Source organism: Sphaeramia orbicularis, chromosome 8 (assembly GCF_902148855.1).
Source record: "Sphaeramia orbicularis chromosome 8, fSphaOr1.1, whole genome shotgun sequence".
Classification (NCBI taxonomy): domain Eukaryota; kingdom Metazoa; phylum Chordata; class Actinopteri; order Kurtiformes; family Apogonidae; genus Sphaeramia; species Sphaeramia orbicularis.
In genome coordinates, this window is record NC_043964.1 from 53,684,877 (window position 1) to 53,743,868 (window position 58,992).

Consider the following 58,992-nt stretch of genomic DNA (forward strand, 5'->3'; position numbering starts at 1 on the left):
ATTCTTATGAACCTATTTTTCATGAAGTTGCAAAAATATCCACTCAGCTGGACACCACAAGTTTAATTTTTGACGCACAGAAACATGTATTTACTGATAAATTGTGTGAAAACTATGGGGAGGGCTTGTGATTCTGGAGGTTTATGCTCAGGAGAGATCTACATAATGTTACCAATTCATGTCAGAAAAGATATGTAGTGTCTTAAAACTTTAATAAAGATATGTGTAAAAAAAAACCCCAACAACAACAAAATCCATGAATATACAAGAGAACAGCTGTAGAATAGCTGTCCACTGGAGTGACCAGTATGCATGAAAGGGTTAATGTTCTGGATAAAGTGTCTAAAAGTGGTTCTGTTTGGACCAGGAGACGACGGTGAACTCTGTGTGGTCCAAACGTAACAGTTGGTCTCATAGTAAAAGCTGGTTTGGGTTTATTAAAGTGCTGGTTCTGCTGGTTCTGCTGGTTCTGCTGGTGGGCTCGCTCCAGGTCTCCACACCGGGCCTGTGCGCATGTGTTTGCATAATGCTGGTTTTGTGAGTCCAGCTTTGTTAAGCACTGTTTTTTGTTGTTGTTGTTGTTGTTTTTAAGGCCAGTGTTTGTGTTTTTAAAGTCTTAAAGTGTTCAGTTTGTGTTCCTTTGTGTAGTTCGACCACAGCTCAGGTGTTTTTGTGCTGATGGAGGCAGAACACGTGGTTGTGTTTATAGATTATTTAAGTTGTGACAGGACTGAGGGCATTTCCCTCTTTCTAATCCAGGGGTGTCAAACATACGGCCCGTGGACCAGAACTGGCCCGTCAAAGGGTCCAATCCGGTCCATGGGATGAATTTATCAAATGGAAAAGTCACACTGAACATATTTCAGGTTATTCACATTTATTTATTTAAGTATAGTTTGTAAATGTACACTTTTTTAATGGAATTGTACTGAGACGCAGACAGATGTGGAGGTGTTCTAACAGTATTTTCCTGTTCTTCATCGGTTGCTGTGACTCAATCCAAACCTTCATTTTCATCCCTCTATCTCAGTCCATCTTTATTCTGCATTTCCTGCACAAACCCACTCCAACCTCATCCACCAACATAATGAACTGACTGTGTGTGTGTGTGTGTGTGTGTGTGCTTTATAACTGATAAACTGGACAGATCTAGTCTTTATAACTGATGGGGGGGGGGGGGGGGGGGGGGGGGGGGGCTGGATCCGGATCAACAGAAACACTGGAGCACGACAGGAGAACCAGGTCTGGCTGTCATCACACTAACAAGGTTGGTCTGGTTCTTACTCTAGCCCGGTTCCACTCTGCTGTTAAAAGCCCTCTCTGCTTCAAATGTAAATTGCGCAATAGGAAACAGGTAACGGAAACAAAACCGTTTCTTCCGCTCTCATGGGGTGTTTTTTTTTAGATGATTCGAGATAGAAGTGTCGCACAAAAGTGTCATAGAAACACATTTAGTGCATTTTCACACATCTGTTCCAACACCGTGGAGGTTTGGCATGAAACTCAGTGCCTCCATCTTCCTTAAACCAGTGTCTTGCTAGAACTAGACAGTATTTTAGGAGAATTACAACATGTTTTGGGATGGGACTGGACTAGAACCACGCATCAGAAGCCAAACACTCTTCAATAGAAACACCTACAAGTAGCGCTTTGTTGAAATTGTACAAATATTGCTTTTAATTTGTGGAAAATTGTAATGAAAACCAAGCTATTAAAAGTAAAGTTAGGAATAAACAAAGTCACTAAACACAAGATAAACCTGAGAAACTTCAGATGGACAGACAGATGATGAAACCTGTTACTGTTGCTATGACAACCCTGTTTCTGACTCCATGAATCCAACAGTAACGTCCAAAAGTCTGACCAATGAGACAGATGTGGAGTTTGACCTTTGACCTGTTCCTGTGGTCTGATGGTCTGGGCTCAGTGTGACCGAGCACTGACACGTTCAACACTGAACACAGTCACTCACAGACGCTGACGCTGACATTTTGGATCCGACACCTGGAAAGTCCCCAGATGTGAATGTGACGTGTGACGGACAGAACAGAAAACAGCGGTTGGACAGACAGTGGAATATTACCGCTCAAATATGTGAAGGCATGTGATGCAGAACACTAACCACAGCAGAGGAGATGAGGAGATAAGAATGAGGAGGGGCTGACTGATGTTCTGAGAAGAGACAGAGACAGTGAAGAAGACTGAGACCAGAGACCAGCACGGGACTGGACATGGACCACAGACTGATGGTCATCTGGATGTCCTTCTGGGTCAGAGGTAAGAGGACGGGTGGACATGGTAACCATGGAGACGCTTCGTCTCCGTGGTTACAGACGGGTCAGGGCTGTGTTTGATATCAGTCACAGCGTGTGCTGATGGTCATGTGTCTGTCATGATGGAAATGAGGCTCAAACTGACTTTAGTTTAGGAGTTGGTTTAGTTGTGTTCTATGAACAAAGTGGTCGTTCAGTGGGTTTCTAATATTTCCCATGTTTTCGTCTTTTTTGTCCATTTTCTAGAAGGTAATCTGGACAGATGTTCTCCCCACTATCCTTTCTAATAACACTAGTTCATAAACTCCACACACCTTTCATTTCTGCTGAGTTTTTTCAACTAAATTCCTACAATAATCTTTCTTTCTTTCTTTCTTTCTTTTTTTTTTTTTTTTTTTTTTACAGTTTCTTATTCTATTAGTGTGAGGTCCAGTGCGTCCCAGATGGACCGCCCACTACTGTTTGATTCCTAACTGTTGAACCAGACCAGTTGAACACAAATATTCCACAGAATTGTAAAGGTCTAAATGCCATCTGAAACAGACTCAAAGGGAAACATTTAGTTTAAAATATTTTTACATGAAAAATATCTAAAACTACTGTGTCACAGATGGACAAAAATGTACGTCTATTTTTTTTTTTCCCCAGAATTCCACAGTTCTCCAGTAAAGTTCCTCTGACATTTTCCTCCTCAAATGTATTCAGTGTAAACCTTAAACCCTCTATTTTACAACCCAGTAAATGGTTATAGAGGAAAAAATATATGATCAAACCTAAATAGAAAGAGTTTAGACAAATGTCAGCGTCACAGATGGACAACAAAAGGAAATATCAAATTAAACATTTTTATTTCAATTATCAATATGATATACATTTATTTACAATATTTACAACATACAAATAATATTAACAATATATTCAAATGCATTTTGCAGAGATATATGTATTTATTAATTTAAACACTGAGTGTTTAGAATATGACATAAATAATATAATAGTCAAATATCAGTGTATTTGAATAAATGTAGTTTATTTATAGTTTATAAAATGAACCCAGAATGACGGCACTAAACTGGGTCACTGTACAAACATTCACACTCACTAAAATACTCACTATTTATTTCTATGTCTTATATTTAGATTCTTTTATCCAATGCTTGTTTGATCTTTTTTGTCTTGTATATTTGTACTATATATATATACATATATATACATATACATATACATATACATATATATATATATATATATATATATATATATATATATATATATATATATATATATATATATATATATATACATCCCTGCCGCCCACATGTGCTGGTGCTTTGTCCCTCCCTCTCTCTCTCTCTCTCTCTCTCTCTCTCTTTGGTCAGGATGTGGCTCTAGGTTGGTGGTGCTGGTGTCTGGGGGCGGAGCCTGCCTCCTGGTGTGGATGGCTCCCTGTAATAGCCCCGCCTCTTTGACTTCCTGCTCCTCCTGTGTTCAGTCTGTGTGTGTGTTTTTTTGTGCATGTGTGTTTATGTGTATGTGTGTACGTGTGTGTGTGCATGTACATGTCTGTGTGTGTGTATGTTTGTGTGTATGTGTATATGTGTGTGTTTGTGTTTACGTGTATATGTGTGTGTTTTTGTGAATGTGTTTACATGTATGTGTGTTTATGTGAATGTGTGTGTGTTTTTGCATGTGTGTCTGTGTGTGTGTTTTGTGCTTGTGTGTTTGCATGTATGTGCGTGCATGTGTGTGTATATGTGTGTGTTTTTGAGTATGTGTGTGTTTTTTTCTTTTGTGTGTGTGTCCTAACATCCTCACACCTCCTCTTTTACTTCCTGTTCTCAGTCAGTCTTTTTCTGTGCTGTTATTTGAACATATCACCACTGGTAATATGGGTGTGTGTGTGTGTGTGTGTGTGTTTGTACTACATCTATACAAATATATAAAACATGTATATACTATGTAAATATCCATATTAATAAACAGATATACTTCATCTATAAAAATATATAAAACATAGATTTACTACATAAATATCCATATGAATGTATTTAGGACTTCTATACAAATACATAAAACATACTGTATGTATGTATGTGTGTGTGTATACATGTATGTATGTATGTTCTCTATGTATGTATATGTGTATGTGTGTATATATGTATGTATGTACTCTATGTACATATGCATGTATATATGTATGTATGTATGTGTGTGTATATATGTATGTGTGTACTCTATGTATATATGTATGTGTGTATGTATGTGTGTGTGTATTTATGCATGTATGTATGTATTTTCTTCTTCCACTGGGGGGGGTGGTGGGGGTGGGGTGTCAGGGGTTTGGGCATGTCTCAGGTCTTTGGGGGGGGCTGGTTGGGTTGTTTCAGTGGGTGGGTGGATGGTCTTTGGTGGGGCCACGGTGGTGATGGAGGCTGTGGTGATTGTGGTGGCAGGGGGCCGTGGTGTGGAGTTCTCCTGTCATCACATCTGTAGTAGACGTGTAGGTGTGTGTGTAGGTGGGTGTGGGGGGCTGTGGGTGGGTGTGGGTACATGTGTGGGTGTGTTTGTACATGTAGGTGTGTGTAGGTGGGTGTATGGCATGGGTGGAGGTGTTTGGGGTGGGTGGTGTGTGTGTCTGGGTGTCAGTGGGTGTGTGTGCATATGCTTGTGTGGGTGTGTGGGGGACTAAAGGGGGTGTGGGGTTTAGGGGTTGGTAGGGGGGGGCGGGGATGCGGGGGTGGGCCTCCGGGCCCTTGGGGCACTTGGCCGTGGCATCGGGGTGTGCACTGGTCCGTGGAGGTGGCTTGCCCCTGGGTGGTCGGCCCCCGGTGGAGGTCTGGCGTCCCTGGCCCCCTGGGGCCGGTGCTCATCTGCAGTGGGCCTGGCTGGGGCCTCCCTTGACCCTCTTTGAGGTGGGTGCACTGTCACCTTTTGGGGGGGTGGGCTGGATCCCCCTCTGTGTTGTCTGCTGGTTGGCTGGTTCTTGGGGCCCTCTTTGTGGGTCCCTGGTCCTTGGAGGGGGTGTGGTTGTGGTTCCATGTGTGTGTTCTTCAGTCTCAGTCTCTTTCCTTGTTACCCTCCGCCAAGGAGGTTATGTTTTTGCCAGGGTTTGTTTGTCTGTTTGTCTGTCCGTTAGTGTGCAACATAACTCAAAAAGTTATGGACAGATTTGGATGAAATTTTCAGGGTTTGTTGGAAATGGGATAAGGAAGAAATGATTAAATTTTGGTGGTGATTGGGGGTGGGGGGGCCCACGGGGGGGGCGCAGACCAGAAAATTTCATCAAAATCTGTCCATAACTTTTTGAGTTATGTTGCACACTAACGGACAGACAAACAGACAGACAGACAAACAAACCCTGGCAAAAACATAACCTCCTTGGCGTGGGGGGGCCCACGGGGCGGGGGGGCACTGATCAGCCTTGGCGGAGGTCTGCGCTCTCCGAGTGCTTCTAGTTCTCTTTCTTTCCTCTGATGCAGTCACTCTGTCACAGCAGATTCATGTGAACAGCTGATGTTGGCTGGATTTGGTTCTGGTGTTATTTGGACAGTTGTTGTTTATCATATTCGGTTCAGGTTTTCTTTTCTGATATTCATCATTTAAAAGGCCTTATTCATTTTATTTTATTGTAGTTTCTTTCTTTCTTTCTTTCTTTCTTTCTGCCCAGTTTTACTCACTTCTGGTTCTACTTATTGTTTCCATTATAATCATCACCATGGTTGATATTGTTGGTATTTTCCTCTGAGGGTCTTCATGTAGTGGTCGGGGTTTTACCGCCACCTTGTAGGGGTTATTTAATTATTTCTATCTGGGGAGAACTGAGTGAGGCGGGATCTGGGTCCCCCTTACCCAATACTTAAAGCCTCAGTGCTCAAGAGTATGAGCAGGTTGTATCCTGTCCAGTAGTCTAGCCTTAGCGCAGCTTAGATTAGATGAGGAGAAGAGGGCTTCAGGATAAATCTAACATCCGGTGGCAGCCTGAAGGGTGTATGGTGTATGAGAGTTGGATGCTGAACTACTTTGACACCACCCCTATTTCCAAGATCTAACTGAACAGGTGAGGCGCCCCTACCCCCAGTTAGACAGAATATCATGAACAAGAAATGGTAACATTTATTACCACAGTAATGAATAAAATAATAGCAGTGTTTTAACCCATAATAACAAGGCTAAAGCAGTTTTTAAAAAAATAATAATAATAACAATAAAAAAATAATATTCTCTTCCACAAATAGCCAAAGAGTTTCAATACACAACCCTACGTTCACTTAGAACAACCTTTGAATCGCTTTTCAAAATAAATTTCACCACGTGAGCTCTCATCTCTCTAAGACAAGTAACATTCAGCTCCATTCACATTCACTTATGTCACCAAACATGTAACAACAAAGATAAAACATATTCTGTTCAAACTCTTTCAAACAGGAAAAAAAATAACATTCTGCTGAGTAATTAACACAATGACAGAGTGGGTTTGTTGTCCAATATGTGTGTGTGTAAATGGAGAATGCACATGAAAGCAGTTCTGGTCCTTTCTCCAAGCACAAATGTAAGTAAGTGTGTGAATGGAAGCAGCTTCAGTTCAGTTCAGTCAAGCGCTGCGTGTGTGAACGTGTGAGTGTATGCGCTAGGTGGCAGTCCAGCGTCTATCCCAGCGCAACAAGGTGTGTATGTAAATGTGTATTTTAGTGCGGCTTCAGTTCAGTTCAGTTCGGACCGCACTAATACACATGGATCAGTCAGTGTGAATGGTGGCGTGTGTGTGTGCGTGTTGATGTTACCCACAAACCGCCGAAGTCACGTCCAGAGTGTTGGGAGGATGGCAGGGTAATCCCCATCAAAGACTTAACCCCGGACTCACAGAACAGATGCCAGCTCCTCCACTGGTCGGAGGGACAACAGGAACTCAGGATAACAACGCCACTTGTAGCAGTCCAAGGGAAAGACGGTATTCCACTATCAGCGCTCCACGGAGTGATTACACACTTGACTAAACGGAATCACGCCGGAGTAAAACTTTTATACTATTTCAAGCGGTCTACGCGACAAACACGTGCACTAAACGCACTTCTTAACACTCTTCCAGATGTCCTCATCGTTGCAGTCCATTAGCGCGCCGCCGTTGTAACTCCACATGGCCGTCGCAGCACATAGCTTAGCCTCTGTTCACTTCAGTGTCCGAACTACCAAAGAAAACGGGGTTTAAACGTAACAGTCTTACTGATCTCTCACTTAGGTATCCACTAAGACGGCTCATTAAACCTTATTTTTTCTCCGGACTTTAGCACAGTGTAGCATTCACATCGCTACCACTCCGTTCGGCGCTCCATCACATCTCTCTCTCTCTCCGTGCACGCCCCACTTCCTCGTTCACGAGGGCTCCCGTTCCTTAAAGGGACAGCGCAAATTTGCACCCGCTACATTCACCACCTTTTTCTTCCTTGTTCTCCCCCCTTCACCCCTCCTCCTTTAACCCATAAAGACCCAAACGTCCACTTTTAACCTAAACCATCTACTGATCTAAACTGTTTAATACCTGTTGATCCACTAATCCTGATGGGGGGGTCGGGGGTCACTGTCCAAATCATCAGGGGGGGTTTGTCTGCTCTCAGCAGTGATACAAAAACCCTGGCTGTGGGTCGTTGCATTGTCTTCCAGTATGACAATGACCCAAAACATACAGAAGGAGCAGAAGAGGGAGTTGGGATTTGTCACTAGACATGTTTGAAACTTGTTGAAAACTACAACAAATGACTACAGGCTGTTGTGCAGCAAAAAGGATACATAACTGGCTATTAGCATCAGGGCAGGAAATAAGTTTGACCTTTTTTTGTGAAATAATTTAACCCATAAAGACCCAAACATCCACCGTCTACCAAAACCATCTACTGATGTAACTGTTTAATTCCTGTTGATCCACTAATCCTATCAATCCATGTCAATAATTGGTGTAAAATACAGTTCTTCATCTTTTCATGGTCATCAGATATGACCATATTTGGACGTTCAGAGGCTCTGTAGTTACCGTGGAAACACTGTCATCTTCTCCAACATTGATTCTCCAGTAAAACCCAATGAGTTGGATCAATGACAGCGGATGGATACACTGGTTTTTTTTTTTTTTTTTTTAAATCAAATATATTAAATAATAAATAAAATGACCCCAAAAAATTTACAAAAATATGAAGTGACATAAAAAATGCAATTTTTTTTGAAATTATGTAAAAAAAATAAATACATAAATAAACAAACAAGAAAACAGATAAAGTGATCAATAAAATGAACAAAATGAATAACAAATGGGCAAAAATAATAAGCAACATGAACAAAATAAGCCTCAAACTGAACGAAACTGAATAAAAAACTAATAAACCCATGCAGTTGGATCAGTACCAGTGGATGGACACACTGGGTTTATGTTCAGTTCAGGACAGACTGGACTGAAAAAGACACTGTTTATTCAGTTTGATCTGTTTTTACAGAAGAACCTTTGAATTTATTCTGAGCTTTAATGAACACAGAGGATCATATTCTAATAAATGCTGGTAAATTACTTCAGAAACACAACAGTATTTGTGTGTAACTGATCCTGCTCAACCTAAATGTGTCAGTTTCATCTTGTCGTCGTTCATCTGCTGCTGTTCAATCTTGTCATATATTTGGATTTGAACCTTCATCTGTGTCTCATGTGCTGCTCTGGTATTTAGACGCCGTTTGTCAAAGTCAAAGCACAAACACAGTTCAGACAGATTTAGATCCAACCTGATCAGCCTCAGTTTCCTGTTTCTTCACTCATGTGGACATGTTTGATTTGTCATCAGAATCTTGTCCTGTTTTCATGGCTGTCCTTTGTGTTTTTCCTGCAGGGCTCCTGTCTGAAAACAACAGCACTGCAACAGGTAAGAAATGCACAAAGGAGGGATGGGAACTGGGCTGAAGCTGAATATCCTGGTTCAGGTGGTTTTCATCTGAACAAACTGGAGCCAATGCAGAGGATTCAGGAAGGATGGGTTTTAGGGCTGCACAATTAATCGTTAAAAGATCGCAATCTCGATTCACACATGTACGCAGTCTCATTTCTAAACACGGACAATTTTTAAGTATTTTATTTTACGGGCTGCATTACAAACAAATACCCACAAACACTGAACTGCTGCTGCCTCTTCCCTCACCCAATGGTAAATGGTCTGCAGTTGAATGAAGAAAGAGTGAATTACAGCGGAGGAACGTCTGCAGTAAAGAAAGTGAAATGGATGAAAACCCCAGTGGTAGTTTTTTTTTTTTTTTTTAAATATCTTTTTATTTCACACAGGAGTAAGTCCCTTTTGGTAATATGCAGAGCATCCTCAAGGTCTGAGATCCTTTGTTCAGCTGCCTCCAAACGCTGGTGTTGTTTATTGAGTCCTTCATTTGTCTTAGACAGTGCGCTCTTCATTGTCGACACTTCTGTGATAACATTTTCCAGACGACTTTTAATATCCTCCAAGAGACTTACTATGTCACGGCGTTGGGTTTTTAATTCAGCCATGATGTCGGCCAGATCATACCCGCCATCCCCGTCCTGGTCATCTTCTTCTTTGTTCTTTGATTTAGTTCTCCTTTGATCTCTTTTACTTTTTCCTTCATCCGGCATGTTCCTTGGGGTTTGAAGTAACTAAGTTGCAAGAATGAACTCTGTTAACTGCTGAGTGAAGGTATAAAACTTAAATTAGGCACTGAGGAAATATGGAGCTCTGAGCTCAAGCAGCCATCTTCCTTCCCTGACCTCTTATCCCGTCCACCATTAGTACTTTTACTTAACAAAGGCTCTGGCTGTGTCCTCCCAGTGGTAGTTTGGAATCACCCACCTGAACTCAGGCCTAATAAAGGTTCACATTCACATGTTAATCTCATCGGTCATTTCTACCGTCCAGATCCAAGTGTGTTTTCATTTTCACTTTTCTGACTTCTGCGCTGTTCTTCTTCTCCTTTTCTTTTCTTTGCTGGTGAGGATAACTTGGACTTTAACCAAGAATCAAAAGTCTCGCCCTCTAGAAAAATGTTTTTTGTTTTTTTTTTCCTAAAGGGAAAAAAAAAAAAAGAAAAATGTTATTTTTAAAACTAGAAATGCACTTGGAGAGTGTGGGCCTCCACCATGGCAGATCAATCCCCCCGTTCCCCCGATCACCATCAAAATTGAATCATTTGTTCCTTGTGCCAGTATCAACATTTCCTGAAATTTTCATCCAAATCCATCCATAACTTTGTGAGTTATCTTGCACACAGACAGACAGACAAATCAATGCCAGCAAAAACATGACCTCGTCGGCGGAGGTAAATATTCCATTGTGCTGCTGGGAAGTTTCTTTGCGCTGCAAACTTTCACAGATCAGCTGACGTCGCTTAGCAACTGAGACCATAAGTGCAGCGTTTCCGCTGGTAAGGTTTATCCATGCTGCCACACCAAACATTTCATACAAAAAAAATTTGTCACTGTCATGTATTATACGTATGTGTAATATACACTCAAGGAAAAAAGAAACGCACCATTTTCATTTTCTTGATTTTTTTCAGAAATATGACAGTTATTGCAAAATTGCAAACTACAATGAGTTCAGTTCTATTCTGAGTCCAAATGAAATGATTATTTTCCTGGTTCCGATTGATTGATTTTGATTAGTAATAAGAACTGTATTTGTGTGTTCCTCACCCATGTCTGCTCAGGAGTCAAACTCACAGATGAATTGGACCTCTCCTCAAATGTGCACAACCATTCCCTGTAAAAAGACACCAACATGGAGCAAAAACACATTTGTCCACAATGCCACGACTACTGCAACCGGAGAGAAAAGGGGCCATCGGCATGTTTCAAACTGGACAGAGCAGACTTAACCAAAAATCAAAAGTCTCGCCCTCTAGAAAAATTTTATTTTTAAAACTAGAAAAGCACTTGGAGAGTGCGGGCCTCCACCAAGGTAGCCAGGCTGTTTGGACTCCACCACTCTACCGTTGGATGCCTTGCTGAGCGTTACCACACCACCGGCTCCTCCAACGACTGTCCCAGATCTGGTCAAGCCTGTTACAACCGCTGCACAGGACCATGCCAATCGGCTGTCACCTCTCCGTGACAGGTTTCAGCTGGCAATGGCCCGATCTCTCTCTGGTTGCAGTAGTCGTGGCATTGTGGAAAAATGTGTTTTTGCTCCATTTTGGTGTCTTTTTGTAGGGAATGGTTGTGCACGATTGAGATGAGGTCCAATTCATCTGTGAGTTTGACTCATGAGCAGACATGGATGAGGAATACACAAATACAATTCTTATTGGTAATCAAAATCGATCAACCGGAACCAGGAAAACAATCATTTCATTTGGACTCAGAAGAGAACTGAACTCACTGTAGTTTGCAATTTTGCAATAACTGTCATATTTCTGAAAAAATCGAGAAAATGAAAATGGTGTGTTTCTTTTTTCCTTGAGTGTATAATAGGCCAGGACAGGAGGGAAGGGAAAAGGGAAATGAACATAAAGTTTCACTCTAACTTCTGCAGGAGGCACGGACCGCAGTACCCCCATTGTATATACTCTATGGCAGGGGTCACCAATCCTGGTCCTCGAGGGCCGGAATCCAGCATGTTTTAGATGTATCCTTCTTCCAACACACCTGATTCAAATGCTAAGCCTATCATCAAACTCTGCAGAAGCCTGGTAATGACCGTCACCTGTGCTGGAAGAGGGAAACATCTAAAACATGCAGGACACTGGCCCTCGAGGACCAGGACTGGTGACCCCTGCTCTATGGACTGTAACTATTTACATGTCTGATACAAAAAAAAAAAAGTACAAGTAGGAAAGAAACTGATGCACACACGCAGGTAACCGACCGAAACGCACGCACATGCATCCTCCCCCTCCGAACTGTGCTTGTACGGCCTGAGCCCCGCGCACACGCCACCGCCGACTGAAATGCACGCACGTGTGTCCCCGCCAAGTCATGTGCGTGCAACCCCCCTCCCATTACACACAATAAACATTTTGTGGAAAAAATCGTGCCAGAGAATCATGATCTCAATTCTAAGCAAAAGAATCATGATTCACACTTTTGCCAGAATCGTGCAGCCCTAATGGGTTTACAGAAGCTCCACTGAGCACGCTCAGCTCCTGTTCCTGACATTTGGACAAGTGTGGCTTTAAAGATCCACAAGTGAAGGAAACACTGACAAACAGGAGCAGACTGAGCCATTCAATTCACTGACTGAATGAATGAGGGATGAACTGAGTCCGTTTGGACACAAAATCTGTCACTGGGACTGAAAACACTGTTCACACATGGAAACCACATGTGCTCAATAATCCAGTCCATGTGGTCCACATGGGCTGGGCTGGTTCTGGGCTGGACTCTGACTGGTCTGTCTTATTTCTACAGGGTCTGTCCACTTCAGGTTGGTGGGAGGAGCCAGTCGTTGTCATGGTGACCTGGAGATGAAACGACAGGATGGAAACTGGAAACCAGTGGAAGGATATAACTGGTACAGGAAGATAGGAAACAGAGTTTGTGCAGAACTGGACTGTGGATCTGCAGTTTCACTGAGAGACAGATGGACTGGTTCACAGATAGATAGTTGGAGGATCAGTTCACACTGTGATGAATCTAAACTGAGTGACTGTTTTACATCTGATACAGTTATCTATTCATCCCTAGAGCTGAATTGTTCAGGTAAGAGCATGAACACTGAACCCTAACCCTTCCACTGTCACTGTGGGCTCCAGACTCTGTGGACTCTCAGATCCTGGTCGGTCCAAGACTTCAACTCAGATTTAATGTGAACTCACACAAACTGATCAATACAATCAATCATTGTTTATTTATATAGCACTTTTCATACAGCAAAAACGTAGCACAAAGTGATTTACATATAGAAAATCTATACCCCCCCACACTTGCACACATCCACCCATATTATTACTAAACTAAATATAGTATAAATCTACAACATTAAAATGATCTAACGGAAGCATTAGTTAAAGCCAAATTCAAAGGTGGGTGTTGAGCCTGGTTTTCAAATGTCTCCAATCTCTGCAGCCCTCAGGTTCTCCTCAGGTGCAGATGCAGTGATTTTCAAACCTCTGTAATGTGAGCCCACCTTCTGGTCTTCATCAGCACACGAGCAGCTGAGTTCTGCAGAAGCTGGAGGTGTGAAGTTCTATCTGTAGGAAGATCAGAAAGCAGAGCATTACTGTAGTCAGTTCTACTGGAGAGAAAAGCAGGCATCAACATCTACGTATGGGCCGGACACAGAACTGGACGGACTCTGGCTATATTCTGGAGATGATAAAACCTGGTTTTAGATGGATCCAAAATGAGGAATAAAAGTAAAAAATAAACAACCAATAATATCCACGTCCACAAACAAACAGCTGATGAACATCATGTCACACACACAAGAAACAAACACAAACACATATGAATGTGAGTCCACTACAGTCCAGTCAAATCCACTATATCAGGAGTCGGCAACCTTTAACACTCAAAGAGCCATTTCGACCCGGTTTCCACGGAAAAGACAACACTGGGAGCCGCAAACACTTTTTGACATCTGAAATGAAGATGTTACCTATATATACCGTAAATTCCGGACTATAAGCCGCCACTTTTTTCCCATACTTTAAACACTGTGACTTATACTCCGACGTGGCTTATACAACAATTTCACTGGTACCACGGCTTGGTGCCACGCGGCGCACCTCGGTGGTGCCACGCCACGCACCCCGGGGCCAACGCTAGGTGCTGTTGCACCGCCGTACCATAGCTCGGTGCCAGGTGCCGTGGCACTGTGGTGGTGCCTCGGCTCGAGGTGCCGGTGGTGCCACGGCACCGGTGGCACCCAGTTGTGGCACCGTGGTGCCATGGCACCTGACACCGAGCAGCGGCACTGTGGTGCCACGGCACCCGGCACCGAGCCGTAGTACTGCAGTACCGCGGCACCTTGGTCATGCCATGGCACCTGGCATCATTAAATGTTCTATTTTCTTCAGATATTTTCTTTTCTTAGATTTCTCCATACTTGGCCTACCTGGGGTTGAAAGTCTCGATAAATGTACGGCGTTTTGGCGGGCTGTCGGAGAGTGTGACGCATATTTTGAGCGACGAAAAATACTAAAATATAAATATATATATATATATATATATATATATATATATATATATATATATATATATGTATGTATATATATATATATATATATATATATATGTATATATATATATATATATATATATATATATATATATATATATATATATGATCACAATAATCTTATAATTTACAACTACAATTAAACAAACGAACAAACACAAAGAAAATACTTTGTTCAGATACTGTGGAGTTTTGGTGTCGCAGGGCATTCCGCGCATGCCGGCTGCCGGTTGACACGTCAAGTGCTGTCAAACGTCTCTGAAGAAGGCGAATGCTGATCACCAAAATTGCACAAGGTCTGAAGAAAGAAGTTAAAAACTTTGACTTAATAAGAAGACATGATACACGTTTTTGAGACAAATAACATACACTTCAATCGGACACTTATAATTTATTTTCCCAAGCCACACAGAGCCGCAACATAAGGATGAAAGAGCTGCATGCGGCTCCGGAGCCGCGGGTTGCCGACCCCTGCACTATATAGTCCAAGCCCCAGACCCCGGTCTACTCCAGTCCACTAGAGTCCCTTAGAGTCCACTTCAGACTGTAGTTTGATTCCAGTCTTCTTCCATCTGTGTCCACAGACTCTGTCAGACTGGTCCATGGGTCCAGTGTGTGTTCAGGCAGACTGGAGGTCCGGTCTAACCAGTCCAGGTCCTGGTCCTCAGTGTGTGAAGGACACTTGGACCTACATGGTGCCCAGGTGGTCTGTAGGGAGCTGGGCTGTGGGGCTCCTGGGCTCCTCCAGGGGGCGCTCTCTGGAGCAGCGGAGGCTCCTGTGGTGCAGACGTTCACCTGTGAAGGCCATGAGTCTGCTCTGCTGGACTGTGGAAGCTCAGGGGCACAGACCTGCTCATCTGGAACAGCTGTGAACCTTACCTGCACAGGTGGGCGGAGCTTTGACTGACACCAGCTGACATCAGTTCACTCACTTTGATCTCATTTATCTGTCACTTGTATTTGATCAGATCAGGATGATGTCAGACTGGAGGGAGGAGCCAGTCGCTGTAACGGCATAGTACAGATGAAACATCATGGAGAATGGAGAGACATGGGATATGAATATTACTCTGACCTCTGGACCTTGAAGGCAGCAGATGCCATATGTCATCGACTGGACTGTGGATCTGCTGTTTCTGTGAGAGATCCTGATTCGTCTGATCCTCTGTGGTCCATCAGCCCCATCTGTCTTCTCTCTACATCTACACTGATGGACTGTGTATCAACAGATACTGACTCCACAGGGTCCGCCCTGTTCCTCACCTGTTCAGGTAAGTCTACTGATGATGGTCCTGATTCTGTCAGAGTTCTTCCATGAGTCCATTCAGGTGTGTTTTATCTGAACTGGGTCAAACCAAACCCAGTCAGACCAGGTCCACACATTGGACAGTTGGACTGAACCATCAAACACATGCAGCTGAATTCAGTTCCAGTCCATGAACGTGGTCACATGACTCTGCTTTCCAACAGGCTGTTGAACAGCTCAGAAGGACTGAGTCCATTAGTTTGAACTAGACTTTGTGTTGGTCCATGTGCTCTTTTTCCAGCTCAATGTGGGTCTGCTGGACTCTGAGGACACCATGGAAACATCACTGACACTAAAGCATGTCCTTAAATGCAGATGTTTGACATGAGCCACATGTTTCCAGTGGTCTGAGATGAACCAGTGCACAGGTCACTGATCAAACCCACTGCATTATGGTGCATTCACTGACCACTGGGATTGTGTGTGTGCCTTTGAACAGACCCCACTCACACATATTGAATGTTCAGTCTGACTTCAGAATGACTGTGTGTCCACCAGCGCTGACGTTCAACTAACTCTAACCTGTGACTGAGGATCCACAGAGTGGACCTGAGGCCTGTTTGAGTCCAGTCTGAATGTAGACAGCGCCCTCTGTTGGAATCCAGGTCAACTACAGCACACACTCACTGTGTCCTTCAGCTCCACATTCAACACTAAAGGGCCTTTTATTGGTGTGTTCTGTGTTCTGCTGTTTTCTTTGAGGACGTTGTGTCTCTGCTTGAACTGGTCCATGAGTCCTATTTAGTTCCTGTGTCACTAATGACTGACAGGAGGCTTTGAAAGAGTCCAGATCGCTTTCATCTTTGATTTTAACATGGTGTTTCCTCCACAGTTCAGTGGTTTAGTTCATGTTCAACTGACATTTTGTCCACATTTCTGGAAAAAAAGCATTTGTTCAAATCCAAATGGACCTATTATCAGTTTCTTTTCAGATAATACGTGTTTCCTGCTTCTGTAAAAGTCCACTTTCCATCATCCGTCATATTTCCAAATGTTATGTTACCCTTTTTCTAGCCAAAAATAATAAAAAGTGCAGGCGGTCCATTTTCAGCTGAGGGTTGAAAGGGTTCCAGAGTCCACCCTCACACTGCCGTCTGTCCAGGGGCTTTTGTGTCTTTAAACATGTGTGTGTGTTGTTGTGGGTCCACAGACTCTGTCAGACTGGTCCATGGTTCCAGTCTGTGTTCAGGCAGACTGGAGGTCCGGTCCAACCAGTCCTGGTCCTCAGTGTGTGAAGAGGATTTGGACCTTAACGATACCCAGGTGGTCTGTAGGGAGCTGGGCTGTGGGGCTCCTGGGCTCCTCCAGGGGGGGCTCTATGGAGAGGGGGAGGCTCCAGTCTGGACCAGTGAGCTCCAGTGTGAAGGCAATGAGTCTGCTGTCCTGGACTGTAGAAGGTCCAGCTCCGCTGCGAAGACCTGCTCAAATGGAACAGCTGCTGGACTCACCTGTTCAGGTACCAAGGGGGCGTGGCTTTCATATGACAGTGTGTTTCTGTGACTCATGTGTTTGTGTCTCCGCTCAGATCCAGGTGGGGTCAGGTTGGTGGGACAGTTGAGCCACTGTGCTGGTACTTTGGAGATCCAACACCAGGGACAGTGGAGACCAGTAGGAGACCGCTATGGAGACTGGGACCTGAAGTCTGGATCTGCTGTGTGTCAACATCTGGACTGTGGATCAGCTGTTTCAGTCAACAGAACAGATGATTCTACAGGCAGACCTGTGTGGTTGATGTCTGTTCCTTGTGTAAAGCTGACATCTGGACTGAGGGACTGTGTTGGACCAGATGATTATTATAGACTCTCATTTGCTGTGGACGTGGTGTGTTCAGGTACAAATGGACACAAACTGTCTTCACTCAGTTCTCAGTGACCAGATGGTTCTGACTCTGACGTTTAAAGTTCCATCTAATGACTCTGTTCATTTCATCAGTTGATTATTTTGTCTCAGTTCATTGTTTTTTCTGTCAAATGTGTCAAATATTGACCTTTGACCTTTGGAACGTCCAGATCCCAAATGAACGTCTTCGTTTGGACCAGATGAGGCTGAAAACACAAACAGATTTCACATTAGTCTCATTTAGGACAAAAGGACCAAATGTTGACATGTGAGACTGTAAAACCACCACATGTGTGTCCTTTTTTACCCATAATGCCTTTGAAGGTCAGCTGTGCTCTAAATGACCCATTCCTCATGTTTTCATTGGTCAGTGTTCATCCCATCCCAAACTCCTGTGGATCAGATCCATCTGTGTCTCTGAGGAGGATGGATTCTCTGACTGCTTGTTTGTGCTCATGTGTGCTGCTTGGTCCAATCATGTCTCTGTGTGTGGACAGATCTGCTGCCTCAGCCCAACATCTCCCTGTCTGACGGGGTCTTTGGGGTCTACCAGCAGGGGTTCCGGGTGCTCGTCGGCTCCGACTTCACCGTCACATGCTCCGTCCAACCACAGTACCCAGGAGGCTCCTTCCAGCTGATCTCCGACACCAAGAAGCCGCTGAACCTCACCCTGCCCGCAGTCAATCACTCCGCCCACTTCCTGTTGTCTGCCATGGGCTACGCCCACCGAGGGAACTACACATGTGTTTATCACGTGGATGTTTATAACCACACCTTCTCGTCATCTCAGAGCTCCGCCCTCTATCTCACTGTCGGAGGTAACGTTGGGACAATCACACACAAAACACCCACAATGCATCAGTAACAGTCACATGACCATGTTCCACAACATTCCCAGTGAGCAGAGTGAACAGGTGTGAGCAGAACCATGGTGGTAGGACTGAGATCAGGTAAAGCCGGTCCAGTTGAACCTGTCAGAGACTGGGCTGAACCAACAAACACTCCTTTAATCTGAGCTCAGTTCAAACCACAGCTGAGTTTAAACCCAGGTTTAAACCCAGTCCATCCAAGTTTAATGCAGAGCTCCTTTACATAAACACTAATGGTACTGTAACTATTACTCAGGTCTGACATACGACGCTCACGTCCAGGTCCTGTTGTTTCTATATACAGTTGAAACCAGAAGTTTACACATGCTACATTAAAAGACACATGCACTTTTTTTTTTTTTCTCACTAACATGAAAACGGACTAAACTTTTCCTGTTTTAGGTCAATTAGGATTACCAAAATTATTTCTATTTGCTAAATGCCAGAATATTGTAGGAAGCTCTGAAGTGTCTTTGTTGAAGGAGTTTCACATATGTGACATCCAAAAGAGCACCGATCATGATCTTAAAGTCTTGGGTCTGATTAAGAGATTGGTAATGTAGCATTTCTGCTGGTCAGGTTAAAGATGCAGGAGACTTTTGTGACCAATTTTTCATCAAATCTGTAAAACCTCAGTCATAGCCTACGTATCACAAATCTGTAAGTCTTTCTGTCATTACTCACCTGAATCTCTTGCATTACGGTGAACAATTTCAAAGTGTCATCCACTCTAAACAGTCCATGTGTTTACACACAGAGCTGGGAGGTAACTCAGGCATCTTTGGAATTTTGTCGCAATGTGCGTTGTGGGAAACGAAGGCTCGCGCAGACACGACGCGGAAACAGCAGGAGCTCCCTCCCCTCTATGCATATTCCTCCACCGTTTCCACGTTTCAGCCATTTCCGCGTCGTGTTTGTTTCATTAATATATCATCATACGGCTGTGCTACCGCTGCAGCTGCAGGCAGCAGCGCAAATCTCCCTTTCCCAAGATGCACGTCGCAACAAAATTCCGAAGATGCCTGAGTTACCTCCTGGCTCGTTTGTAAACACATGGACTGTTTATAGTGGATGACACTTCGAAATGGTTCACCGTAATGCAAGAGATTCAGGTGAGTAATGACAGAAAGACTTATTGTCGTGATACGTAGGCTATGACTGAGGTTTTACAGATTTGATGAAAAATTGGTCATGAAAGTCTCCCGTACCTTTAAATCCTTGCTGCCACACCATACATTTACACCATTGCATTAAACTTATTATACATATGTGTTATATATCAATAGGCCCTCAAATGAAAGTTTGCGAAGCATCAGGAGGGAGGGACAAAGTAAATGAGTGTGAAGTTTCATTGTCACTTCCACAGGCAGTATGGTCCACACCGCTCCTTACCCCCACAGTATTATAAGTAGGACGTAAACCAGCCCAGCCCTGCCGGCCCCCACGCAGCCCCCGCACCCGACCCACCCCCAGGCCAGCTGTGCGTGTGTAACCCCTCCCCCACACACACACACCCTAATCTAGTTGTTAATCTAACATTTACACTAGGGTTGTGAATCTTAGTTGTAAGGCCGATACGACACACATCTTGATTCAGCATATCCGATATATTAAAGTTACATGTGCAGTGTTTCCTGTGGAATTGATCTGTTGGTGTGGCAGTGTGTCATGGGGGGGCTCAGCTGCACATGCACAATTCGGCCAGGGGGGGAGTGCACATGTGTACGTTTTGGTCAGTAACCGTGTGCGTGCATCCGTTTCCGTCCTACTTTTCATAGTATGGGGGCACAGGGCGGTGCGGTCCGTGCCCCCGCAGAAGTGAAAGTGAAACTTGACGCTCATTTCCCTTTTCCAAACCTCCTGAAGCTTCACAGCCTTTCATTTGAGGGGGAAGAACGTTAGTCCTGGACTATTATACATTATACATATGTATAATAAGGCTAATGCCTAACCCTAATGGTGATGATCTTTTTTGGATGAAATGTATGTAGTGGCAGCAAAGATTTTTCTATGGCGCAAACCTTTCCTGCGGAAACGCCAATGTGGCATCTTGTGATGCAATATGATACGATTTACACCCAAATCATAATACAGAGACATTAAACACATTCTGATTCAACAAATTCATTCTGGTAAAAAAATTCTTGCTTCCTTGCTGAACCCACTTGTAATGTATTTGTAATTAAGGTAAAACAGAAAAAGGTTCTGTCACTTTAAGAGACACCTGTGCAAGGTATTATGGGATGTGCTGTTGGATCTGTTTGTGACTGTTTAAGGGAGTATCTGTGGTTTGTACTGTAGTATTCAGTACAGCTGATCTAGTAAAAGTACACGTTCACAAACCGCATGTGGTCACCTCCTTCAGTGTCTGTCACATTCACATACAGACATGACAGTATTCATGGGCGGAGCATGTGCCCAGTGCATGGGCGGAGCATGTGCCCAGTGTATAGGCGGAGCATGTGCCCAGTGCATGGGTGGAGCTCATACTGTCATGTACAGTGTACACATCCACGAATCTGCTGCACACATTAATGTGGGTCTGCAGAAAAGAAAAACTTTACCCAGATAAAGAGTAACACTTTTAAATGACAGTACAAATATATTCTATTGAACGGATTAAATTGTATCAATACAAACATTCAGTAACCGATGCATCGTGATATCATTCCGAACTTTTCATTCACTCGCAGCTTCTCTAACAGTCCACAAAGATCGATCATGCCTATGTCGGTGTATTGATACTTATCGGATAATCTTCCATCCTAGTTTATACCATTTCAGTTTTATATGTTGGGCCCAAATCAAACCTTTGAAATCTCAGGAGAAAAAAAGTACAAAATATAAACATATCCTCCAAAACTTCAGTTCCACTGATATAGATCCTACCACCATCCATGGAAAAGATGAAGCTCCTGGTCTGTCCTCAGGACGGTGTCCCAGGGGAAGGCAGCAGTTCTGTCCATAGAAGGAAATCCACAAAAAAACAACCTGAACACAAATGTACAGACGATTACTAAGACAGTCCTTCTAATAAACACTTACCTTTAACACTATGAAACATTTAATATAAAAAGTACAACAGTCCATTGTAAAAATGTCGTTCTTTTTCAGTACAGTACCTGACAAAAATACCTTAACCCATTAAATTGTTTTTTTTTTTTTTGTTTTTTTTTTTTAAACATATTTATTTATTTTTTGTTCTACAGAGTACAATGGAAACATAAAAAGTCATTGAATTGTGTTTCCTTTCAGTCCAACTGGTTGAATTCATGTCAGTCACATGTCTACACATCCACAGCAGTAGAACACACAGCACCATGTTAACTTAGAAAGCCACCTGTTAGCTTAGCTTAGCTTAGCTCCACCACAACTCAACTGATTTGAAACATTTTTACAGCTTAATATCAGAACAAGTTTCACATCCTGAGTGGGTTTACACATACCCACTTCCATATGACATCTAACATTCTACATTCAGCTCATAAATGTATTAATCCAACTAAATCAGATAAGATAAACTAAGCCAAGCTAAGCTAAGCTAAACGGTGCTGCTAATTTACCCGGATATTCAGTCAGTGAAGAGAGTGAATTCATGGACTTCCTGAACAATTCACAAACTTTTGTCTGGTATAAATCTATAGTTTGTGGCAATAAGTTGTCAGAAAGTTTCCCTCTTTATCTCTGTCGGTCAGTTTCTTCATTATTGTGTCTTAATTACCTCCGCCAAGGAGGTTATGTTTTTGCCAGGGTTTGTTTGTTTGTTTGTTTGTTTGTCTGTTTGTCTGTTTGTTTGTTTGTTTGTTTGTCTGTCCGTTAGTGTGCAACATAACTCAAAAAGTTATGGACAGATTTGGATGAAATTTTCAGGGTTTGTTGGAAATGGGATAAGGAAGAAATGATTAAATTTTGGTGGTGATCGGGGGTGGGGGGGCCCACGGGGGGGGCCACTGATCAGCCTTGGCGGAGGTCTCCGCTCTCCGAGTGCTTCTAGTTCTAATGTTGACGGTTCAACAGTGAAGCTGGAAGTTGAAATAAACCTCAGTGACTGAATCCAACAGTAAAATAATAGATTTATAGAAACACTTCAGAGAACTTCAGCTGAATCTGGGAGGACTTGGATTATTTGAATGGATCCATTGAACTAAATCAGCCTTTATTCAAGTGGAATATGTCCAATAAAAGCAGCCCTTGGAGGATTTGTGTGGTTTTTTTCATCAGTTTCTTCTTGGATGTGAATGTGTTCCAGTTGTTTCCAGGTCATTATTGATCTGATCAGTTCTTTTCTCTTTGTGATCAGCAGAATAATGAGCGACACATGTTCCATGGACGTCGGTTTAAAGCAGGGTTCTCAATTTCCTGTTCTTTCAGGTTCCACATTCAGTCTGATTATATCTGCAGTGGACCCAACCAGTCAAATAAGAACAGAATAACCTGTAAATAATGACAACTGCACATTTATGTCTGTGTTTGAATGCAAAAAAAAAAAACAAGTTATGAAAATACTTACTTTTATAAACTATCCAAACCAAAAAGATGTGAATAACCTGAAAAAACTAAAATTTCTAAAGAAAAATAAGTGCAATTTCAACAATATTATTCCTCAACTTCTCATTTCTACATGTGCATTCTGGATCAGATCTACAAAGACACTAAACACTGAGGAACAGGAAGAAAAGAGTTCAAACTGGACTGAATTTTCTTTCATTTCAGGTTCATATTTGTTCAGGTTATTCACATTTTATTGTTACAGGATAGTTTGTAAATGTAAATATTTTCATAATTTAATGTTATTTTTTTTGCACTTTTGTCATTATTCATTCATTCATTCATTCATTTTCTGAACCCGCTTTATCCTCACTAGGGTCACGGGGGTCACTTGGAACCTATCCCAGCTACATAGGGGCGAAGGCGGGGTACACCCTGGACAAGTCGCCAGTTCATTGCAGCGAAGTTGTCATTATTTATAGGCATAATGTTAGGTGTTTTTTAGGTGATTTTTGGGTGGTTTTTATGTGTTTTTTTAGGTGATTTTTGGGTGGTTTTTATGTGTTTTTGGGTGATTTTTAGGTGTTTTTAAGGTGGTTTTTGGGTGATTTTTTTCAGTGGTTTTAGGGTAGTTTTGGGGTAATTTTTGGGGTGATTTTTAGGTCTTTTTTTGGGTGGTTTTTAGGTGGTTTTTAGGTGGTTTTTGAGTAATTTTTAGGTGGTTTTGGGGTCATTTTTGGATGATTTTTATGTGTTTATTGGGTGATTTTTGGGTGGTTTTATGTGTTTTTGGGTGATTTTTAGGTGTTTTTTTGGGGTGTTTTTTAAGGTGGTTTTTGGGTGATTTTTTAGGTGGTTTTTGGGTAGTTTTTGGGTAATTTTTTTGATGATTTTTTCGTGTTTTTTTGAGGTGTTTTTAGGTGGTTTGTAGGTGGTTTTTGAGCAATTTTTAGGTGGTTTTGGGGTCATTTTTGGATGATTTTTATGTGTTTTTTGGGTGATTTTTGGGTGGTTTTTATGTGTTTTTGAGTGATTTTTAGGTGTTTTTTAAGGTTGTTTTTGGGTGATTTTTTAGGTGGTTTTTGGGTAGTTTTGGGGTAATTTTTTGGGTGATTTTTAGGTGTTTTTTTTGGGTTGTTTTTAGGTGGTTTGTAGGTGGTTTTTGAGTAATTTTTAGGTGGTTTTGGGGTCATTTTTGGATGATTTTTAGGTGGTTTTTCGGTGATTTTTAGGTGGTTTTAGGGTAATTTTTGGGTGAATTTGGGTGATTTTTGAGTAGTAACTTATTATTTCTACATGTGCATTATGGATCAGATCTACAAAAACATTAAACACTGAGGAACAGGCAGAAAAGAGTTCAAATTGTGCTTAATTTTCTTTAGACACTTCAGGTTGTTCATATTTGTTCAGGTTATTCACATTTTATTGTTACAGGATTGTTTGTAGATGTAAATATTTTCATAATTGAATGTTATTTGTTGCACTAAAACAAAGACAAACATTTCAAGTGGCCATTATTTATAGACATAGTGTATTTTTTTTTCCTCTCTCATCAAACCCAGAAGAAAATCTGGAGTCATTCTTTTTTGTGGGTTCTTCTGCTGTTCTTATTTGACTGTAGATCATACTGGTCTATATGTGGAACTTGAACTAAAATGAGTTCCTCAGCCTTGACTGTACACTTACACTTTGTAAATTCCTCCCAGGGGTCGGATTGGAACCTTTGGCGGGACACATTTGTCCCTGGGCCTCATGTTTGACGGCCCTGGTTTAAAGGTGGTTTGTATTGTGTTTCAGACTTGGTGACAAACCTGATCATCAGGGTGGTGCTGGTGGTGTCGGCTCTGCTCATATTTGATGTGTGCCTCTTCTTCTTCTATCAGGTACGTTCCCATCGGTCCTCAGTGGATCCGTTGGACTGTAGACGCACTCACACACACATGGGTCTGAACCGGACATGTCCTCTGCCGTGTTCCTTCCAGGTCTCCGTGAAGCGGATCCGAACGAAGGCCGACGGGCGACACCGGCGACCGTCACCGCCACAATGACGGTTCAGGAGCAAACATCCCATAATAGTCCCAGTTGTTCAGTGTGAGTCCAGCTGATATTTGGGTCTGATCAACAGTTTGACAGCTGAACCGATAAAAAACACATTCTTCATTCTGTTCTGATGCTTTGTGATCCATCAGCGTGGCAGCTTCTGTTCACAGTTCAGAGCCGTGGAAACTCCACTGTGTTCTGATCACATTCTGACCTGGTTTGGAAAAGACTTCTGTCAGAAGAGTCCACAGAGTTCTTCACTCTATGTATTATATACTTTTATTAAAACAGTAGAACAACATTTACACTCAAATATGACTTTGTGTGTAAAAATCAGACTTGGATTCCCTGTCGGTGATCCTAAACCTCCATCCATGGTGGACTGAACAGCTGACCAGCGGACATTTAGTCTGATAAATCTGTCAGGTTTCATTTGTATCTCTGTACATATTTGAGGGATTTGTTTGGACTCCATGTGTGATTGTTTTATTGCTGCCTTTACTGTCGTACACTGATTGATTGAATTGCCTTTAATACTTTTCCATCATTAATGCTCCGTATGTCCATATTTGGTCCTTTGACTCTGTTCATTACTATTATTATGCCTTGTATTTACGCCTCCTGATTCATGTCCAATGAACAGTTCTATTAAAGTCTGTGTGTGAACAGCTGTGGGTTCTTCATTACAGCTTTAACAGGTTTCATCAGTTCCATGAAGAACACAAACCTCCACCAAGCACCCCGAACAGTGTGCATGTGTGGATCGACTATTTCTTTTTAAATTCAACAGTTTCCAGGTTGTTCCATACAGCAGAAGAAGGTGAAGCTTGGTACCAGTCATGTGTCTGTCAAATTAATTTTAAATTCCAATCAATATTTGTTGAGTTATAATGAAAAATGTGTCATAAATGGGATTTTCAATGTTAAATGTAAATGTCCACAGAGTCCACATTCCACAGTGGATGTGGACAATTTTGTGCCAGATACACGATATTGTTATAAGCTACGGGTGGATCAAATTGGAGGCTAATCTGAGTCATTTTGAATTTTTTATGAGTTTTCGGAAATTGCTCAATGATGAGAGATAGGAAAATTGGAGATTTTGTGACCTTGCTGTGACCCTGAACTTTGGCCTACTTGGCCCAAAATGTAATGGGTTGGTCCCAGGGCCTAGGCCTATCTGTGGGGAAGATTTGGGAAAGATGGGTGGAATAGTTTTCCCGTAAAGTTGCTAACAAAATAACAAACAAACAAAGTAAACTGAGGATCTGTGGAGGAGCTGAAGACCAGAGGGATGGGTAGGAGACCATCCAAGTGGACCCAGATGGAAGAGTGGACCACCATCCCACAGGACACAGAAGACAGTCTGTGGCATGGGCACAGATAGCACTGGGGATGGGGGGATGGGGGGATGTGTCCCCCCCCAGTTTTTTAGTGACCCAATCCGTCCCCCCAAATTGATCAGTTTACAATACACTGATTCCAGAAGGTGTCAGACTGGAGCAGATCCATGTTGAGTTGGGAAAGCAAGGTGTTCAATTCTCCCCATAATCCTCAGTTAATAACAGTGCACAGCTGATCCATTTACATCCCAGTGTTTGTGCTGTCTTATGCACCAGAGTTTTGAAGTCATAAGAGCATTGAAATCTAGCATCTACAAACATAAACATATGTAAGCGGTGGTGTCGGACTCTGCGTTGTGTTGTGTTTTTAAATGACGAGACCCGCATGTGTGTCCTTGGAGGCAGTCTCTGTTTATTATTCTGACAAAAATGATAAAACATAAAGACCTCCGGTCAGCGACCCCCGTAAAACATACTCCTGCAAAAACCAAATGATAAAGAAATATGTTTCAGTACATTATAAGCGCCTGATACAGCCTGAACTAGCCGGTTCATGTAAAAAAATAAATTAACAGAGACTAAACCAAAAATTTTCCTGAACTGTATGGCTGCTTACCGCTCCCACAGAAATCCGGAACAAAAGGGAGGAGGCGAAGGCGCAAAAACTCAGGTTATACATGCAGTGTCACACTGTAAATTGTTCACTGGGGAACAGACCAAAACCAACAGTTCCACTCACTGACCCAGAGGCCCACAGTGTCAGGTACCAACCAAAAGAAATGAAAATAAAATGAACACATTTTGTGTAATTATAACAATACACAATACAATACACACACCCACATTGCTGCTAAATAATTGACCCTGTTACATATATATATATATATATATATATATATATATATATATATATATATGATGTATGTACTGATGTATATATATATATATATATATATATATATATATATATATATATATATATATATATATATATATATATATATATATATATACATCAGTGTTTTGGTATAATTCATTCTTAAAGCTGACTTTATCCCTTTTGGCTGCTGATCATTAAATGCACCTTAGGGTGACAAATGGATCTGCTCTTTTACCGACAATCTCACTCATCACATTTGCGATCCTTATCACAGGATGGAAAGACTTGAACCCATCCCACAGTGGGTTCCTGTGGTTCCTGTGGTGGTCACAGTAATAGATATAAACTTGTAGATATCTGATTGGCTGATGCTGTTGTCATGCCTCATGATGTCTGTATGTACAGAAACAGGAAGTGGGTCATGATAAAAATCAGCTCTTATCAGTGAATGAATGTTTCTGTGCACAATTATTAGGCAAGTTGTATCTTTGAGGATTCATTTGATTATTTACAAACTACAGCACTCTCACTCAATCCAAAATGTCCATAAACTCAATTCTGAATATCTAAGAAAGTAAGAGTGAGGTTTTGTCCTTCTTAACCCATAAAGACCCAGCGCTACATGTTGTCTATATTTAACCTTAAGAGATTTATCCCCATTTATTATAATATTATCCTCTGTATTTTGCACATTGTACGAGGGCTGTTCAATAAGTTCATGGCCTCACCCAGAAATACTGGTTGTTATAATACAGGATGTTACATTCTTTCGTGATGGGATAGTGATGCTTGAACATCGATGGACCAAGTGCATTGCTGTAAATGGAGATTATGTTGAAAAATAAAATATAAATTATCAGTCTGTGTTGTTCTGTTCTGGGTGAGGCCATGAACTTATTGAATGGCCCTCGTACTCACATTCTGTACTTCAGTAGAAGTACAACTACTTGTGTGAAAAAATACTCTGGTAAAAGTAGAAGTACTGATTCAACTCCTTTACATCAGTAAAAGTAAAAAAGTACAGCTTCTCAACTGAATTAAAGGATAAAAGTAAAAATAAAAGTACTTTTATTGTTGCCATGAATCAATCAATATTTATTTAAACAGACAAAATAATAAACTTTTCTTTTTTCTAATTCCACAGTGAATGGTACTGACCAGAGTCCTGCACCAAGACTGGTACCGACAGGTAACCCACAAAAACATGCAGGGGAAAAAAAAACAATTGTAAAAAGTGGATCTGTACAGGACTCTGGTACTGACCTCGTACAGGACTCTGGTACTGACCCCATAAAGGATTCTAGTACTGACCCTGTTCAGGATTCTGGTACTGACCCTGTACAGGACTCTGGTACTGACCCCATAAAGGATTCTAGTACTGACCCTGTTCAGGATTCTGGTACTGACCCTGTACAGGACTCTGGTACTGACCCCATAAAGGATTCTAGTACTGACCCTGTTCAGGATTCTGGTACTGACCCTGTACAGGACTCTGGTACTGACCCTGTACTGGACTCTGATACTGACCCTGTACTGGACTCTGGTACTGACCCCATTCAGGACTCTGATACTGACCCCGTACAGGGCTCTGGTACTGATCCCATTCAGGACTCTGATCCTGACCCTGTACAGGACTCTGGTACTGACCCCAAAAAGGATTCTAGTACTGACCCTGTTCAGGATTCTGGTACTGACCCTGTACAGGACTCTGGTACTGACCCCATAAAGGATTCTAGTACTGACCCTGTTCAGGACTCTGGTACTGACCCTGTACTGGACTCTGATACTGACCCTGTACAGGACTCTGGTACTGACCCCGTACTGGACTCTGGTACTGACCCCATTCAGGACTCTGATACTGACCCTGTACAGGGCTCTGGTACTGATCCCATTCAGGACTCTGATCCTGACCCTGTACAGGACTCTGGTACTGACCCCAAAAAGGATTCTAGTACTGACCCTGTTCAGGACTCTGGTACTGACCCTGTACTGGACTCTGATACTGACCCTGTACTGGACTCTGGTACTGACCCCATTTAGGACTCCGTTACTGACCCTGTTCAGGACTCGGGTACTGACCCCGTACAGGACTCTAGTACTGACCCTATTCAGGACCCTGGTACTGACCCTGTACAGGACTCTGGTACTGACCCCATTTAGGATTCTGGTACTGACCCCATTCTGGACTCTGGTTCTGACCCTGTTCAGGACTCTGGTACTGACCCTGTACTGGACTCAGTACTGACCCCTTCAGAACTCTGGTGCTGACCCCGTACTGGACTCTGGTACTGACCCCGTACTGAACTCTGGTACTGACCTCGTACAGGACTCTGATACTGACCCTGTACAGGACTCTGGTACTGACCCCGTACAGGACTCTAGTACTGACCCTATTCAGAAGTCTGGTACTGACCCTATTCAGGACTCTGGTACTGACCCTGTACTGGACTCTGGTACTGACCCTGTACTGGACTCTGATACTGACCCTGTACAGGACTCTGGTACTGACCCCATAAAGGATTCTGGTATTGACCCCGTTCTGGACTCTGGTACTGACCCTGTACAGGACTCTGGAACTGACCCCAAAAAGGATTCTAGTACTGACCCTGTTCAGGATTCTGGTACTGACCCTGTACAGGACTCTGGTACTGACCCCATAAAGGATTCTAGTACTGACCCTGTTCAGGACTCTGGTACTGACCCTGTTCAGGACTCTGGTACTAACCCTGCACTGGACTCTGATACTGACCCTGTACAGGACTCTAGTACTGACCCTGTACTGGACTCTAGTACTGACCCTGTACTGGACTCTGATACTGACCCTGTACAGGACTCTAGTACTGACCCTGTTCAGGACTCTGAATGGTTGTATTTTTCTGTCACACACACATTTAGTTTGAAAAAGTAAAAAGTCTATTCTGAGAATGTAAGGAGTATAAAGTACAGATATTTATGCAAAAACTATCGGGAGTAAAAGTACAAAGTTCCCAGAAAAATAAATACTCAATTAAAGTACAGATATGTAAAAAAAAAAATCTACTGAAGTACAGTAACGAAGTATTTATACTTTATTACTTCCCTCCTCTGAATATTACTGCCCAAATATGTGAAGTTATCTGATGGAGAACACGAACCACAGCAGAGGAGATGAGGAGATAAGAATGAGGAGGAGCTAACTGATGTCCTGATCAAAAACAGAGACAGTAAAGAGGGCGTTTCAGAGAAGAGAAGACCATCGGACTGGACATGGACCACCAACTGATAATCATCTCTATGTTCTTATGGACCCAAGGTAAAACTCCAGCGGAGGAAAAGTCAAGTTTTAACATTTGACAATTTGAACTAGATGCTTAAAGCTCTGTCGATGTTGGTTGGTAGGAGCATGTGCTGTAAAACTGTAAAACTTAGTTTAGTTTATGAGTTTATTTTTCAGGGTCTGTGTACAGAAAACCTTCAACCCAGAGTAGAGATGGACCAGAGCAGATTAGAACGTTCATGTCCATCTGTCGTGCCTTTAGGAGGAAAGGACAGAAAAAAGAACAGCAACAGTCAAGGTGTAGAATACAGTTGGAGGGAAGAGTCAATGCAGGCTTGGTTTATTAAATCCATGTTTTTAGTCTTGGTGGATAAAATTTGTACACGGAAAAAAAGGTCTGTACAAAACAAAAAAAAATTAAAGTCATTATTGGGTTAAAATGTCTTATTTCAAGTACAATTATCTGCCAGTGCAGTAACACCAGCATTTCCATGTTAAATGTATCAGTGCCTCTGCCAGTGGGGGTGCAATGAGTGTGTTATTTTACCAATTATTGAACTGTTCATATATAAATATATATATATATATATATATATATATATATATATATATATATATATATATATATATATATATATGTTGATTCATTTATTTATTTATTTTATTGTATATAATGTGGTGGTTTTTGGCTGGAGCTTGTTTGCAGTGTTTCAGTGTGTGTGTGTGGGTGCTCTTTGGGTGTTTTGGGTGTGTCTCTGTGGTGCTGTGGTGGTGATGATGGCAGTGGGGATTTTGGCCGCGGGGGCCGTCACGTAGAATTTCCATGTCGTCATATCTGTAGTAGGCGTGCATGTGAGTGTGTGTGCGTGCATATGTGAATGGGTCTAGGTGTGTGGGGTTTGAGGATGGGAGTTAGAGGGGATGGGGGGTGGGGATGGGAGTGGGTCTCCTTGGGTGCTTGGCCAGGGCATTGGGGTGCATACTTGCCCATGGTGGGTGGCTGTCTGGTGTGGCTTGGTCTCTCTGTGTGCTGAGTGGGACCCCCCACCCAGGGGTGTGGTGGTCTTTGGGCTCATGGGGCTCAGGGGCCTGTGCTTTGCTTTCCCCTGGGTGGGCGGCACCCAGGTGGGGGCTTGGTGACTGGTGAACTCAGCCATCTTCAGGGTGGGCACATTGTTGCCTCTTGGGGGTGCAGTTGGATCCCCCCTCTCTGTGGTGTCTGCTGGTTGGCCAGGCCTTGGGGTCCTCTTTGTCAGCCCCTGGTCCTTGGGGGGGGGTTGTGGTTGCATGTCTGTGTTCTTCAGTCTCAGTCTCTTTCCTTGTTCTCTTTCTTTCCTCTGATGCAGTCACTCTGTCACAGCAGATTCATGTGAACAGCTGATGTTGGCTGGATTTGTTGCTGGTATTATTTGTGCTGTTGTTGTTTATGATATTATGTTCATGTTGTCGTTTATTTTTCATTCAATATGTTTAATTTATTGTACTTTTTTTTCTCTTTGTTTGCTCAATTAACTCCGCTCTTGTTGTTACCTAATAATTTGATATTTTCTTGTGAGCCCCCCCCCCCCGTTTTCTTCCTGTCAGCTTCGGCATCCAAATGTGTTTCAACAAAATCCATAATAAAGACAGTAGAATATCAAAGGGAGCCTCACATACTTGATGAAGTTCCCCTTGGCAAAGCAAATTTGTTCAGCAAACAAGGCAGTCAGACCACCATTCTGCTGTTATGATGACGGATAAAACAAGTTAAAAGAAAAAAAAAATCTGTGCATAAATGTGGCTCCAGTGTCTTTTAGTGTCAGGTATTCCCACTGTCATGACCTCCTGATGCAAAGGCTCCAAAGCTTTGTCTGTTTGAACGTGGTCTGATTGTTGAGCTGCAGAAACAAGGCCTCTGGGAACGCACCATCACTGCTGAGGTTGGACGCACAAACACAGGCATTTGGAATTCCTTCAAAGATCCTGTTATGGAACAAAAAAGTCAAGTAGTAGACTAATAAGAATAGAATAGAAAAGAATAATACCATATTATGTATTTGGTCTGATGAAGATGTATATGTATTTATTGGCAAAACTGCCTTAAACAAGTAAATATATTTGAGGGTAAACAGTTCCTGTGTCCTTCATACTCATCCTCCAACAGTGGAGCTCGTTTTGTTAGAAATTAGTTGGAATATCTCGGTGGGGTAGCTCAAGATGAACATTATTGAAACAAGTCACATAATCTGAACAAGATTACGCCTCAATAAGTAAATAAATGTAAAAATGACGTTTGAAGGTAAATATTGGTAATCCAAGCCTGTTTCTGTGAGTCAGATATTCCTTTTTTGCAGTGTAACATGTGTGCTGTCCTTCAGTTCAGTGGGCGTTTGTTCCATTCTGTTCAGACTTTGGATCAGTAAAGCTGATGGTTTTGGATAAGGGGCTGCACCACTGCCATCTAGAGGAAGTCCTTGTTCTTCAGTTGGATCACATTCAGGTGAACAAAGGCCTTCAGAGGTGGAGGAGCACAACCATGAACCATTCCAAACCAAACACACATTTGGACAGGATCATATTCCAAAGCTTCAAATCTTCTGCTTCTGTAGCGAGTATACGACAGTGGTGATACTGGTGTGTGTTCGTATCCAGGATTTAACGGCTGGTTTCCACAGATTCAACAGGTTCAGAGTCGTGCTGTTGGTTTGTGACCGACATGACATGAAACAGGACAAATGAACAAAATCAGAGCATTCAAAAGGTTTCAGATCAATGTGAATCCAGTCAAATATTGGTGCTTTGATGAATCCTATCTGTTCCAACGCTGACGTCAGACATTATTTAGCAGAATGAGCTGCTGACTGTGACTGTTCTTGCCTTCTTTCATAGATACCATGTGATCAAACAGGTCAAATGTGTGTTGTGGTTTCATCAGCCTCAGGTTCTGTCTTTAACTTGTCTTTGTTGGATTTATGGATCAGGCTCAAACACATACATGTTGTGTTTCCTCTCAACACACACCAGTACATGACGTGTCTTAACCGACATGACCACTCCACTTCCTGTTTGTCACAACAGCTGCTATTCCAGCTCTCTGATTGGTTCCACAGTCTGTCCATCAACTGCTGTTACACAATCCACTGACAGAACCTGTTCAACTGAACATGTGGGTTCAAATGATTCAAATGATCAGTGTATTCATTTAATAAGTGCACATCAGTTCTGGTTCAACAGGCTTTTGAATTCAACCATCAAACATAAACTGAACAATTATCACTTTAATCAAGTCTGGGTTATTTTCATTTGATTAATTAACCCTTAAAGACCCAAACATCCACCTTTAACCTAAACTATCTACTGATCTAAACTGTTTAATACCTGTTGATCCACTAATCCTATCAATCCATGTCAATAATTGGTGTAAAATACAGTTCTTCATCTTTTCATGGTCATCAGATATGACTCATTTGGACGTTCAGAGGCTCCGTAGTTACCATGGAAACACCGTCATCTTCTACAACATTGATTCACCAGTAAAACCCATGGAGCTGGATCAGTGACAGTGGATGGACACACTGGGTTTATGTTCAGTTAATGACAGATTGGACTGAAAAAGACACTTTTTTTCAGTTTTCTCTGTTTGATATAATAACTTTTGACTTTACTCTGAGTTTTTATCAACATCTAAGTTAAATTTAGGAAACAAAATATCGACAAATACATTTATTTACAGTGAAAAATGTAAAATACAGAAGATAATATTGTAATAGATTGTACTAAATTGCTTCAGAAACACAAAAGTAGTACTGGGTAACTGATACTGATCAAACTAAATGTGTTAGTTTCATCTTATTGATCATCTACTGCTGTTCAATACTGTCATATATTTAAAGGGAAGTGGACTCTGTGTGTGTGTGTGTGTGTGTGTGTGTGTGTGTGTGTGTGTGTGTGTGTGTGTGTGTGTGTGTTTAAATCCGTACACAGCTGACAGTCTGTCATACTTGTGTATTTTGGTCAATGAACAGACCAGTGAAAACAGCAAGTTGATTGGACCGATATTTTTGGTGATATTAGTAATTTTGGAAAACAATAGCCTTACAGTCACAGTGCTATGGCCATGATGGTCGACGGGAAGTGCATTACCACGCTGCATGATGGGTAATGAAGTTAAAAACAGGAACCACACATTTACTGACTTCAGTCCCTACAGATTTGTACTAACATATTAATTGTCATTGAAATTTTAAAGATTGATTTACTAAACAACTTTAGTGTCATAGTGTCATATATTTGTATTTGAACCTTCATCTGTGTCACATGTGCTGCTTTGGTATTTAGATGACGTTTGTCAAAGTCAAAGCACAAACACAGTTCAGACAGATTTACAGGGGTTGGACAAAATAATGGAAACACCTTAAAAAATCAACAAAATATAATTTAATATGGTGTAGGTCCGCCTTTTGCGGCAATTACAGCCTCAATTCTCCGAGGTATTGATTCATACAACTTGTGAATTGTTTCCAAAGGAATTTGAAGCCATTCTTCAGTTAGAATACCCTCCAACTCTTTTAGAGACGATGGCGGTGGAAATCGACGTCTTACTTGAATCTCTAAAACTGACCATAAATGCTCAATAATGTTGAGGTCTGGGGACTGTGCCGGCCATACGAGATGCTCAACTTCATTAGAATGTTCCTCATGCCATTCATTAACAATTCTAGCTGTATGGATTGGGGCATTATCATCTTGAGGTGAAGGTGTTTCCATTATTTTGTCCAACCCCTGTAGATCCAACCTGATCAGCCTCAGTTTCCTGTTTCTTCACTCATGTGGACATGTTTGATTTGTCATCAGAATCTTGTCCTGTTTTCATGGCTGTCCTTTGTGTTTTTCCTGCAGGGCTCCTGTCTGAAAACAACAGCACTGCAACAGGTAAGAAATGCACAAAGGAGGGATGTGAACTGGGCTGAAGCTGAACATCCTGGTTCAGGTGGTTTTCATCTGAACAAACTGGAGCCAATGCAGAGGATTCAGGAAGGATGGGTTTACAGAAGCTCCACTGAGCACGCTCAGCTCCTGTTCCTGACATTTGGACAAGTGTGGCTTTAAAGATCCACAAGTGAAGGAAACACTGACAAACAGGAGCAGACTGAGCCATTCAATTCACTGACTGAATGAATGAGGGATGAACTGAGTCCGTTTGGACACAAAATCTGTCAGTGGGACTGAAAACACTGTTCACACATGGAAACCACATGTGCTCAATAATCCAGTCCATGTGGTCCACATGGGCTGGGCTGGTTCTGGACTGGACTCTGACTGGTCTGTCTTATTTCTACAGAGTCTGTCCACTTCAGGTTGGTGGGAGGAGCCAGTCGTTGTCATGGTGACCTGGAGATGAAACGACAGGATGGAAACTGGAAACCAGTGGATGGGTTATTCTGGTACAGGAAGTTAGGAAACAGAGTTTGTGCAGAACTGGACTGTGGATCTGCAGTTTCACTGAGAGGCAGACGGACTGATTCACAGATAGATCATTGGTTTATCAGACCAGACTGTGATGAATCTGAACTGAGGAACTGTTTTCTATATAAGACAGGTGTCTATACACCCCTGGAGCTGAATTGTTCAGGTAAGAGCATTAACACTGAACCCTAACCCTTCCACTGTCACTGTGGGCTCCAGACTCTGTGGACTCTCTGGTCGGTCCAAGACTTCAACTCAGATTTAATGTGAACTCACACAAACTGATCAAGTTAATGATCTTTATTTTTGTAGCACTTTTCAAACAGCGAAAATGTAGCACAAAGTGATTTACATTTTAAAAATCTGTACAAACCCCCCCCCCCCCCCCCCCCCCCCCCCCCCCCCCCCCCCCCCCCCCCCCCACACACACACACACACACACACACACACACACACCCATATTATTACTAAACTAAATGTAATATAAATGTACAACAGTAAACAGATCAAACAGAAGCATTAGTTAAAGCCAAATTCAAAGGTGGGTGTTGAGCCTGGTTTTCAAATGTCTCCATTCTCCGCAGCCCTCAGGTTCTCCTTAGGTTCTCCTCAGGTTCTCCTTAGGTTCTCCTTAGGTTCTCCTCAGGTTCTCCTCAGGTTGTTCCATAGGTCAGGGTCATAATGCTGTAAATCGGCCTCAGCCTTAGTTTCAGTGTTTCTTCATGGAACAGTTATCAGTCCAGTGCCAGAGGACCTCAGGGTCCACCAGGGTTCAGAAGGTCAAAGCAAGTCTAAGAGAGAGAGAGTCTAAGAGATAAGAAGGAGCAAGACCATGAAGACATTCAGAAACCATTCAGAGGACCTTCAAACCAGGCCTGAAACCCAGGGGGAGCCAATGCAGTGGTTTTCAAACCTGTGTAATGTGAGCCCACCTTCTGGTCTTCATCAGCACACGAGCGGCTGAGTTCTGCAGAAGCTGGAGGTGTGAAGTTCTATCTGTAGGAAGATCAGAAAGCAGAGCATTACTGTAGTCAGTTCTACTGGAGAGAAAAGCAGGCATCAACATCTACGTATTGGCTGGACACAGAACTGGACCGACTCTGGCTATATTCTGGAGATGATCAAAACCTGTTTTTAGATGGATCCAAAATGAGGAATAAAAGTAAAAATAAACAATAATATCCACGTCCACAAACAAACAGCTGATGAACATCATGTCACACACACAAGAAACAAACACTAACACACATGAATGTGAGTCCACTACAGTCCAGTCAAATCCACTATATAGTCCAAGCCCCAGACCCCGGTCTACTCCAGTCCACTAGAGTCCCTAAGAGTCCACTTCAGACTCTAGTCTTATTCCAGTCTTCTTCCATCTGTGTCCACAGACTCTGTCAGACTGGTCCATGGGTCCAGTGTGTGTTCAGGCAGACTGGAGGTCCGGTCTAACCAGTCCGGGTCCTGGTCCCCAGTGTGTGAAGGACACTTGGACCTTCGTGGTGCCCAGGTGGTCTGTAGGGAGCTGGGCTGTGGGGCTCCTGGGCTCCTCCAGGGGGCGCTCTCTGGAGCAGCGGAGGCTCCTGTGGTGCAGACGTTCACCTGTGAAGGCCATGAGTCTGCTCTGCTGGACTGTGGAAGCTCAGGGGCACAGACCTGCTCATCTGGAACAGCTGTGGACCTTACCTGCACAGGTGGGCGGAGCTTTGACTGACACCAGCTGACATCAGTTCACTCACTTTGAGCTCATTTATCTGTCACTTGTATTTGATTAGATCCTGATGATGTCAGACTGGTGGGAGGAGCCAGTCGCTGTAACGGTACAGTACAGATGAAACATCATGGAGAATGGAGAGACATGGGACATGGTTATCCCTTTGACCTCTGGACCCTGAAGGCAGCAGATGTCATGTGTCGTCAACTGGACTGTGGATCTGCTGTTTCTGGGAGAACATCTGATCATTCTCGTCATGTGTGGTCCATCAGCCCCTCCTGTCTTCTCTATACATCTACACTGATGGACTGTGTGAAAACAGATACTGGGTCTTCTGGCTTCCCCCTGTCCCTCACCTGTTCAGGTAAGTCTACAGATGATGGTCCTGATTCTGTCAGAGTTCTTCCATGAGTCCATTCAGGTGTGTTTTATCTGAACTGGGTCAAACCAGACCCAGTCAGACCAGGTCCACACATTGGACAGTTGGATTGAACCATCAAACACATGCAGCTGAATTCAGTTCCAGTCCATGAACGTGGTCACATGACTCTGCTTTCCAACAGGCTGTTGAACAGCTCAGAAGGACTGAGTCCATTAGTTTGAACTGGACTTTGTGTTGGTCCATGTGCTCTTTTTCCAGCTCTATGTGGGTCTGCTGGACTCTGAGGACACCATGAAAACATCACTGACACTAAAGCATGTCCTTAAATGCAGATGTTTGACATGAGCCACATGTTTCCAGTGGTCTGAGATGAACCAGTGCACAGGTCACTGATCAAACCCACTGCATTATGGTGCATTCACTGACCACTGGGATTGTGTGTGTGCCTTTGAACAGACCCCACTCACACATATTGAATGTTCAGTCTGACTTCAGAATGACTGTGTCTCCACCAGCGCTGACGTTCAACTAACTCTAACCTGTGACTGAGGATCCACAGAGTGGACCTGAGGCCTGTTTGAGTCCAGTCTGAATGTAGACAGCGCCCTCTGTTGGAATCCAGGTCAACAACAGCACACACTCACTGTGTCCTTCAGCTCCACATTCAACACTAAAGGGCCTTTTATTGGTGTGTTCTTTGTTCTGCTGTTTTCTTTGAGGACGTTGTGTCTCTGCTTGAACTGGTCCATGAGTCCTATTTAGTTCCTGTGTCACTAATGACTGACAGGAGGCTTTGACAGAGTCCAGATCGCTTTAATCTTTGATTTTAACATGGTGTTTCCTCTAAAGTTCAATGGTTTAGTTCATGTTCTACTGACATTTTGTCCACATTTCAGGAAAAAAAGCATTTGTTCAAATACAAATGGACCTATTATCAGTTTCTTTTCAGATAATATGTGTTTCCTGCTTCTGTAAAAGTCCACTTTCCATCATCTGTCATATTTCCAAATGGTATGTGGTCAGTCGGGCCCATGAATTCAGATTTTCTGGTGAGAACTGAAAACCTTCTGCAGATGAATGTGAGAACACGTGTGCACAGACATGGTTCTGCACAGGGAACGTGGAAGAACATTTGAACATGCAGCCATTATTAGTAGTAGTAGTATTTAGAATTATTGCATATTTGATCCTTCTAATCATCTCTGTGGGTAACCAACCATTATTTATCTCTCATAACTGTAGTATTTATCACTGTGACAATAGACTGTATAGAACTGTTCTGTTATATATTGTACTCCGTTCTTCAAAATGAACAGATGTGTTGTTAAGTCTTTCAAACCTGACGTGTCATCGCTGACACACCCTGTGCATATGCAGTTTGGATGGATGGAACTGTTTCACTGTTTAAGACGTTGTGCTTTACAGGTTTTATTGGGTCATTACGGTCATTTCACTCAGACCTGAACTAGAAGCTGGAGAAGAAGCTGTTTTAGCAGAATTAGAACATGCAGGAAATTGTACAGTGATTTGAGTGTCCCAAAAAGTGCCAGAAAAATCGAATCCATTATTATTATTATTATTAGTAGTAGTAGTAGTAGTATTATCATTATTATTATTATTATTAAATTGGAAATGACTAGATTTTGAATGTTCCAAGTGTTCTAGAAATATGGGCAAAAGGATGAACTCACAGCATATTTTCTACCCTTTTTCTTGTCAAAAATAATAATAAAGTGCAGGCGGTCCACTTTCAGCTGAGGGTTGAAAGGGTTCCAGAGTCCACCCTCACACTGCCGTCTGTCCAGGGGCTTTTGTGTCTTTAAACATGTGTGTGTGTTGTTGTGGGTCCACAGACTCTGTCAGACTGGTCCATGGTTCCAGTCGGTGTTCAGGCAGACTGGAGGTCCGGTCCAACCAGTCCTGGTCCTCAGTGTGTGAAGAGGATTTGGACCTTAACGATGCCCAGGTGGTCTGTAGGGAGCTGGGCTGTGGGGCTCCTGGGCTCCTCCAGGGGGGGCTCTATGGAGAGGGGGAGGCTCCAGTCTGGACCAGTGAGCTCCAGTGTGAAGGCAATGAGTCTGCTGTCCTGGACTGTAGGAGGTCCAGCTCTGCTGGGAAGACCTGCTCCAATGGAACAGCTGCAGGACTCACCTGTTCAGGTACCAAGTGGGCGTGGCTTTCATATGACAGTGTGTTTCTTTGACTCATGTCTTTGTGTCTCTGCTCAGATCCAGGTGGAGTCAGGTTGGTGGGACAGCCGAGCCGCTGTGCTGGTACTTTGGAGATCCAGTACCAGGGACACTGGAGACCAGTAGGAGACTACTTTAAACGCTGGGATCTGAAGTCTGGATCTGCTGTGTGTCAACATCTGGACTGTGGATCAGCTGTTTCAGTCAACAGAACACATAATTCTACAGACAGACCTGTGTGGAGGGTCTCAGTTCCTTGTGTAAAGCTGACATCTGGACTGAGGGACTGTGTTGGACAATATGATCCCTATGATGACTCATCTGGTGTGGACGTGGTGTGTTCAGGTACAAACGGACACAAACTGTGTCTGAACTGAATTCTCAGTGACCAGATGGTTCTGACTCTGACGTTTAAAGTTCCATCTAATGACTCTGTTCATTTCATCAGTTGATTATTTTGTCTCAGTTCGTTGTTTTTTCGGTCAAATGTGTCAAATATTGACCTTTGACCTTTGGAACGTCCAGATCCCAAATGAACGTCTTCATTTGGACCAGATGAGGCTGAAAACACAAACAGATTTCACATTAGTCTCATTTAGGACAAAAGGACCAAATGTTGACATGTGAGACTGTAAAAGCACCACATGTGTCCTTTTTTACCCATAATGCCTTTGAAGGTCAGCTGTGCTCTAAATGACCCATTCCTCATGTTTTCATTGGTCAGTGTTCATCCCATCCCAAACTCCTGTGGATCAGATCCATCTGTGTCTCTGAGGAGGATGGATTCTCTGACTGCTTGTTTGTGCTCATGTGTGCTGCTTGGTCCAATCATGTCTCTGTGTGTGGACAGATCTGCTGCCTCAGCCCAACATCTCCCTGTCTGACGGGGTCTTTGGGGTCTACCAGCAGGGGTTCCGGGTGCTCGTGGGCTCCGACTTCACCATCACATGCTCCGTCCGACCGCAGTACCCAGGAGGCTCCTTCCAGCTGATCTCCGACACCAAGAAGCCGCTGAACCTCACCATGCCGGCTGTCAATCACTTCGCCCACTTCCTGTTGTCTGCCATGGGCTACGCCCACCGAGGGAACTACACATGTGTTTATCATGTGGACGTTTATAACCACAGCTTCTCGTCGTCTCAGAGCCCCGCCCTCTATCTCACTGTCGGAGGTAATGTCAGGACAAATGCACACAAAACACCCACAATGCATCAGTAACAGTCACATGACCATGTTCCAGTGAACAGGTGTGAGCAGAACCACGATGGTAGGACTGAGATCAGGTAAAGCCGGTCCAGTTGAACCTGTCACAGACTGGGCTGAACCAACAAACACTCCTTTAATCTGAGCTCAGTTCAAACCACAGCTGAGTTTAAACCCAGGTTTAAACTCAGTCCATCCAGTTGAATGTGAAGAACAGTTAGTGTCCACAGTTCAAGGTGCATCTGTACATGTGTGTGTGTGGTCCACATGTCCAGGGTCTAGAGGTGGTTTCAGTCAGTCTATGAGTTGCAGCAGATGGAGGTCTGGAGAAACACAGTTGGACACATGCACTGGAGTCCAATCTGTCCAACAGGACGAGTCCACTTCAACAACATCAACCAACACTTTGAAGTCAACTTCAGCTCAGAACTCAACTCATACAAACCAGTCTGACTAAAACCTGTGTCTGAGTCTGAAGGTCCAGAATGTCCACAGATTAAAGTCCAACCTAAACTGGTCTGTATCTGACCAGCTGGAGATATTGGACCTATGTTTTCATTCTGTCTCGTGTGTCCACAGATACACATTCAGTCTGAAAAATCCAAACGTCTGAACCAGGATTTTATTAGTGCTAGTTCAGATCAGTCCATTGGATAATTACTGCACTGACCCATGGGTTTGAGCTGCAACAAGCAATTTAAATCTGAGGCAACGAGCGAAACAACCATGAGATAAAACATGTCCTGTGGTCGTGGAACAGATGGAGCTGTTTCAGAGGCGTCCAATCATTGGCCTGAACCAAGAAGAACTAGAAAAGCACTTGAACAGCACAGACCTCCACCAAGACAGATTAGTCACCCCCCCCATCCGTACCAAAATGTAATCATTTGTTCCAGTATCAAAATTTCATGAAAATCCGGCCATAACTTTTTGAGTTATCTTGCTACCAGACAAACCCTGATGAAAACATAAAAATAAAGACAAGCTGAAAAAAATAAAAAACTGGGAAAACACTGTCCATCATGCCTAGTGTCTACAGTCTAAGCCTGTGGGGGCGGTGATTACCCATCATGCCTAGTGTCTACAGTCTAAGCCTGTGGGGGCGGTGATTACCCATCATGCCTAGTGTCTACAGTCTAAGCCTGTGGGGGCGGTGATTACCCATCATGCCTAGTGTCTACAGTCTAAGCCTGTGGGGGCGGTGATTACCCATCATGCCTAGTGTCTACAGTCTAAGCCTGTGGGGGCGGTGATTACCCATCATGCCGACTCAACGTCATCAATACAAGATCTGGACAAAAACTGGAGAAACAACAGTAAAACATGTAGGGACTTTAGAAAACCTTATTTATTTTATTTTATTTAACCAGGTAAGTTAGTTGAGAACTGATTGTCATTTTCAATGACAATCCGTTCATATCGAGATGATCAACCAACCACTGTCACATTCACACCTATGGCCAGTTTAGATGAACCCATTAATCTATCAGTGCATGTGTTTGGATGGTGGGAGGAGCCAGAGAACCCGGAGAGAACCCACGCAAACATGGGGAGAACATGCAAACTCCACACAGAAAGGTTCCTGGTGTTGGAATCGAACTCAGGACTAGAGGTAGACCAGTATATCAGCCGATATATTGATTTTCTTCAGTATCAACCATTGGCCTTAATTTGTTTTTGAAAGCCAATATTTGATCAGTGGTAAAAATGTTATCAGATATTTGATCAGGTACATGTGTGGGCAGCACTTTAATTTAGATAAATGTTCAAACAGTACTATGTGTACGTGGATTAAACATGTCATTTATATCGCTGCGTAAAAATCTTCATTATCTGAGTGTTTCAGTTGTATTTTACGGTCAGTGTGCTTTCAAAAACATCAGATATGGTCCTCAGATATCTGCTGTAGATATGGGTCACGGTCTGAGCACATTGTCCAGAATGGGCGTGGGCCTCAGACTGACCCCTGTGGGTGGACCTGGACTCAGGACCTTGTTGCTGTGAGGCCACAGTGCTGTCCACTGCACCAGCGCCACCACCAGGACTGAACAGATTCTGTTCCAACACTAACAGTTGTGTGTGTGAACTCAACTCCCATTTGGAGCCAAATCCAACTGCAGTCTGAACTCAAACACACAATCCCACTGAGCTCAGCACAAACAGCCTCATGATGGGAATGTGTCCTGTTAGTGCAGATGTTCTTCACACTGAAGGTGTTCCATCAGTAGATGTGCATGTGTTCCATCAGTAGGTGTGCATGTGTTCCATCAGTAGATGTGCATGTGTTCCATCAGTAGATGTGCATGTGTTCCATCAGTAGATGTGCATGTGTTCCATCAGTAGATGTGCATGTGTTCCATCAGTAGATGTGCATGTGTTCCAGGTGTTGATGGGATCAGTTCTGTTCACACTGTGATCAGCAGAATAGTGTCAAACAGACACAGTTTGTCAGTTTTTCCAGACGTCAGGACTCTTCAGCTCCACTCTGATGGTTGTTGTTGTTGTTGTTGTTGTTGTTGTTTCAGACTTGGTGAGAAACCTGATCATCAGGGTGGTGCTGGTCCCCTTCATTCTGATCACGGGGACCATTTTCCTCTACTTCTACTGTCGGGTCAGTTCACAGCTTTATTCAACACTAACACACTTCAACGCTGACATGGGACGCTTCTGCCAAACTGGGTTTACCTCCAACATCTGACACATGTGTTTGTGCAGGTTTACCAAACTCATGGTGTGGAGAAGATAGTCACTGAATAACGGCCGATAACGAAATAAAGGTCCTGAACTGGTAACGTAATAACTTATTATGTTTTTGTCCTGGCAAAAAAAAATTCTTTGCAAATGTAATAACTGAGGTAATAATGTAAAAATATATGAATATAACTGTATTTAAGTTTGATTTATTAGATAGAACTGTGATAAAATCACGGGGGGGTCATCACTTCTAATAAATCAAACTTAAATACAGTTATATTCATATATTATTATGTTATTGGTTCAGTTATTACATTTGCAAAGTAATTTTGTTTTTTACCAGGACAATAACATATGGCCAAAAGTTCTTCCGTTATCGGTGGTTCTTCTCCAACCTGGAAGGACTGAGGATGGGAACTCCAGTCTGTGGAGTCCAAGTCCTGGATTTAGTCAGTCCACCTCCTGTCTGTTCCAGTCCACCAGGAAAAGTCCAGACAAACAAACACTGAGACTGAACGTCTGTGTGCTTTCAGAGCCGTCCCATGTCAGCAGGATTTACCTGATCAGCTGATTGGATTCAGTGACTGAATGGACTGGACATGGACTCACACACACATGATGATGACATGTTTGTATGTTTGTTCCAGGCCAGTAGGGGGCGCTTCAGACTGAAGATACGCAACACAGGATAAGATACACGACCACGACCACCGTCTACATCCATGTCCACTCTGCAGAATAGTTGTGTGTGTCGTTTGTGTATGTGTGTGTTGTTTGTGTTGTTTGTGTTCCAGTCCCAGTTCTGGTCCTGGAGTCCTGGTCCGGTCTGAATGTTCAGTGTGTTTGTGTTTCATTGGTTCCTGGTTCTTCTTGGACTTGGACTCAGACCTGTTCAGTCCTGACTCAAAGGACAGCAGAGGAGCTGTTCAACACTTTGGTTCACGCTCACACATGAACTCTGCTCTGAAAGCAGCTGCAAACACTTGGAAATCCTTCAGATGAATTCAGCACTTCTACGGGCTGTTCCTTTAGTTTGACACCACAGTTCTAATAGAGTTTGTTGTTTTGTTCACTCTTTCACTGCTTTTCTGTCTTTCTGTCATCCTACTTGTTTGTGCCTTTGTCCTGTTTGTCTGGGTCTCTATGGTGTCCATACAGTCTACTGTTGAACTCTGATCAGGGCCTACAGCTGAATCTCTGCTGTATTAAAGCTTCTCAGCTGGTGGCTCGTGGCCCTAAAGTCAAACCAGCTTAAATGCTTCAGGATGTGATGTCACTTGTATTTGACAGATGGATAGGATGCCGGCGGTTGCCATGGAAACGCCATCCTTCTGACTGACCTGCTGATGCTGTGTGCTAAACCTGTCAGGTTTCATTTTCAGTCCAACGTCCTGAAGGTCCGATGGACGACTGGGATCAGCTGTGGTCCAGAAACAGTTTTTCCAGAACCTTCTTCCCCAAAACCGTCGGTCAGAATGAGTTGGTATTTGTTGTGGAACATCTTTGGGCTGAGGTCGACCAAGTTTGTTCAAAGAATTGGGAAATACTGATTTATGAATTTTATATGAATTTTTGAAATTTTCTAAATTCCCATTGGTTTATAATGGGACCCATTTCAAAGCACTATGAGTTGAAAACAGTTGAAGATATTGATCTAATTACTATTGATAATAGATTGGAAGTCACATGAGCTTTAATTTGGTGCCGTGACATTTGACCTGGAATGACCTTGAAAAGTCAAACAAATGTCAATTAATGTCTTTAAATATGGACGACAAGACCCTTGATCATATATATATATGTCACAGTAGAGATTGAAATCCAGTAGGATTCGTAATCCTACTAGGACAGATAGGAATTTTAGTGTGTCCAAGGACAAACTCAAATCCTACAAGAAATTAGGATCTGAACTAGGGTTACATATGTTTGCAAACTATTGTACACTAGTGAGTAGCACATTTAAGTCTTAGAAAAAGTCTTTGAAGCTTAGCTATAGAATATTAGATTCAAAGTCTGTGTAAATTCTGAATAAAATCATGGTTTGTAAGAATATTGTTGTTTCTTTTACTTTTAACCCTACCATCTAGACCAGGGGGCAGCTAAATGCCAATGCCAACTTTAACATCATACATTTACTTCAAAGACTTTTTCTAAGACTTAAATGTGCTACTCACTAGTGTACAATAGTTGCAAACATATGTAACCCTAGTTCAGATCCTAATTTCTTGTAGGATTTGAATTTGTCCTAGGACACACTAAAATTCCTATCTGTCCTAGTAGGATTACAAATCCTACTGGATTTCAATCTCTACTGTGACATATATATATACATATATACATACATATATATATATATATATATATATATATATATATATATATATATATATATATATATATATATATATATTTTTTTTTTTTTTTTTTTTTTTTTTTTTTTTTTAATCTCTGTACATATTTGTGGTATTTTTTTTTGGACTTCATGTATGATTGTTTTTTTTTAAATTGCTGCCTTACTGTTGTATTGTTTAGTTGTGATGCAGACTGACCCTCAGGTGAAGACAGCAGTCTGAATGTCCAACATGTATCAGTGCTTAAATTCCCTTTAATCCTTTTCCATCTTTAATCCTCCATATCTGCTCCTTTTACTCTGTCTGTTCATTATTATTATGACTTGTATTTACTCCTGATTCATGTCCAATGAACAGTTCTATTAAAGTGTGTGTGAACAGGTGTGTGTTTTCCATGACAGCATGAACAGGTTTGATCAGCTCCATAAATGACTGAACAGTGAGCTGCAGTTTGTGTTATCACCACTAGAGGACAGTAGAGGACAGGATCACAGGACCAATCAGAGAGAATAGAAGTCTAAAGTAAAAAGTCTGACTTTAAACATAGACGCTGACTGGAAAATATACAAACAATGAAAATAAATGAATAAAGTGTACTGTAGTTATAGATTATTGAAACATATAAACATATTGACGACATTCTAAAGTCTGTAAAATAGTGTGATGCCAAACAGTAGAAGTTGATGAGTCCAGTGGAGGCTTCTGGAAGGAGTTTACTCTGGATAATGTCGCCCCCTGAAGGAAAAGAAGAGACTTTCAACACACGATCAATATTCAATACATGTTTCCATTGATCATATACAGTAGATCACAGGTCATATACAGTACATACATGTCACATGAATGTTTGTTTTTCTACATATAATTTAGAACAGTAGTGTTGGAATGGGTTTGTGAGGGTGCACTCAGTATTTTAGGAAGGTCTGAAACAGTCTGGAATCAGAACACTCCACAAGTATTCAGGTGGAAAACAACAATAATTATATATATACAGTATATACAGGGTGTCCCAAAAAGTGTATACACACTTTAAATAATTGTAAAGTAGGTGTTTATTAAAATTCATTTAATTTTGAAAATGTAATAGAATTTACAAACATCATTTTATTGTTTTGTCACCGCCTTTTCACTGACAGGATGAAAAGCCTTGCCAATATTGGAATCCAACTCACCCCACGTCCACATCCCATATTTTCTCCCCTTAACCTCCCTCATGGTCCAGCCCCTCCCATTCCACCACGGACCAAAAATCACTGAGCCCCAACCCCCCCCCCCCCCCACTGCCCATGGATCATCACATCTATGAATCTGACTGATGTGTACCAGGTCCAGACTACAGTACTGATACAAATAATGACCCCCCCCCCCCCCCCCAGGAAAAGTCAGGGCCCTATGGAATTAAGGACAAGTGTAATGTACTGAAGCAACTGTAAAAAGAAAACAAATAAAAAACAAACAGAAAAAAGTCTGACTTTTCTGGTGGCACATACAGTATGTAATTAGTTGAAATCAGCACAAAAGAGGACATACAGTTATTGGACTTGTTCTTCTGGCCTGATGACAAAATGCATTTGCCCCTGGAGGTCATTAAAGTTTATCTGGTTCTGTAAAGTCACATACTGGACATGGACCTACCCTCCAGATGTGATCAGCTGAAACAGGCCAAACTAGCAAAGAAATAAGGTCACGACATGAGCAAACCTCTGCCATGGAAACAATTAATGATCTTAATCACGTTTGTGTTGAGGTGAATTTGGTGACTATAGGCCCTTTTCCACCAAAAGCCCAGGAACTATATTACCAGGAACTTATTTAGGGTCAAAGAATTCCTGGTAATTGCGTTTCCACCGAACCCCAAAGTTCAGGGTAATTTATTCAAATCAGGTTGATGATGTATGAGGAGCAGTAACAGAACCTGCAGTCCAGTTCATGTCCATTCACAAACTAACCTCTAGTTCAATAAAATGACACAGTACTGAAGTGGACAGTTTGGGTTTAATGTTTTACTGGTTGTTGAATCACTTAATCCATCTGGAATACATTTTAAATGAAGTTAACCATCATTACATATCCTTAATTTGTATTTAAAAATGGTAGAACATGTATTTTTAACTTCTCATTCCTTAAACTCAATTTTATGTGTGATGGATGGTTCTGTTTCATTTCTATTGTTTTACAGATATAGTCCAGGTTCAACCCTAAAGTCACACACATTTACTCAAATGCCTGCATTTAATTCAACTGCATATTACTGATAAAAGTACTTATACTCTACTCATATTTTGATGCCTTGTAAATGAACAGACAGTATTGGGTTAGAATTTTTTTTTTAATTAAAAATCGAAACAAGACAAAAGATGCAAAAAAACAAACAAACAAGCAAAACCAAGGTGCCTTGAGATTAAAAGGGAAACTTGAAGCACTCGGAGAGCGCAGATCTCCGCCAAGGCTGATCAGTGGCCCCCCCCCCCGTGGGCCCCCCCACCCCCGATCACCACCAAAATTTAATCATTTCTTCCTTATCCCATTTCCAACAAACCCTGAAAATTTCATCCGAATCTGTCCATAACTTTTTGAGTTATGTTGCACACTAACGGACAGACAAACAAACAAACAAACCCTGGCAAAAACATAACCTCCTTGGCGGAGGTAATAAAATGTGAAAGGTTCAGGCTTCTGGACCAGGGTCTGGACCAGCTGGTCCAGGACAGCCGGTCTGGAACTCCATGGTCCTGGTCCCTTTTTCGCTTTCCTGCATGAACAGTAATAAAAATGCATAAATGAATAACAGAACACATGATGACAGATTCCTCCTACTATGATGTGACATGTCAAACGTCTGACCTGGGCTGTTGTAAACAGCAGTAGATGTTGGACCAGGACACAAACGAGCTGCAGGTTCAGAAAAGAGGTGAGTCTGTCTGGTCCATTTCAGGTGGAAATCACAAACATACAGAATAAATCAGTGTTCAGCTCACGGCGACAACATAAATACATCCAGTTCTCTGATTTAGGTTTAGCTCAAACTGTTGACCAGTTAGCATTAGCATTAGCATTAGGTTAACTGGACTTCACTGTTGTCTAATGTAATGGCTAAATTACTTATATCCATATATATTTGTATGCATTTCATATATCATATGGGCTTTTAACCCTATTCCAGATATCTTCACATGCATTCCACATGTCACATAAGAGTCTGTTACTTTCATTGTGTTTTATGGAGCAGTTTGACCTCTTCTGTGTTGTGTCCAGGATAGAAGGCCAAACCGACACCTGGGTTAGATAAAGAGCATTCCTCACAGGGGTCTTACCTCTAAGTTCCGGGACAGCCTGGTACTAACCAAAACACTTTCGACACAACATAATTTTCTTATCTTTATCTTATGGGAGACAGAAAACGGCTTTCTTACTTGTGTTTTCTCTCAGACAGCTTCAGCCTTTGCCTGATGTTGTGTCTCTTTCTTGGAGCTCCAATAAATTGTATACTTTGTGACACTGAACTGACCCTTCTTTATTGAAGATGAATTAGGAGAGTATTATTTTTTCCATAACAATTGGAGTCAGAGGTGGGATAGCTGAAGTTTCCGCTGTGGGACACTCAATGTCGGAAGGGTCGCTCCCAAGAACGGCAAGCAAGCAAGTTCTCCTCTACCTCGATTCAAACTTTAGGAGACCAGAGGTTCCGACAGTCGGAGTGAACAACAGTCGACTTCACATCTATTCCAACGAACCCAAAACTCTACTTCCTCGTCTGAAGGGTGAGACATATTTTTACCAATTATTAAATTGAGGTATTTGTTTATCAATTAAATTGGAAAAAAAAACTTCATTAAATTCAATTAAGTTTAGTAAATTACATGTCATCTACTAAAGAAGCCTGAATGTACCTGTTTTGAGCCAGAGAAGTCTGGAATTAAAGTCAGACTCTACGTGGTTAGAGGCCACGGGGTTTTCTATCCACTTGTACCTTAGAAACGAAGTGAGATAGGCACGGGGACGCCTGTGTCTTGATGAATCGTTAAATCAGGAAACGTGGCAGTACAGCGTCACGGCGTTTCATGGTTAGGCTGATTTCATTGATTAAAGGGGAAAAGTGTTTGGAACGCAGTCAACCGGTTGATATCACAAGTAATTCCTTTAAGCGCACATTAGTAGTACTCATCAAGTTCTTGGTGAGGAGGTTAGAGGGGTTACTAGTTTAATGAACTTTGTTTTGTGCCCAAACCTCTTTGGCCGTGCATTAGTAGTACCTGTAAGGAATTTCTTGACGAAGAGGTCAGAGGGGTTCAGTCAAACCAGGATTTGACTACGGGAAACGAGCAAAGTAAAGGAGCGGCGACTCCGACGGGCCCTTCAGTGGAGGACATGAAAGCAAAATATGGTTCTGAAAGCGTTCAGTGTCTGACGGTCTGGACCAGCCAGTTTGGCTTTACTGAGGGGGGTTCTTTGAGTCAAAATCAGATGAAACAATTAAAACAGAAATTACAGGAAAAGGAAGCTCAGTTAAAAAAGGGAAAGACAATCAAAGTGAAAGATTTAAAGGATATTGAAAAACGCAGAGTGTTTAAAACATTGGGAGGATGAAGCAGAACTTAGGGAAAGGAAACAATTCTTAAAAGGCATGACAAAGCTTAAAGCAACAGAGGATTCAGAAAAGCACAGACTGAGCAGAAAACCACGCCTACTACACCCAAATCAGTCACAAACCCTGCCTCTTCTCTGTACCCCAGTCTTACAGGTCACAAAGGTCCTCTACTTGATGACCCGCCTCCCTATCCGCCCCCAGCTGAAGCACCGCCTCCGCCTCAGGTCCTGGGTCCACCTCTGCCTCTGCCCCCTCCTCACAGAGACTTCCTCCGCCCGCCTCAACAACGCCTGCCTCCTCCAATCAAAGAAGAAGGACATGACGTCGGCTATCCGGATGAAGGCGGTGCCCAAGGGGGAAAGCAACCAATCACAGAACAGCCAACCTCCCCTGCTGGAGTGGTCGGATCCGCCCACTACAGCAGATCACAGAGAGGAGCAAAGCCGGCTCCAAGCTTCATGCTACCAATGATTCAATGTGTTGGAGCAGATAATGAGCCTCATTTTGTATATAGACCATAGACTGTAGCAGATATGGAAGAAAACCTCAAACATCTTCCTGACATTGACAGTGATGGCCAACGGTTTGCTGACAGTTTACTTCTGTTCTGCCAGTCGTTCACACCCACTATGCCCAAACTAAACAAACTCTTGATGATGAAGCTGGGTCCGACCAAACACAGTCAACTGCGTGATCGTCTTCTAGGCGACCAACGCCCAACCCACATCGACTGGACACACGCTGATAACAACGATTACAGAGTGGCAGTAGAACGACTCAGTGCAGACATTATCAGACTGTTTCCAGCCATCACCAACTGTAAACAGGAAGAAAATGAGAGAGTCGAAGATTATTATCACCATCTTCACAAAGTGTTCAATGACAACAGTGGTCTCACAGAACCGAACCCGCTGGGGGACGTTCCTGGTCCATGGGAGACCCACCTCAGCCACGCCTTCCTCAAAGGGCTACGCCCATCCCTCTCAGAAGCTGTGGTGCACTCCTGCATTGGAGTTGAAGAAGCCAGAAAATTATTTGCCATACCAAACATGCTGAACATCATGAAAATGAGCAAAAAGTCAAAGATAAACTGAAACGCAAAGAAGTGAAATACAAGGCTCACCTTACTATGGTCCAGGCTGTCACCCAGATGCAAAGTCAACAGTCCCCACAACGTCAACAGCCATTGTCTGTCACTGCCCCATCAACCTGAGGTCGAGGGTATTATGGGGGAAGAGGTAATCGATACCAGCCACAACATCAACAAGGCCAGACTGATGGCTGTTTCATCTGCGGATCCAGAGACCGCTGGGCACAAGACTGTCCGCAGAACCCTGGCTCACATGGCCGCTTTTCCAGAGGCCGCACTGCAACGAGGGGACATGGACGGGGTTCCAGACAACAAGCTGATGACTGAGTAGTAGTAGTAGACCCCCTGTCCAGTTAGTCCACCTGTAGTAGACCCCCTGTCCAGTTAGTCCACCTGTAGTAGACCCCCTGTCCAGTTAGTCCTCCTGTAGTAGACCACCTGTCCAGTTAGCCCACCTGTAGTAGACCCCCTGTCCAGTTAGTCCTTCTGTAGTAGACCACCTGTCCAGTTAGTCCACCTATAGTAGACCCCCTGTCCAGTTAGCCCACCTGTAGTAGACCCCCTGTCCAGTTAGTCCACCTGTAGTAGACCCCCTGTCCAGTTAGCCCACCTGTAGTAGACCCCCTGTCCAGTTAGTCCTCCTGTAGTAGACCACCTGTCCAGTTAGTCCACCTATAGTAGACCCCCTGTCCAGTTAGCCCACCTGTAGTAGACCCCCTGTCCAGTTAGTCCACCTGTAGTAGACCACCTGTCCAGTTAGCCCACCTGTAGTAGACCACCTGTCCAGTTAGCCCACCTGTAGTAGACCCCCTGTCCTGCTAGTCCACCTGTAGTACCCCTCCTGTCCAGTTGGTGTCAGTGTTCATATTAATCAGTCAGTGTCAGTCTTGTCTCATTGTTTCTCTGACTTTAGCCAAACTTAGATGCTACTTTTCTAGTTCAAACTTTGCACACAGCCCAGTCTCCTTAGTTCTTTTAAAGCTCAGTAAATGTGATGGCATTGAGAAACACGGTAAAAAAAGAGGGACTGATGCGGTGAAGGATGACGGACAAGCAAGGAATACTCCAGTTCTGATGGCATTTGGTGTGTTATATGTACGCATGTTCTACCTTTCATGTGTTATTTGATGGCAGGTCAGTTTGTGCCCAGATCTGTGGTTCACAGAACCTGAACTCTAACCCTCAGTGCATGAGAACACACCAGTTAAAAGTGGTGTATATGATTATGTGAGTCATGATAACAGTGACATCACATTGGTTTATCAGCCAGCAGCAACTACAGCTGCTGCATCATTGAGATGTTTTTGAACATAAAATACTACTAAAAATATCTCATTATCATTAAAAAATAAAAATTTGAAATGACGGATAATAATAAGTTATGACAGAATTTTTACGACCCTGTCCGTCAAAATGACGGACAATAAAAATGTCTAGAACAACCTCTGGTCAGAACCAGTAAAATATTATCATAATAACCTATAAATAATGACAAACCCAAATGTTCTCTTTGTTTTTTGATGTAAAAAAGCAAAATTACATGAAAATGTTTACATGACCAAACTATACTTTTACAACAAATGTGAATAACCTGAACAAATATGAACAAATGGAAATGTCTGAAGGAAAGGAAATGCAATTGGACCAATATTCTTCCTGTTACTAAATGTTCTGTTTGAGTGTAACACACACGTGTAAATGATAAACTGATAAACCGAGGCAGAATAGTGTTAAAACTGCACGAGTTTTTCTTCAGACAATTCAAGTAATTCATGTTATTCAGATTTTTAAGGGAACTTTGTGGATGTAAACCTGATCATAATATAATTTTACTGTTTTCTCTGGTATTATTTGACTGGTCCGGCCCACTGCAGATCAAACTGAACTAACATGAGTTTGACAGCCATGATGTAAATAACAATTTAAAAACAGAACTGCAAATGAATGAAAATCAAGAGAATGAGAACAAAACAAAATTGTAACTTAAAACTGCAACGTCTTAAGCCTTGAAATTTACAAAAGGAGTAGGAAGAAGTCTAAACTGATCTAACCCGACCTGAAGATATTACACTAAGATCTGCAGTGGGTCAAACCAGTAAAAATACCATCATAATAATCTATAAATACTCACAACTCCAAATTTTTTCTCATAGCAAATGTAAATATTTTCATGTATTTACACAAAAACAAAGTATAATTAAAAAAAAAAAAAGTGAATAACCTGAACAAATACGAACAACCTGAAATGTTTTAACAGAAGTAAGTACAATTTTAACAATATTCTGCCTGATATTAAATGTTTTTGTGTGTTTGTAGATCCACTGCCAACTGTAAGTTATAATGCACATGTGTAAATAATAAACTGAGGCAGAAAATTGTGAAAATTACACTTATTGTTTGAGTTTGTTCTTGTTATTCACGTTGTTTGAAAGGATAGTTTGTAGACGGAAACCTTTTCATTGTTTAATTTTACTTTTTTCTCTCTAAAACACTGAGAAAAGTTTGGAGTTGACATTATTTCTAAATTATTCTGTTATTATTTGACTGGTTCGGCCCAGTGCAGATCAAATGTAGCTGAATGTGGAACTGGACTAACATGAGTTTGACAGCTCTGTTTTAGAAGCTAAAGTGCAGGTTCAACAGCTGACTGGACAGATCATGACTCTGACTGCTGTTTCTAAACATCCACACATGTATGTACAGAACCAGAACCAGAACTAGAACCAGAACCAGAACCCTTCTACATGTCATCTGTCATAAAACAACTCATTTGACCAAAACATCAACCACAGATTGTTCCATATGTTTTAGTCTTGGTTGAAATCTGGTTCATGCACTAAAGCTGTTTCCAGGTTCTACAGTTGTGACAGTTTGACTTTGAAGCTTTAATTTATTTATTTTGTTTTATTTTATTTTATTTTATTTTTGTGTGTGTTTTTTTTTTTTTTTTTTTTTTTTAAGGGGTGCCAGCCAGGTCTCTCTCCTGGCATTTAAGATGTAAAGTCGGTTAGTCGGTTTAATTCAGTCTTTGTTTATTCTTGAGTTTTTGGTTATTTAGTTGTTGTCTGTTTGTCGTACCTCAAACCACACAAAGGATGCCAGTCTAAATTAAACAAACACCCGACACATGAAATGACAAGAAAAGAATTCACACATTTAAACCAGCTAAAATTCAAAGTCATGGATTGAACAATTAATGCACAAAAACACACAAATTCAAACACAGTTTAACCCCCAAAGTCCAAACTCAAAACAAAACAAAAAAATCCACCAACCAAAGCAAAATCAAACACAAAATTTCCACTTTAGGTTGGTAGCAGACTTTTAGAAGAAAAGGGGAAAAAAAAAAAAAGTTCAGTATGTTTTAACAAAAAATTTCACTCCAGGTTTTCCACAGTCTCTTAGAACAAAGAAGAAGAAGAAGAAAAAAAATCCAGTTCATCTCAGTCCATTCATTAAAAAAAAAAAAAAAAAAAAAAAAAAAATCCACCAACCAAAGCAAAATCAAACACAAAATTTCCACTTTAGGTTGGTAGCAGACTTTTAGAAGAAAAGAGAGAAAAAGATGAAAAAAAAAAAAACAGTTCAGTTTGTTTTAACTAAAAATTCCACTTCAGGTTTTCCACAGTCTCTTAGAACAACGGAGAAAGAAGAAAAAATAAAATAATCCAGTTTATCTCAGTTCATTTACAGAATTTTAAAAAAGGCACAGTTCAATTCCAGAGCTTAAGAGAAAAAAAAAGATTAACCCCTGCCCTGTCCTCACGGTCCGGTCAGTCAGTCCAGTCCAGTCAGTCTGGGATCCGGTCCGGGTTCTATGCTTGTTTTTTTGTTTTGTTTTGTTTTTTTAAATCCTTCAATTTTATTAATCCAAATCTGGACATACATTCTGAAGAATTACAGAAAACTTTCTTTTTCCCAGACTGAGCATCGATCTCAGCCTTATACTGAAACAGTGTTTGTAAAAGAACATTATAAAAAAAAAACAAATAAAAAAATTTAAAATAAAATAAAATAAATAACAAAAATAAAAGACAGAGGTCTGTTCAGGTATCAATACATCTAAATGTTCAAACACAGTCAAGGCTTGGTGAAACTGAACCCAGTTGTCCCACAGTGGTACTGGACCGACTGAACTGGGACACACAGAACAACAAGAAACAAGTGGGACAAAGAAGGAAATGGAATTATTGACACTGAAAGATGGGAAAACATCTGCAAACTACAGTGGATGACAACAGCTGGAGGGAATTCTGTTGGAAAAATACTGGTAGATTTTTTTTGTAACTCCTGTCCAGAAAAAAAACATGAGGGCAGTGGAGACGAGGGCTGTGTGTGGGCAAGAATCTGGTGATACGATATAAATCACAATACTGGGATCACGATATACAATGTATCACAATATATCACAGTATATCACGATATATCATGATATATCGTGATTATATCATGATACTGTTAAAAAGGCAATTTTTTGTTTCTTTTTTTTTTTTTTTTTTTAAGATTATTTCCTGGAAGAATTGAATTACACCAGAAATCTGCAAAAACACTAAACATATTTCTATTTCAGAACAGGATCTAATGCTATATCACAACATTTTTCTAAATCTCCTAGTTTCCAAAGGAACTACCATCTGCCTCTCAGACAGAAAAAAGTGCTTTTAAGATGATTCAAATAACCATTATTTAATAAAACAGTGTTAAACAATAACAAATAAGACAAAAAACAAAAATAAACCGCCACCATATCTGCATTTGAATAAATACCTAAAAATATCCATATAGTATTGTGAAATTAAATGTCATGATACATTGCAGAACCGATATTTTCTAACACCCCTACACTGTAAAAAAAAATCTGTAATTTAACAGAATTTTCACTGTTTATTTTACAGATTTTTCCTGTATTTTTCAGTTACAGGAAAATATCAATGAAATGACAAAAATAAACTGTCATTTTACATGTCAAATGTAACATAACATGAAAAAACTGTAACTGTGAATAACCATAAAATTTCCATTTTTTAAAAGAATTTTTTTCTTTTTTCACAGAAAAATACAGTGAAAATACATTTGCAAATGTATTGTAATTTCAAAAATGTTACTTTTCTATTTATGAGATTAAACTCTTAATTTAAAGTTTAATACTGTAAAAAAATAAAATAAAATAAATAAACCACATAAAATTACTGACAATAAACAGTAACAGAAGTATTAGTTCTGTCAGTTGAACCAGACTTGTTTGTTAATTGACAAATATCTTGAGTAATTACAGGAGGTTTCACAACAAAAATGTTGAATAAATGTATTTTTGTGAATGTATAACATGTATAAGCACTGATAAACTGTCCAAATACAGTTTTTATCAGTGGATTGGACACCTGAGTCTCATCAAAAGAAAAATAAATAAATAAATAAATAAATAAATAATATATATATATATATATATATATATATATATATATATATATATATATATATATATATATGTGTGTGTATGTATGTGTATATATATATATATATATAAATATATATATATATATATATATATATATATATATATATATATATGTAATTTGAGTGTTTTAATACATGTAAATATTCTTTATTAAACATTAAAAAGTAAAAAACAAACAAACAAAAAACAGCAAAATCTCATGTAAAGTAAGAGCAAAAAACTGTATTTTAAATTTTAAAAATTACTGTATTTTTATGAGATGGTTATTTTCTGTTATTTAACAGTATTTTTTTTTTTTTTTTTGGCACCCTGCTGCTGGAATAAGGCCATTTTTTTCCTTTTCTTTTTTTTTTTTTTTTTTACAGTGTAGTGGAGACACCTCCTGCTGGACACTGTGGGACAAAGAATGCAAATCACGGTCGTGTTTTCTGGAGTTGTCCAGTGATCAGACTGTTCTGGGAACAGCTGTGTGAACATTTAAAGAACATCTTTACTGAAACAATTCCTTGTAAATGTGAAGCCCTGTTTTTAGGAGATATTTCATGTGAGAACTAGACTGAAGGATAAAAAAAACAAAAACAAAAAAAACTGTCGTTAATGCTTTTGGCAGCAAAAAGACTATTAGTAGAAAATGGTGAAAGTCTGAATGGAAGGACATGGAACAGGACATTTATATTCTGGAGAAGTGGACATTTAGTTTGAAGGGTCAAAGGGCAGATTTTCCCACTATTTGGACAAACTATGTCAGACCTGTACATGATGTAAACTGAAGATATCAATGATGTGAAAACATTTATATGACACACATTTGTGTTTGGGTTCATGTGAACATACACACATTAATGTGTTTTATCTGGTTAAAGAAGTAAGTAAGTAAGTAAGTAAATTTTATTTATAGAGCACTTTTCACAGACAGAGTCACAAAGTGCTTTATCATTCAAATCAGAATCAAATTACGTTTACAGAGACCCAACAGAATCCTTCAGGAGCAAACACTTGCTCCTGAAGAAAGAAGTGGAACAAGCCCTCTGCTCCAGCCCACTTTTTTTTTTCTTGTTTTTTTCTATATTCTACTGAAAAACTTGGATCAGCATCTTTGTTCAAATTTGACATGTGGATATTGAATTGTACCTGAAAAGGAAGTTGTGTAAGATCTGAGTTTCCAAGTAAACGAAGAATGAAAAAACACACACACACACACACACACACACATCATCCAGGAAACAGATCAGAGGCGGAGCCACATTCAACAGAACACAAAACATTTCCCAGAAGTGAAAGTTCTTGTCAGTGTGATCAGAGCTGCAGACGTGTCTGTGGAACCGTCCAACAAACCTGAACCCACTTCATCACATCTGCTTCAAGTGTCATCGGTGAGTTGAACTGTTCAACAGCACACTTCAACTGCAAA

General features: G+C 41.6%; 1 protein-coding gene across 1 annotated transcript; it reads left to right on the plus strand.

Moving 5' to 3' along the window:
- Nucleotides 1–9,008: 9,008 nt before the first annotated feature.
- LOC115424886 (antigen WC1.1-like) lies at nt 9,009–41,322 on the plus strand (the record flags this gene model as incomplete). The annotated part of the gene is made up of 13 exons (XM_030142282.1): nt 9,009–9,172; nt 12,676–12,966; nt 15,031–15,333; nt 15,415–15,717; nt 16,903–17,208; nt 17,278–17,583; nt 18,089–18,126; nt 35,883–36,078; nt 37,304–37,606; nt 37,688–37,990; nt 39,862–40,167; nt 40,237–40,542; nt 41,048–41,322. Coding segments are annotated over exons 1-13 (3,333 nt in total), but the record flags the coding sequence as incomplete, so codon positions are not given.
- Nucleotides 41,323–58,992: the final 17,670 nt, after the last annotated feature.